At 35.7% G+C, this 60,188-nt stretch overlaps 1 protein-coding gene and 1 pseudogene across 1 annotated transcript; one reads left to right on the top strand and one right to left on the bottom strand.

Moving 5' to 3' along the window:
• Positions 1-8,063: 8,063 nt before the first annotated feature.
• LOC145979485 (uncharacterized) lies at positions 8,064-35,717 on the bottom strand. The gene is made up of 4 exons (XM_083112406.1): positions 35,565-35,717; positions 30,785-30,895; positions 10,605-10,752; positions 8,064-9,857 (listed from the first exon to the last, which is right to left on the bottom strand). The coding sequence occupies exons 1-4, from the start codon at positions 35,589-35,591 to the stop codon at positions 9,829-9,831; spliced, it is 315 nt and encodes a 104-aa protein (XP_082968532.1). The 5' UTR covers positions 35,592-35,717; the 3' UTR covers positions 8,064-9,828.
• Positions 35,718-41,793: 6,076 nt separating this feature from the next.
• LOC145979349 (uncharacterized) lies at positions 41,794-42,562 on the top strand (annotated as a pseudogene).
• The last annotated feature ends 17,626 nt before the right edge of the window (positions 42,563-60,188 follow it).

The following is a 60,188-nucleotide window of genomic DNA, read 5'->3' as shown; positions in this document are numbered from 1 at the left end:
TGAGAAATATGCAAATCAAAGAACATTTTAGCAATATATGGGCCCTAGCAATTAGCTTCGTCGACTAAGAGTACTCCTTCAAACATCTTCAGCTAGATCGTATTACTACGCGAGGACGTTTAAAATTTTTGGGTGTTGAAAAAGTTTGACCCTACTTTTTATTTCTATTGTTTGCTAATAGATGGCGCTAATAGTACCCCCTCCCCTGCCCTCTCCCCTCTTCTCCTCTGCTGTATGACAAATAGCACAAACATAAAAATCAAGATTTTGGAGAGCAAAACATAAAATTTGCATGCATCTGATGTCGAACCAGGAACTTTTATCTTTCGGGGAGTCAACATTATTTTTTTACTCAGTCGTCATATAACATGAACGCACGCAAAGATTTACATGTGCTTTTTATTATTTTGTGTTCGGTAAGTACAAGTATATTCTTACATAAATTATTGTTTAATTTAATAAATTGTAAACTCGGAGCCTGCTATACTAACAATCCTTCTGTCTATTCAAAGCGAATGTTGCGTGCACGCGGAAATAGCACAGAAAAAAAAACCGGATGGAAGCAATTTAAAATCACTGGGGCAAGGTCAGTATTACGAGAGCGTAAAAACACGTGCTTCCATTCAACTTCGAAAAATAAGAATGAATATGTGCATACAGAACACATATGCTTTCTTTTCACAGTTGTAAAATCATATAAATTGTGCATGAGGTAAGTTACGGGAAGGCTCTCTCAATTAGGTACAAGTATTGTACAATTAGGTACAAATTGTTGTACAATTATTTCCCCCAGTTGCCCAGTTGGAGTTGGGGGCATAACACTGGTACTATTTGTAATCACAGTGCTTACTCATGTATTTTGTTTAATATTTTATTTCAAATTCACTGTCAGAAACTAGTGTTGTTAGTTCCTGGATGTAGGTTTACCTACTCTGTTGGTTGTCACTGTCAAGTTTTTAGTATTCGTACAGCATAAAAAGCTATAACCCCTCCCCCTCAAAAATATATACATTGTATACGCCAAGATGTCCAATAGCCTGGCAACACATCATGAAAAAACATGCCAAGAAGACCCAGTGGGTTTATAAGTCAGTGCTGCCAATTCCTATTTGTAGGTTAGCTTAGCCAGTGAAAGATCATATAGTAGAATTTTTGTAGAGTGGGTGTTTGCGAGTTCCACGATAGGTTAAGTTATATCACTTAGGATCGTAAAAAAAATTAAAAAATCGTAAAAAAAGATAGGTTAAGTTGTATCACGTAAGATCGTGATATACCTACCAAGTATAAATAGAAAAAATGAGTGCAGTGAAAATTTGTACTAAAACATCGCTAAACGCTATAACATCGACAAAAAATTGTCAAAATATGTCAAAAACTTATATTCGATTGATAAAAAAAAAATACCTACAAAATATGATCCTCAAATAATAACGTTCAAACAGTACCTAAATAAAAAAAATGATAGGTTAAGTTATATCACTTAGGATCGTAAAAAAATTAAATAATCGTAAAAAAAGGATAGGTTAAGTTGTATCACGTAAGATCATAATATACCTACCAAGTACGAGTGGAAAAAAAATGAGTATGGTGAAAATTTGTACTAAAACATCGCTAAACGCTAAAACATCGACAAAAAATTGTCAAAGTATGTCAAAAAATGATATTCGATTGATAAAAAAAAGGCATACCTACTAAGTACTGCGTTGAAACGCTCAATATACACTACTCCCCGTCTTGTTGAAAAATGAAGTTGTCTTCGTGCAGCCTCAAAAACAACCAGTTTTGTAACATAAAGAGATAATGCTGACCGTTAACCATGTTTCCATCAAAGAAGAATGGGCCGTAAACAGATGATCGGGATATCGCGCAAAACACATTCACTTTGGGCGAATCTCGTACATGTTCAATGAATGCATGTGGGTTCTGTAGGCCCCAAATGCGAACATTATGTTTGTTTACCTGACCACTGACATGAAACGCAGCTTCATCACTAAACACAATGCGTTGTGCGAAAGTGTTGTCATTGTCAATAGCATCAAGAATCTCGTTACAAAATGCCACACGTTTGCGTTTGTCATCAGGATGCAGAGCTTGTAACAGCTGTACCTTGTACGGCTTCATAACCAGCCTACGTCTCAAAACACGCCAAATTGTTGTTGTAGGAAGTTGTAACTCCCGACTGGCACGACGAGTTGATTTTGAAGGGCTACGTTGGAAAGCAGTTTGAATTCGTGCAACATTTTCTTCAGGAACACAAGGGCGGCCAGGACTCTTTCCTTTACATACACATCCTGTATCTACAAACTGTCGATACCATCTGCGAATGTTCCACCCATTCGGAGGATCAATTTGGTATCTCAACCTGAAACGTCTTTGCACTGTAATCACGGAATTGCACTTCGCAAAATCGAGAACACAAAATGATTTCTGCTGCGGAGTAGCCATTTCAAACAACTGACGGTTACTAAGAAAACAGAACACAACTGACAACTAGCGGCTATTATATAAACTAGACTATGTATTCGTTTCTCTAATAGCCGAGCCGGGGCGCAGCGATCGATAGTTTGGACAAAATAATACTTTGTAATACGTATATTCTTTTTGAAACATGCTGTATATGGAAATTGCAAAGGAAATATACCTACATGCATGCTGCAGCATACCTTATTGTTGTACGCCGTATTGCAAAAAAATAGTGTTCCATACTTCCTTATATGTTCTACAAAAACTCACACCACTGGCACCACTCACAAATATGAAACTTTTCATGTATCGTGTACGACTCATTGCCACTCCTGGTAGAAATATCATTATGCTGGCCGTATTACATGTATCTTGAAAAACTCAATATGCTGACCAAGGCAGAAATTTATTTTATTGTAAAACATAAACTAAACGTAACTTTTCAACCTTCTAGCAAGGTCTTTTTCAGACTCTGCACCAAGTACAAATGTAACAAGGTACAAAACAAGACGATATACATACACAAACATTACTCTCCTCCCGACTATTAGAAAGTGGTCCTGGAACATTCTAGCAGATGGCTTTCCCTTGTCAACTGTACTTTCACCTTAAAAGGCTAAACAAATTTTCTTCCATCTAGAATGTGGTTGGACTCTATATCTCACACTCTTTTTCCTTCATTCTTCTTCCTTCTTCTCTCCTCTTTCTCTCTTGTCCTTGTATCTTGAGCTAATGGCGCCCACGGACCACAGAAACGTATAGAGGACATCGGAACTTTTCTCATTAACATTTACCTCCTTGGTGCGTCGTTTCGGCAGTATAGTGGCTCAAAATAGCCCCTTTTGCCGCCCGAATGATGGCAACCCAACACAACATTTCATCGGATCTGTGACGTCATGTCCTGCGGTGAAACAGCGCATGCCAATGTTGCAAGGAACACACAAATTTCGTGAAAAGTTACAGACTACCAACCACATTATTAGCAGTAAAATGAAAGCGAGGAACCTTCCTGCAGACCGAACATCCAGGGTATCACGTCCTACCAGCGCGAGAAGCCCAGAAGTCATCCCGTGGGAAGGGGGAAGTGAACCAGCGATACCACAAATGGTAGAAAACAAATTCAAAATAAAGTGGTAATATCTGATATTGTGCCAGCCTACATGTCATACGTCATCAACAACAAATTTAATCGGACTTACAACTTACATCTGGCTGTTTACGCCTAGCTACATGTCAAATATATGCAAATCTCGTTGCTAGGTTGATATCTACAGGTTTGTGTCCTGATACATGCGTTGTGATATTGTGGTGCTAATAACAGAAGTGTCACGTTGTTACATTACGGCTAAAACACGTACAGAGACTAGGACACTGCTGGGTTGTAACGATTTCATTGAAAATCAATGTATTCATCACAACCCGGCAGTGTCCGTGACTGTAGTGATATCCATAAGTATTGCAGCAAATTGTCTATGACTATTTTCGTTGGATTTTATCTTCATCCTACGTATTCTTAAGGACTGTATTTTTACGTATACTGGTTCAGAGGTTGTGAGCAGATTGTTTGGTGTTTTGTGTCAGTTCTTGAAGCCCTGGCTGCATGAAACAAAGGGATTAAACCTGGGGATGGGCAATTTGCTTTGTAATACTTATGGATCCCACCCATACCGCGCAAATTGTCCATACCTATTTTTATTAATTTTTCTCTTACATCCTACATGTTTTTAAGCGATGAATGCTGGTGCAGAAGTTGTCAACAGCATATTTTGAGTTCTCTTTTAATTCTTGAAGCTCTTATTGGGTCCAATAAATTGCACGAACATGTTGATGGACAATATGCACGGTAATACTCATGGATCCCACTCTACAACGACAACTATAGTATCAACCTAATGATGAATAAGTAGCAAATATACTGCCATGTTCACAGTTGCAAACTGGAGTATTACATGTCTATGCGGTGCGTAGATAAACACAGTCAACAGAGAGCTTGTTTTACTACTACTTATATCACCATTTCTTGTCAATTGCCTCATAATGCTCTGTATATACATTATGTTATCTGTTACTTACCTTTGGAAATTTTAAATGTTTCATCTCTTTTTGTAAACTGTTGAGTGTGTCACAGACAACTAGTATCAGAAGGAATAAGTGTATAAACTGAACTGTAGATGTCAACTTGGCAACGAGATTTGCAAATATTGGACATTTAGGTGAAGAGACAAAATCCGATATTACCACTTCCTTCTGAATACGTTGTTTTTCTACATTTTTCGTTGGTTCACTTGTTGGGTTACTGAACGCGTTTTCTTGCTTTGTTTTACGTTACATAATGTGGCTGGTTGTAGCTATGTCATTTTTAAAGAATATGTGTGTTCCTGGCACGCACCGCATCACGACAGGAAATGACGTCTCAAATGCAAGCAAATGTCTTGTTGGGTTACCAGCATTCAGGCGGCAAAATCGGCTTTTCTAAACGACTTTAGCGCCAAAATGACGAACGAAAGAGAAAAATGTTACTGAGAAAAGTTGTTTGTTTTGATGTTCGTCTATACGTTTCTGTAATCCGTTGGCTAAATTAAAATTACACCCTGTACATCTTGCTGAAAATAGATTGCCCATCAACGGTTGTCAGCTTCTTGGGAGATACAAAACATTCAGCGTGGACATCTTTATCATCACCAAAGGGCCGTACTACTTACGTATTCAAAATAATCATTTTTTTATATTTATTTATTTACATTAATTTACTCATCAGGCTGACGCCCAGTTAGAGAGTTCATGTTACATAATGGATCAGAGATACAGTTTTTCATAGATGCTTCAGTGAGCGTTATTTCATAGTTTTTCATTACAGCGTTTTTAAATTGCATATAAGACATACAGAAAAATCAATGTTTTTGTTACGCTTTCATAAGGCATTGTAGAGAACACTCATTCTCCAGATAGGGGATTTCTTGACAATGTTTGTTCGCGCTCTATTCACAAAAACTGTTTGTTTATTAAGTCGCGTCTTATTGTTAGGAACGCGTAATTTAAATTGTGAGATCCAAAGAGTAGAGTGAAGTTCCCCTTTAAATATTTTCCAGAGCAGTAGCAAGTCGCGGACTGTTCTTCGATCGTCAAGCCTGTGTATTCGGAGCTCGTCTATTAGATTACTGTACGAATCAAATCTGGGATAAGTACCTTCAAATTTGAACTGCATGTAACGTAACATTTACTCTCATTAACAATGTAACATTATTTTGGTAGTCTGTACCATACTGTCAGTGTTCCATACAACAGACCCGAATTCAAGTTTTGAGTGTACCAACGACTAATATCTTAAGTGTTTGGGTGTCCCGAAAGCCACTGCCCATTCTAATAATGAACCCATATTACTTTCTTAATATGTTGAGTGAAAGTTGGCTTAGAGTCAAAGTAGATTCCTACGTCCTTAGACGTTTCCGATTTTTTAAGATTGATATTATTAATTTTGTATTGAAAAATTAAGACCGTTCTTTGTTTAGAATAAGTAACGAAATAGCATTTTCCTCCATTCAAAGAAAGACCGTTGCATGATGGCGCAGTGGTAGGGTCGTCGCCTAGTAATCAATGGGTCACGGGCTCGATACCCGGTTGAGGCACATAGTGGTTTGGATCCCAATGTAAGCTGTAAGCCCAGTCTCGGTTAGTCTTACTATACATAAAGTGGACTTCAAACACACCAACTCAACTCAATCTATTTATATCTTGTTGTAGACAAACATTCTTCAATAATTTTTTATTCTTTGAAAGAATTTCATGTCGTCTGCAAATAACAGTTTCCTAGAATTAATCAAATGTTCTGGTAAGTCGTTGATTAATAGAAGAGGTCCTATGTTGGATCCTTGAGGTACTGCGAAACGTACAAAACAATTGCTGGATGTGTGGCCTTTATACGAAACATATTGTTTTCTATTCATTAAATATGATGCCATAAGTTTCATGAGGGGAAGGGAAAAGTTGAAAGTGCCCAATTTACTTAGTAGTACATCATGATTAGAGCCCGTAAGTTTGGCAAAATGCCTCTTTTTATCTACTGCATATATTGATATTTTTTTCGGATATACGTTTCTTATGTTGTTTCGAATGTTTTAGAAGCCTTTTCATTTTGCCTATTTTGCCTATTTGGGACCTTGCTTCCTACTTTTAATTATAATGCCTTTTTTTTGCCTTTTTCAATGAAATTTGACAATTTTTTTTTAAAAAAAATGTGTATATAAATTATATTTCTCCCAAAAAAACGTTGTTGGCATTTATTTTTCTTCCGTTTATTATGTGAATAATTTTCGCCTTATTTAAGTAATATTGAAGTCACGCATGTTTCGAAATTGCTGAAGGAGAAAAGTGTGAGAAAAAAGTATTTCATGCTGAGTTAGGATATTGCTTTTTGGTTAACATTTCCTTGTGCATGGTTGACTGCTGAAGTGGACAGGTTGATTTCGAATACAGAAGATCTTCCTGAAATCTCCCTCTCGAACCCGAAAATTTCAGGAAGTTTCGCCTGAGCTTTGTTTACCTCCGCAACCAGTCTTGACAAGATGGAGAACCTGGATATCAGCAGCTATATATTATGCTAACAACCTTGAAAAAATCAGTCAGGTGATCGATGCTCTTCCAGAAAATGAAGCGGCTTCAATTCGTGAAGTGAAAAAAACTCCTGTGCTATTCAAGTTTATTTTTGCACATTATGGTGCATTGCCAGATACAATTACAATTATTGCATCCATGAAAATCTACGAGGAATCTATGCAGCAGATGATGGAAGTGCCAGGAGAAAAGGGATCAGCTGTTGCGGAAAAGTGCAAACGGGTAGTGAGTGCAAATGAGGACTTGAAAAAACTGAAAACAATTTGTGATATTCTAAAAGGTGAAAATGCTGTTACCGAAATGAGTCCAGCTACATTAGCTTGTTTTATGTATGCTCCAATAACTTCTGTCGAAGTAGAAAGATCATTTTATACTATGAAAAACATTATCTCTGACAGACGACTATCAATGAATGTTGAGAACTTTAAAAAACACCTTGTAGTTATGTGCAATCAAGACGGAGAAAATTGAAATGCTCTTCCCAATGTAGATTTTAATATTTTGCCAGAAATGATAGATAAAAGTAAGCGACTTCCAAATGTGCCTTTTTTTCGGTTTATTTTGCTTTGTTTCATTTTTAGTGCCTATTTTCCACATTATAAATGCCTTTTTGCCTGCCTATTTTAACGAAAATAAATGCCTGAACTTCCGGGCTCTAATCATGATATATGCAAAGACAATACCACACACGTCGACCAAGTAACTAATACATATGAAGCAGTTTCTGAGACTTTTGATCTTCTACTTTACTAGGTTTCACACTAAACAAGAAAAACTATGTGTATTATATTTGGAAGATATTATGTATTTCAGCAACAAACAACAATTTACATGATATTCTAAATTATATGAAAGGATAATAAAATATATTCACGTATTTTGAAAAGTAGTTGTACATTTACTGTGTGGCTTCAACATAAAGTGCAATTAAATTTACATAAAATTTTAAGTCTTACAAGAGTTTAATTTTTAACAACAAAATATCTGCATTTTACAATAAATACTTTTTTATAATTATTATCTTAAGCACAATGTTTAGTTTCATACAAGTAAATTAACTTTTGTGAGCCATTCCTTTACAGTAGTGCTGATCATAAATACATAAGAACATAACCCAAACATCTCCATAACATCTGAAGGCGCTGTCCTCAGTGTGCCTTTCTGCGTTGTTCCTTCATATGAGATATGTTAAGTTGTTTGGTTAATCTTTGATGAAAACCAATCTCTTAGATGGTTTCCTGGCAAAGAATTCACACATGAAGGAATTCATGGAGAAAGAAACATTGACGGAAACTACAACCAAAATACCTAGAACATGGCGACATTTTAGATTTTGTTTTAGTTGTATAGTATATTGTCGTCGGCTTCATGTAATCCACGAGACACTAATTTTCGTAACGGCAAAATGTAATTTTTGACTTGGGTTCAAGAAACCTGTCTTCGTGAGTGGTAGTAAGAAGCATGACGCTTTTGATGCTCATGGAAACAATACTAACTATTGCCATGAGATCAAAAATCTAAATTCTGAGGAACACAGAGACTTGCTTCAATTTGAAAGCGTCACTGTGGGTGTTTCTAGCAAGGGTTTATTAGGAATTTCCCACCTGAAGGGGCTGTAAGTTAGTATTTTTGGGGACTGCAAGGGCAAGTTTGGAGCTGAAGTGAAGATAAATTGTGCCTTTGTGAAACATTTTCGGATGTGTTGAGTAAATTGTGGAGGGATGTGACGATATGTTTAGGGTGAACGAATAAATCACTGAATTCTTGGTTATTGCATTTCAGTGCACGAAGTCAAGTGCAGAAAATAAACATAGTGAATATTATTTTAAATAATGATTCGAAAGAATGCGGGCTCTCAGGCTCATGATATGTTATAAGAGCGCATAACTAAAAAAAGAAAATACAATAATATCCGACCACAATCAAGTAAGAAATAATTACATAATTTCATGAAATGAGTAAGGTGGATGTCAGATCAAATCAAACGTCTAGCGTCAAAACTAATAACAATTTCTTCACTCTAAAGGACTTCCCAAATCCGTCCATACTTGTACAGGTATACAACACACCAGTGGCGGCGATTGGGTTCCAAAATTGGTAGTGTGGAGGGGCAAAGTGCCAAAACAAAGAGGGGCAAAGTAGGGGAATTCCCTTGGCAGATACGTTTTAGCATCGTGCGGGAGCAAGAGATGCATAAATTGCGGGCACAACTGCCCCTTTCACCCCCATAATCGCCGCCACTGCGAACACACATAAACAACGTAGGGAAGTAAATATTTCAGGATATTAATTACCTTCCTCTTTCAGAACGAATGTCGAAAAATCCTTTATTGACACATTGTTTATGCACCCACTTATGAATTAGTGAAGAAATGTTACGGACTGTTTGAAATTTAAGTTTGGTATTGCCATTTATATTATTTTTTCTTAATGGTTCAAGATGTCTCAGACGTTTAGCCTTGCATGGGGTTTAGGATTTAAAGTCCTTTGCTTTTTGAACCTGAACACTCCTGTCTGCTATAAAAAGTTCCGTGGAACAATATTATTACCAACAAGGATATTTATTGAAAGAATATTAACAGTAAAATAGTTGATACAAGAGTATAATGTTATTTACAGATCATTTCGGAGTAACATTAAGATATATTAGGCTCTAGAGTGAATATTTTATTATAAATATGTGGGAATGAGTCTATTTTGGAAATATCGAACACAAATTACATACATGTACAAAATATATACTTGTTCTCTATATCATTTATCATATCCATAACTGTGCAAATCTGAAAAACAAGAAAAATGGAATCGTTAAATATAGTGAGGTATATACACAACTGAAACATATATTATGTGTTTTTTCACAATTGTTACTTCTATTTCCATTTTTCATAATTGATTAATGTTACATATCGTACAAATAATTTATATCTTTAAATTATGTATTTCCAAAACTCATGTGAAGAATTCACATAAAGAAAGTCGAATACCTTAATCAGTTTTCTCTTGGACGGTCCTATATTTTCACATATATTTTGATGTTTTCAAAGTTCAATGTAAACTTTACCAGTCACTTTTCTAGATAACGAAAGAGATCACATTGCAAATCACGTTCAGGTGTAACAAACCTGGAAAGGGAAGCAAGTTTGACAGTATTCTGTTTTCTGTTGAACGATTCATGTGGAATTGGCTACTCGCAAATGAATTGAATTGCAATAAATTAAAAAAATATATATGAAATTGAAATTTTGTTTACGTGCGATTTAATTTGATTGCTTTGATTTTTCTAATTAGCTTCGCGTTTGTGTCACTTTGGCTACTCGCCAGATTGAGGATGAGTGATGATATCTTACATATTGATGAAGGGACAGTCATAAAGAACAACAATACCCAGGAGTGGATTCGAACACGGGACCCCTGGCGTCGTAGCGCACCGTGCTAACAACTCTGTCACGGAGTACGGCTTTCACGTATGAACATGAAACTTATGAACATTAGAAAAAAATAGACAATTTGTTCAATACTTAACTCACCTGTTAATTTGCCTTCCCTTTGTGCAATGTACTCCTCCATGTCTTCAAATGCTTCTGATTCGTCTAGGAGTCCACCCAAATCCTTTGGTAAAATGGCTGGGTCCAGATGCTCATGCAATCCTGCTATGTTTCTATAGTGGAAAAACATCTGAAGGAAATACAAGGGAGAAATTATTTTATTTTATGTATTTACTTACTCCATGCAGGAGTAATCTAATTCAGGTTAGAGATTCCCAAACATCCATATTAGCCTATGCACCGTAACACATGATATTAAAATTTAAAACAAAGGCTGATTAAATGCTTTGAAATTATGCCTTATGCTTCCCCTCTCATTGAGGTATGTATAGATTTTCCGTTCAGAATATTTAATACCTAATATAAACTAATACCCTTTCACACAGAAAGTACAATGTCTATGTTCCTATGATAAACCAATTTTACCTCTAAGAACATGTTTCAACACTTAATTGAAATAAAAAAGTAATTTGTGATATTACTGGGGCGAGAAATGATGAGGTATTTTGATTGAATTGAAATACTTAAAACTAAAGCAAAATGTCTATAAAATCTTATTTCTACTGTGTATAACCTACGATTTTTGTAAAAAAATCTTCCGAGAAAAGATGACCCCCCCAGATTGATGTGGCTAAACCAGAATTTGCTAAAATTGCTGTTTATAAATTTGTTAAAAATAAGCTTTTCTCGATACTGTTTTGGCCACACTTAAAACTAAGCTCATAAGAGCTTTTTGATTATAGTGTGCTATTTTGTCTAATCGAAGACTTTTGTAAAAAGCCCTCGGGAATTTCCCGTAAAAAGTATGACTCCTCGGGGATTTCCCGTAAAAAGTATGACTCCTCGGGAAATTCCCGTAAAAACAAAATTCTCGGGAATTTCCCGTTTTTTTTTGCTTCTCAGACCGGGTTTAGCTACATATATAAAAAGCTGGATCTAACTATAATAGTTAATATTGTGAGAATAGTTGAAGAGTACATACGTGTTGTTCCAGTGCTCCTCATATTATAGCTCTGTTTGGTTTGATACACCGAATTTTATATTATTTATATTAAACATATTTCTGGTATACTGAACAAGAATCTTATATTTTATATAAAAGAGTTTGATATTTGTTACATCCAGTTGTAATTAGTTTATATTTAGAGTTTTGGCTTGCAGCTGTTGCAATCTGTCTCCGTGTGTTATACAAGATTAATACGCATTAGGTCATTGCCAGTGCTGACATGCAATTGTGGTAGGTCAGTGAATTTGTAGGTCACTGCTTCTGTGGATCAATACTTATTCTACCTTCGTGCATGTAAGCTATTAATTTTACAACTTGTCATAGTTTTATTAAGTATAGAGTTTTGATTTAAACCCCAAGAAATCTGATATTTGTATGAATTTGTATTTGTATTGAATTTTGAATTTTTTCCCGAGAAAATTTATATATACATACCAGAGCTGGAAGAAAAATATTATAATTATAACTATTGTTTTTAAGTTATATTCTATTAATTATTGTAAGTTTAAAAGTGTTTTTTTTCTAGTAAATAGAATCTTATTAAATTTTAACTTGTATTTTTTTCTGAGAAAATTTATATATAAATACCGAGAAACTTCTATTTAAATAACATCTTGTAAAAATGACAACTTGAACTGCTGTACAAGATTTCTGAGTACACAGTCGACGGAGGTGAGGATGTCGCGAGGCTTGTTCAGTTAAGCAAAATAGCGCCTGAATTTCGTTTACCGTGCGAGATGATTTTTATGGACAATATTCGCAAAATAAGTGGTATGAAAAACTTGCAGAATCTCGATTCTCTTTTTCGGGCTGCAGGCAAAAAGTTGGCTGATAGGATGGACGAGCTTTATGAGGCGAGCGAAGGAAGGAGACGATATACGTACGATTGGTATGAGTCAAACGCGGAAACAGACAACATTATTACACAACTTATCGCATTGACTGAGGCGCGAACTTTCTTTCTAACCTGACATGATATATAAATAAAATACCATCACTATGAAACTCAAAGGTGTCGTCTATTAGGTACCATAGGCGGACTGGTGGTTTACTTGGCTAAGGGAAATTTCCTGAAAATTCTTTTTGTTCTAAAACATTCCTATGTGTGTGAGTGTGTGTGTATAGATTGATGCGCTTATGTATGTGTAAATATTAAGGCATTGACCTGTTAAGAATGTTTGTACTTACAGCTATGTGTGGGCATTAACTTGTTAAGAATGTCACATCAATAATACTGGCTCGGGAATGTCATGACTTCTCCTCGCCTCACAGTGGGATAGAATCGAAAAAAGCTGGCCATTGGGGAAAAATCGAAAGTCCCAGTTTAACGTTTCCTTGTGTACCGACCGTTAGTTGGAACCCCAAAACACAAGGAAAACCGGTTTTCAAGTGTTTGATGCCACTCAGCAGTGAGTCAGATCATTTCAAATTTCAACCTGCAAGCGGACGCGTCTAACAAAAATACAGAGTGTATGTAAAGTGCCGGAGAAATAGTGCGCTATTATCGGCATAATATATGATATTAGTATAAATTGTTTCGGATTCTTTTCTGCAAGGTATGTGTAATACGATAATTAAATCCAAGTTTATTCATAATTAACTGTAAATTAGTTATTAATAATTAAAGACACTCATGTTTTTTTCATTTTATTGAGAACATTTTTATAAACATTGAGCAAAACGTTAACCACTTGACTTCACTCGATCGATGATTCTCACTGGAAAATGTTTGTTGAACCCTTAACTTTGTTCTCTTTATATTTTGTTTATGACTGCACATTGTTTAAACAATTAGTCTTAATACTAGGGTAGCAGGTTGTAGCAGCCAATTCTTTGAAATATCGAAAGTTAAGGGTTCAACAAACATTTTCCAGTGAGAATCATCGATCGAGTGAAGTCAAGTGGTTAACGTTTTGCTCAATGTTTATAAAAATGTTCTCATTAAATTAAAAAAAACATGAGTGTCTTTAATTATTAATAACTAATTTACAGTTAATTATGAATAAACTTGGATTTAATTATCGTATTACACATACCTTGCAGAAAAGAATCCGAAACAATTTATACTAATATCATATATTATGCCGATAATAGCGCACTATTTCTCCGGCACTTTACATACACTCTGTATTTTTGTTAGACGCGTCCGCTTGCAGGTTGAAATTTGAAATGATCTGACTCACTGCTGAGTGGCATCAAACACTTGAAAACCGGTTTTCCTTGTGTTTTGGGGTTCCAACTAACGGTCGGTACACAAGGAAACGTTAAACTGGGACTTTCGATTTTTCCCCAATGGCCAGCTTTTTTCGATTCTATCCCACTGTGAGGCGAGGTGCTATGCACAGGGGAACACTTTACTTTTACTTTACGTACGTGGGTGGAAAATCGGTTAGATATTAATGAATGTTGTTGAAAATGGATACTCGGGGGTTTTTGAGGTTGCTGATTACGAATCTGACAATATTTTCCCCAAAAACAAAATGGCGGATCCAATATGGCGGCCAAAAATTCACAAATGTTGATAAATATTAACGAAAATTGTTACCCGGGGGTTTTCGGGACCGCTGATTACGAATCTGACAATATTTTCCCCAAAAACAAAATGACGGATCTAATATGGCGGCCAAAAATTCACAAATATTGATAAATATTAATTTTGATTATAATTATTTATAATCAAATAATAAATTGAAATAATTATATTCAAATTTACTGAAGGGAACGTTTGGACTAATTACATTATTTATAAATAAATATTAATGCTGATATCGTTTATGACGATTAAATTAAGTGAATAACTTAAATACAATTTTGTTAAGTTAATTGGTGACAATTGGTCAGATGTTTGAGGAAGCGCAAGAAGCGAGTAACAAGCTAATAAAAAAATATAGACAAGATTTCTCCAGAAAACATAACCGAGAAGCGACAATGAGCGACTTATTTCATCGATTATTACTTAGCTCCGATCCATATGTTTCAAGTGTTCGGAAAATCCTCCCATAAAAATAAAAGATCACTGTCACTAGAAGCACGTCAAATGATAATTAATGATACCGATACCGACACCGAAAGTGAAGTAGAGTAATCAGATGTTGGAGATGGCAGCAATTACGAAATTGAAAGCGATTAAATGTATTAATAATTTATTTACTTTAAATCATTTAGTAATAAAAATTAAAACACATTTCTTTGTCAGTTTAAAATTATATATCTATGTAATAAAACATTTTGCTTAAATAAATTTTCACGGTAGAAACTGTATACTGCAATAAAAATTGTTTTTAAAAAAATATTTTAAAATTTATACACTTTTAAAACCCACGAGTACCGATTTTCGTTAATATTTATCAATATTTATGAATTTTCGACCGCCATATTGGATCCGACATTTTGTTTTTGGAAAAAATATTGTCAGATTCGTAATCAGCGGTCCCGAAAACCCCCGGGTAACGATTTTCATTAATATTTATCAACATTTGTCAATTTTTGGCCGCCGTATTGGATCCGCCATTTTTTTTTGGAAAAAAAATATTGTCAGATCCGTAATCAGCAGTCACGAAAACCCCCGGGTAACGATTTTCATTAATATTTATCAACATTTGTGAATTTTTGGCCGCCATGTTGGATCCGCCATTTTGTTTTTGGGAAAAATATTGTCAGATTCGTAATCAGCGGTCCCGAAAACCCCAAGGTAACGATTTTCGTTAATATTTATTTATGAATATTTGTGAATTTTTGGCCGCCATATTGGATCCGCCATTTTGTTTTTGGTAAAAATATTGTCAGATTCGTAATCAGCGACCCCAAAAACCTCCGAGTATCGATTATTGTCACGATTTTTCAATTCTGTCTCGAGTTATTTGATGATGACCACCTTTTTCGCCTGTAACAAAGTTACGTGAATTGTGAATTCCCCGATTAGTAAATTGAGGTTATAAATATAATATATTCTTACTACTTATGTGCGTCTAGTTTCTTACACCACAGATAAACGTTACACAGAGCAACATTAATTCGTCCATTTTGTTGATTTGGTGTTAAGTAGTGTATTTTGTGTCTGCATGTGTAGTACTACGTTCTAGAGCGGTGTAGTGTGTGGTGCGAGTTAACTAAACAAATGAATGTTTAAAGCAGAGGCAATTGTTGAATTTTTTGAACTTGAATACAGCTCTTCGTCTATTTGGTTGAATATAGTTCTGCTGTACCTGCCTGGTGCTGGGATGTACCTGTGCTCCACTATATTTCTAAAAGTCCAGCGAACTAGACGGGGCTAATAATTTCTTAATTGCAATTATTTTTTTCAAAGAAGGTAACACACACAGCGTAAATTTATTCTTGTAGTATTTAATTGATTAAATTGCTTTATTTTAATTTGTTTTTTGTCTCTTGCTGCGACTGTTGTACATTTAAAGAAAGTAGGGAACATGTTTCTAAGAGGTAGGGATATAATTGATCGAGATAGAGATTATGTGAAAAAAGAAAATGTGTGAGCAGAGGATAAGGAAAATTTTATATTTTGAGTTTCTTAAGGTGATAGAACGAGGAGATAAACGGATTAACTATTGCAGGTGATCAAATCTTATAAAATATTGATAAAAGATACGCTTTCTATTAAAAATATAATTACTTATAAACATAGAATGCGTGATATTCTCCAAAAACGTAACCCAAGAAGTCGAATCCTGTTAAAAAAAAAACAAAAAAAAAACATCAACACAGACAACAAACATGTATCACATGAAATAATATTATATTAACAAACAACCTATTTCGTTTAATTAAAAAAAATTCTAAATTTAATATCTAATGAAAACACATGATAACAACTTATTTGAACTAGTTTCCAAATTCAAATATTTTTGGAGTAATATTAACAAATGAAAATTATATTAAAGAGGAAATAAAATAAAAAGTAGGCTCAATTCAGGAAATGCACGTTACTTCTCTCTCAGAAACTAAAAGTTAAAATATACAAAACAGTAATTTTGTCTGAAGTATTATATGGATGTGAAACTTGGTTGAACATAAATTGAGAATATTTGAAAATATGATTGTTATGAAAATATTTCGACCTAAAAGAGATGAGTGGAGAAGGTTACATAATTTAGAACTACATAATTTATATTCATGTCCAGATATTATTAGAATAATTAAACCAAGAAGACTTAGGTGGACAGGTCATGTAGCACGAATAGGAGAGGAAAGAGTAGTTTACAGGATTCTTGTTGGGAGACCTGATGGTAAGAGGCCTAGACCAAGATAGATGAACAATATTGAGATAGATCTAAAGGAAATTGCTAGGGATGGTTAAGAATATATAGAGTTTTTCTCAAGATAGGGATAAATCGAAGGCCTGTGTTGCTGCAGCCATGAACCTTTGGGTTTAAGAAGACTAGAGAGTTAGTTAGTTATGAAATCACATGGCACTATAAAAACAATACAATCTCTGGCATAGAATGAACTTTTTAAAAATAAAACTTATTTCCACATAATGAACTTCAACCTATAGCATTGTATATTTTTTTTATTCTGTAGTATTTAAATGAAACAGACTTAAATAAGAATTGGGAGTACGTACATAATAGAATAGAATCAACAGTTAAATAATGTATAGACCAAGAAAAAGTAAGCAATGGTTCGCATAACCTAATAGAAATAGACTTAGGTGGTTAAAGAACAGTATGTTTAGAAGTAACAAAAAAGAGATTACTTGAAAAGTAAAATTAATGCAATTGAAATAAAAGTATTAGAGGTGCAAATGAATTTAGAAAGGCGTAGCATCCTAAAGTAAACTTGATGAATAATGGCTGACTATTTTAAATAGATGGAAGAATTGCTTTAATGACTTTTTAAATGTTCATGTAGGAGATAAATCAGAAATAAATGAAGCAGAACCTACAGTTCTAGAAACTAACTTGATTGAAGTTAAAGATGCTAAAAAGATAAATTATTCGAATTTGGAATACCTACGAATCTTGTTAATATGTCTGACAAATGTACAATTCATGAAAGGTTATAAAACAAAGATGCATCATATTTATTGCTTTTTAATTTTGCCTTAGAATATGCTGTTAGGAAGGTAAAAAAACTAACGAAGTAATGTGACTCAACTGTTTAGCATATGCAGATGATGTAAATATAATTAAGAATAATGCTAAAATATTTTTTAAAGCAAGTAAGAAAGTTAGTAAAGAGAAAAGTACAGGTCGAAACTAACTTGTTTAATCTAGTTTTTAAATTTGAGTAACACTTAGAAATGAAAATGATATTAAAGAATAAATGAAAAAAAAATACTTAATGCATGTTATTTTTTTGTCTTCTTGTTTAATATCTAAGATACTAAATGTTAAAATATACAATAACAGTAATTGTGCCTGTGGATGCGAAAACTTGATCTCTTCTATTGATATTGAGAGTATTTGAAAATAAGATCCTTAGGAAAATATTTTAGCCTTAAAGGGATGAAGAAACAAGTGAATGGAGAAGGTTACATAATTTAGAAGTACATAATTTATGTTAATTTCCGAGTATTATTAGATTGATTATTAAATCACGAATACTTAGATGGGCATGAATGAGAAAGGAATAAAGGAGATTTTACAGGAATCTTGTTGGGAAACCTGATGGTAAAGGACCAAAACGAAGATAGAGATGGATCTAAAAGAAATCTGTAAAGATTGGAATTGAATATATATAAATTTTGCTCAGGATAAGTACAAATTGAACTGTAACCACGAATTTTCAGAACCAAAAGGGCTAGAGAATTAATTAATTAATTAATATTTAATGTAATAAAGGAAGTAATATAGTATTCTTATTGAGAAGATAATTTCTACAAAACTTATTTTCCTCGTACGTTTACTAATAGCAGTTACATTTGACATGTTTGACTAATCGCGAATCAACTTACGTTGAAACGTTTATATAGGAACATCGTATATAGGAACATCGTTCAACATACGTTGAAATGTCTTTACAAGATAGTCTCTTAATTTAAGATCGTCAACGATTGATCGTTTCATGGTTGTTTATATACGACCCTACGTCTTGAAAATCGTTGATTTTACTCTTATATTTACCACTATCATCTTTCTTCTGATGCTTGACGTCAGAATCTCATCACTGTGATCTTCATGCCTTGTATGGCCAAATATATCATTAGGCATTTTTGCTTTTTTATTTTAGTGGTTATTTATTATAAAATATCTAATTCTTAATTCTATAAAAAAAAGGTATAAGCTTGTCATAATATCCTGGGACCTCAATATATAAACAGTCACCGGCAGAGACAGTATATACAGTACCAGAAACCATGTTTGAGTGCTTAATTCTATAAATATTTCTCCCTACTGAAACCTTGACATTGCCCTCGGGAGTTGTAATAAATTATAATTGACCACCTATAGGTAATTGGTAATGGTTTAAATTATTGTTAAATATGTATAATGTTTTACCTGTTTTATCATCAACATCTGTAAGTATGCTATTTAGATTAATAATTAACAAACCACTTAGTTTAGATATTATAGATTGTATATTAGGAGAAGGTGTTGGTGTCGGCAAGTCCATAATAGCTTGTTTTTTGAATCCAAATAAATTCATTGGCATGTTTATTTATTTTAAATCATGCTCTGTAATTGGGCATTGTTTGCCACTTCTCAAGTCACAATGGCCCCATGGTAGAGTATGTATGCCACATGATAAAATACATCTCTTATCATCATGTGGGTCTAGAGCTATTTTTCTTACATTAATAGTATTCAACAAGTGATCCACACTCTGGATTCTGCATTCTGATGTTCTGATTAACCTCTGTGATTTGAGACAATTTTCATAATCTTCAAATCTGAGCTCTCTATCTACAGTGTCTCTACCAATGCCCTTGACTTTTTTGGCAACAGCACCACGTGTCACAAGTAATTTTAAATTGATTATCAGATAATTGACTGGCCAGAGTAGTCAAGCTAGCCGACAAAATTCTGTATGAATCAAGAAATCTTAAGTGAATAGGAACATCATTAACTTTAATTATCTTGCTAATAGCTATATATTTCTCATCATTTTCTGCTAAAATATTTAAATTCCGCTTGTCGAACACCTCGTACCTGATCAGATGATGAACATCATAATTGGATGCCCCGTGGCAAAATATCGGGACAAATTTTGGTCTCTGGATCTTAATATTACAACTATTACACAGAGCCATTAAGAATTTACCATTTGTATGGGAATGGTGTTTTACCGTGATATTTGTATCTGAAAATTTAAAATCACATACCGGGCATTTTTCTGTATTGTTAAAATTTTCAATCTGATTTTTTGTTAAAGGCAGCATAGGTTTTGATTTTAATAAGATATTATATGCCATGTCATAGCACTCATTTTCTATTCTATGTGCAAATTCTTTGATAGTATCTGGTCCCATATATAAGTGTGGATTACTAGCAACACCATTCTGTATAACTATATAACAAATACTAGAAGGTTCATGTAATTGGTATGATGTACTTGAAGATTCATCCGGATCTGGGCTGCAAAATGCAAGGGGTTTGAGGTTTGATTCAAAATCACAAACTATATATGCTGGGTGTTCCAACAAAGCTTCAAATTTTTGGAATTTTGCATTTTCATTTGGCTTAGGCATAACCATATGAACAGGTTTATGGTTGCCACAATATTTTAAATGTTCAACTAACTTGTTTTTAGCAATTTCTGTATTCACTTCACTAACCCCATTTACCATTTCTTGACCATCAAATACAGTTAAACATCTTCGGCACAACTTGAATATTCTATTAGATTTGTCTAGTTGTTTTCTTACTAAAGCTTCAAGACTATGTATTAGAGTATAATGGTATGTGCCATCCCCCTCAATTAAAAGCAAATCAATCGGAATAGCAAAATCATCATTAAGTGTACTAATTCTGAGAGGTTCTATCAAGCAATTCTCAGCACCAGTAGAACAAATAAATACATTAATAGATAATGGTTTACCATTGATATCTCCGGCCTTTTTTTCAAATTCATCAATATTCTGAACGGACATTGGATATTCTAAGCCCTCCATTGCATCATTAAAATCTTGTTCATGCTGTTTATAATAACTTATTCTCTCTGGATTATTTAAAACTGGAAACAAAGCAGCTAAAATACACCACAGAAAGCATTTCTCATCATTATTTTCTATGTTAAACACGGCTTTTTTGTTTTTAATATTGACAGGTAATGGCAGATATGTAGAACCTTGTAGTGGGTTAAATTTAGAAATATTAATATATAACTTGTGTGGAGTTCCACATAAACTCCATCCTGATTCTTTAGCAGCAAACTCAGAATGTTTAATATTCAATTGCTCTATCAACCTGCTTATTATTTTGTCTAAATTTGTATTTGAATATATAGCTATAGTTTCTGTTATGTGGGGTTGTTTAAATTTTGTGCCGTTTGGTTTCTTATATTGTGTAAATAATTTGAAAGATAGTTTATAAGAGCCATTTTGTACATTTAGAATAGCTTGCATATTAGGATTTATTTTGTTTAAAAAATTCTTAATATCACATTTTGGTTCTGATATAAAACGGTAATCTTTTAGTTGGTTATTAAAACTGCTATGAATAAGTGCATAGCGTGGCTGCTTTGCTGGTTTATGATTAACAGGTGTTTTAAGTTTTCTTTTTAGACCAGATGAATATCTAGATGGTTGTACATAACAAGTATTTTTATGTTTATGTAAGAAATATTCTATGTTATATTTTCTATGGCATTTTGGGCATATTTTTGTAAGTGTTCTACATTTTTTTGGATCACAATTCTTTTGGTGCCTAGCCCAATTAGGGCTAGATATATTCTTATTGCATTGATTACAATATTTCTGATTTGGCATTTTTGTTATTAATTTATTATATAAGATTTCTTGGGGGTTCAAATTAAAACTTTATACTTAATATAAAATATTAATTGTATTTAATAATATGCTTTGTTTACTTAATATGTTAATATTTTTTATTATTAGTTTATTATATAAGATTTCTTGGGGTTTAAATTAAAATTCTATATTTAGTATAAAATATCAATTAGGTTTAGTTTACTTAAATTTGTTTACTTAGTGTATATATTTAGTGTGTAGGTATTTTTTATCCTAGGTTTATTATATACAATTTCCTGGGGTTCAAATCAAAATTCTATACTTAATAAATGACAGGTTGTAAAAAAACTAATAGCCTACACGCACAAAGACAGAATAAGTATTGATCCATAGAAGCAGTGACCTACAGAATCACTGACCTAGTACAATTGCATGTCTGCATGGGGGCATAGAAAGGCAATGACCTAATAGCGTGTGTTATGTATCGATCTTGTATATCGCTGTATCTGCCAAGCAGAGCAACTCAGCAAAATAAAAATACTTACTCGAAACCAAACTGAGAAAACCCAGCAAAATAAAAATACCTACGCGCTGTATAAGTCCAGCAGAGGAACCCAGCAAAATAAAAATGCCTACGCGCTGTATAAGCCCAGCAGAGGAACTCAGCAAAACAAAAATACCTACGCAAAACTAAACTGAGAAAACCCAGCAAAATAAAAATACCTACGCGAAACCAAACTGAGAAAACTCAACAAAATAAAAATACCTACGCGAAACCAAACTGAGAAAACCCAACAAAATAAAAATACCCACGCGCTGTATAAGCCCAGCAGAGGAACTCAGCAAAATAAAAATACCTACGCAAAACTAAACTGAGAAAACCCAGCAAAATAAAAATACCTACGCGAAACCAAACTGAGAAAACTCAACAAAATAAAAATACCTACGCGAAACCAAACTGAGAAAACCGAACAAAATAAAAATACCCACGCGCTGTATAAGCACAGCTGAGCCAGGTTCTATCCCCCGCAATGTGGGTTCCTCTGCCGATCCAGCAAAGGTGAGAAATCAGCGCTGTGCTCTGACTTATATAGATGTATAAAATCAATAGAAATCTTGCTTACTTAAACCAATCAGAAAACACCACATCAGCACATTATGTCATAACCAACCAATCAGAAAACAAAGCATGATGCAATAAAAGTAGACCAGAAATAGACCAGAAGTAAACTTGTGTGTGTGTGTGTGTGTGTGTGTGTGTGTGTGTGTAGCTAATAAGATTATATTACAGTGTACTACTTTGTAATAAAAAAAAACTCTTATAAGCTTATTAGATTAGTTTTAAGTGAAGCCCAAACAGTGTCGAGAGAGACATATTTTTAACAAGCTTATGAATAACAATCTGACAGATACAGCTGTAGCCAAATCAATCTAAGAGGGGGGTCATCCTTTCTCAAAAACTTTTCTTGTACAAAAATCTTAAATTTGATAGAGGAGGACACTTGAGCAATAAGCTTTTATAGGCATCATAGCCTAATTTTAGTACAGGCATGACCTCATCCTTTCTTGCCCCAGTAATATCATAAATACCACTACTTATTTAGTTAGTGTTTTAAGTCCGCCTTATGCATAGTAATGCTTCCCGGAACTGGAAGTGGAGTTAAAGGCACTATGTGCCTCCACCTGTTATAAAACCCGGGACATTTGATTACGAGGCGCCGACGCTACTACCACTAAGACATCGGGGAGGCAAATACTTTCTTTGAATATGGGAACCTGTAAATTTGGGAAATTCACCCTGAAATGTTTATTTCTTTTGTTTTGGTTGTTTTTTACTTCTTTTTATAATTTACCTTAATTCTCTGTTTCAGCGGAGATGTTAATATTCGCTTCATATTGAGCATATTATTTATCTGGTTGTGGTGAAAATGTTCCACATTTAATTTAGGGAATTTCAATTTACTTAATAAAATTACTAATTTTGAAACTTAATTAAGGAATAGGTGTTACTTTTCTCTTCATATAATGTTATCTTCTCGTATAATATCTAATAATCTGAATGTTCAAGTATGAAAAAGTGTAATCTTGACTGTAGTTATATATGGATGCTAAACTTGGTCCATTACATTAAAAAAGGAACATTGAAACCAACATCCTTACAAACATCTTTGGACCTAAAATATATGAGAAGACAGGTGATTTGAGGCTGTTCTATAATTTGGAACTGCATTGTTTTCATGGCCAGATATTATTATAATAATTCAATCATGGAGACTTAGGTGTGCAGGCCATTTGACACGAATGGGAGGGAAAATAAGAGTTTGCAGTGTTCTTGTCGGGAAACCTGATGGTAAGGAACCTGCGAGAAGACCGAGACGAAGATGGACGTATCACGTTGAGATAGTCTTAAAAGAAATCGGAAAAGATGTAAAAGGTTGGATTGATCTTTCCCAGGATAGGGTAAGATGGAATGCTTGTGATGCTGCAGTCATAGATCTTCGGGTTTAAGAAGGCAAGAGAGAGTCAGTTTATGTGTGTATGGGGGTGCCTTAATTTATATTATAGTTTGTACGTTACAGTTCATAGTAGACTTTTCATGTGGGACCCCAGTTACTGTTATTTTAGTGTCTTGATATGCGAATACAAGAAAGGCGTAATTTTAGCAGCACATGGGATGGTAAATAATAATTATATTGAATATGATAAATGATGTGTTTATTTGTTTTTGGCAGTGTGTATAAAGTATTTAATAAAATAGATACTGTGAAATACAATAAATTATTTACTAATTAACAAATTATGATTAATGATTAATTACAATGATTAGATTATGGCGGGTATTTTTGTTAGAGGAGGATTGAGCATGAAATTGAGATGGTATCTAATTCTTGTGTATTCCCATTGTTTTAGATTGTTGCGGAAATTCTGGTGTGGAGACAAAGTTATTTTCTTGGAGGAGGTAATATCCACTCTTAAATATCAACAGTGAGTCTAAAATTGGCATGGACATTTTCGTGGTAGGAAAGAGTATTACATTTAAAAGGGGAGATAGGAAGCTCTTGATAAAGTGTTAAATTGTAGATTGTCAAGGGATTTCTGTAGTGGAGATAGAGTTCGAACATTAAATGTTTGAGACTGTGTTTACCGATATGGAATCCACACGTTTTCGACCCCGAACGTGCCAAAAGAGAAGACGGAAAATACTAAATATCTCGGGATCCTAAGAAAGTATTGACACCCCATTAAATTAATATTCTTGAAAGCCTGTAAATAAATTGTTGTAAAAATTTCTTCTTCGCTTCGCTCGCAATGGTGTCTTGTGAAAATGTGTGTTTGGCATTTTAATGAAGTGAATGTAAAGACTTATACTATAGCTGCATTACAAGACATAAGTGATATTCTCGATATTTATTAATAACATAACTTCTTAAATGCTTGGTGTTGGTAACCTTCTTAATTTAAAGCAGGTGAATTATTGTCGAATTCGCATTTTTAAGTTCTTGTCATTAATTATGTGGATTTCATATTCAGTGCAAATTTAACTTGTTACAGTACAAAATAATTATATTTTCTCCACGAAAACGGTGTTGCGGTAGGGAGGGAGTTCTTTGAAAGAGTAACCGTATTATATTATCCTCCCAGCTTAAGAATTTGTAGCTAGGATCCTGTAATGTCTCGTGAAACAATAATTGAATCAGTCATACGGCTGGAGCATGTTATTTGGTTTTCCAAGGATGAATTTTGTATCAATATCTTAAATTTTGTAACAATTTGTGTTAGAGACTCAAATTCTGAGTTTTATAAACCCACTCACAAACTCTATTTATATACATATTTACATAATTTTATTTACCACATTTATCCAATCAATGTGCTAGCTTTACGTTATTTTCAAAAATCGAACAATTAAAAAATATGCACAGTTTAACAGAGTATTTCATTCAAATAGACATCAATTATTACGTATTCATCCCAACTATTTCCGGGGATTATCATGAAGGATTTTTGGAGGGTGAGTAATGGCACCCCTGTTTAGGGAGGAGAGGCAGATCATGTATAGAGTTCAGTATAGCTAAAAAAAAAGTTTATTTCGGTAGACGCGCTGTCGTAATTAAATAATTTGTGATGATTACAATATGGTTTAAAGGTGTGAATGATATGATTAGGTGGGATACATGGCGTGATTCTTGGGGGATGCGCCATTGGTCTTGTTAGGGGATGGACACCTCTGTGTAGCAGAATTATTCCATACGAGAACTGCACTTCACTAAGTGACATTCATTGTTTCTGATGCTTAAGAAAACTAATTTATTTCAACGTTGTATTTATTTTGCAAGAAAATTCTACTCTTCGAAACACTTTTTCGTAATTTATATTAATTTTCTTATAACTTGAATATTTATATAAGTAGTCTCATCTCAAGAAGGGATCTTTGCGATGGCGAAGTGATAGCGTCGTCACCTTGCAAGCAAGGGGTCCAGATTCGATTCCCGATGGAGGCACGTTTATGACACCAACTCAACCAACCATCTCAAGAAAGACGATGAATTATAAAATTGTAAATGGAAAAAAAAAATTTGACCATTTTTAACTCTATTCCAATACTGAAATAGGACATTAGAAACAATGCCACTTACGGCAGTTACCACTAATAAAAAAGGAATTAATGCCTTTATTGGTTGGTTTGTTCATTTAGTGATTTAAGTTCACTTTATGCACAGTATGGCTAATCGGGACTGAACCTACAGTTTAAAGTAGAATCCGAATCACTATGTGCCTCCACCGGGTCAACAACTGACCCATCGGGGAGGCCCTTTAATGCCTTTATTAAGACGAATCATAAGAAGATAAACTCGTTATCTAGAACTAAAGTTAGGCAGTAAACGTCCACACTATATAAAGGAAAAACACAAAATACCATACATGAATAAAATAATAATAATAATAATAAGTGTTTTTGTTAGATGTTTACACTAACACACAGAAACACACATACATACACATACGTATATATATATATATATATAGACACACACAGGGTGTCATTTTAATGGCGCCCACGAACCACAGATTCGTATTGAGGACATCAAAACAAACAACTTTTCTCAGTAACATTTTCTCGTTGCTCCGTCGATTCGACGCTACAGCCGTTCAAAAAAGACCGTTTTGCCGCCTGGATGCTTACAACCCAACACAACATTTGATCGTATCTGTGACGTCATTTCCTGCTGCGAAACAGCGCACGGCAAGGTTGCAAGGAACACACAAACTTTCTGGAAAATGACAATCTATCAACCACATTATTATCTGTAAAACGAAGCGAGAAACGCCTCCAGTAGACCGAACATCATAGCCTACCAGCCGGAAGATCAGCAGTCATCTCAGTGGAAGTGGAAAGTGAACCAACGATATGAGAAGTTGTAAAAAACGTATTCAAGATGAAGTGTCAATATTGGATTTTGTTTCAGCCTACATGTCAAATATCAACAACAATACATTTTATCTGACTTACAGCTTACATGTGGCTGTTTACGCCCAGCTACTTGTCAAATATTTGCAAATCTCGTTGCAAGGTCTATATCTACAGGTTTGTGTTCAGATGCCTTGTGGTACCTTTGTGCTGATAACAGAAGTATCCGAGGTTCATGTTGTTACATTACGGATAAAACACATACAACCACAGTAACAATCTAATGATGAATCAGTAGCGAATATACTGCCCTGTTCACAGTTGCAAACTATTACATGTGTATCCGGTGCATAGATAAACACAGTTGTCGGAGAGCTCGTATTACTACTACTTATATCCCTGTTTTCTCAACCATTTTTGTCACTTGCCTCATAATGCCCTGAATGTACATTATATTATAAGTTACTTACTTTGAAATTTTGAGTTGTTTCATTTTTACGAGTTTGCCATTTGTTCAGTGTGTCACAGACAACTAGAATCAGGATGTCCTCTATACGTTTCCGTGCTCCGTGGGCGTCATTAAAATGACACCCTATATATATGTGTGTGTGGGAAGAGGGGTAGTGTTTTCGGGCGTCTTAATGTGACTGGCTCCTAAAATATTTTATCTCTCTCCTTCCACCCTCCCCAACCCCTCGTCACTTTTCCCTGGCGACGTAACTGGGAGGAAATGATGAGATTTGCAATTTCATACCGCCTGAAAAATGAAAAAGTATTACGAAGGTATTCAAAGTCTTAATAGACAGTCAGTTGTCCTTATTCCAATAAAGAATAATAGTTCTGAACATTGAGTTCATTGTAATCTGTCGTTCGTCCAGTGTGGCCCCTTCTCACCAGTAACAAAGGGAAAATATGTAAATAAAAATGATCTTGTTGCCCAAATATGCATTTCTGTGTAATGGGACCGTCCTAAGGAAACTATTACAGCTTTCCCTGAGCCACCATTCTCATTTCTTCTGATGCTGTAAGTGCGCCTGCATGGTAGGGTAAGGACGGGGCAAACGGACACTGGGGCAAACGGACAGTCCCTAAGAAAAATACGAATAATTTGGCGTTGAAGTTTGCAACAGTGTATCGGTTGGCGTTATGATTTGAAGCAGAACGTTGGCGAGAAGGTGTGTTGAACATCGGTTGAAATCTTGAAGAACGCCAATCCAGCCGTAAAACCTGACCAGGTAAGGATAATTGTACTAGCAAAAACCTAAACAGTAAAAATCTGTGTGCGGAACATAAGGATTGCGTGTATTATGATGCTCCCGCCAAAGTTGTGCTTTGTAGTGTGGATACGGCATTTCTTCCTCAACATACACAGCCTGTGTCAACATCCTGCTGCCATCTGGTGGGCTTTTTCGAAAATGTAAAGCCCAAGGCTACAGGCGGGGCGAACGAACAGGCTTGTGTTGGGGCAAACGGACATGCATAAAGTGCATATCATTTAAATACTATAAGATATTACGTAATTCAGCAACTAATCTACATTTGACTCAAAGTCGAAAGGGCATGTGTGAATTGTATGTAATACATGTTTTACCCTTCAGATGTATGCGTTTCTAAAATAATATGTCCTTGTTACAGGATGGTGCGACATCGTGAACGAACCACAGACCGCTGTTCCTGGACAGATGACAATATGCAGAAGGGCTGTTAAAGCAGTAAAAGATGGTATGCCTCTAGCTACAGCCGAAAGAACATTGTCTGTTCCGCGGAACACTTTACGGAGACGGGTGAGTAGCAACGTGCAAATTCCGATATTTGGCCAGCACACTACGCTTTCAAATGCAGTGAAGGTACAAGTGGTGGAGCACCTTCTGAAACTTGATTCTATAGGATATGGTTTGGCCTATAAGGAACTCCACAGTTTGATATATCGGTAAGCATTTACAAATGGTTTGCCACATTCGTTTAATGATATACAAATGGCAGGAAAGGACTGAAACAAGGATTTTTATCTCGTCACAAGGAACTCAGCTTGCGTGTTGCAGAGGGTCTGTCATATGCTCGCGCTAAATGAGTATCTAAGGCAAGCGTTAACATATTTTACAATAATTTATCAAAGTTGCTAGACGAACACAAAATGTGGGACAAACCTGCCAATATATACAACTGTGACGAGACAGGCTTGCAACTGATCTACAAACCAAAACGAGTCATATCAATGGGGGGCAAAAGATAAGTCGTGAGCCAAACGAATTGTGAAAGGGGAGAAACAATCTGTGTTATGGCACGTGTATCTGCAACTGCCAATTAAGTGCCTCCTTTTGTTATCATGAAGGGTCGAAGATATAATGAGAACTATGAAATTGGTATGTCTCGTGAGACGAAAATAGGTCTTTCGGATAGTGGCTACATGCAATGGGAAGAGTTTGCTCATTCTATAGACCATTTCATTAGTTTCAAACCCTCCGGTCTTGTAGTGCTCTTTCCTGATGGACACGGATCGGATTGTTCAGATCCATCAACTCTGGAGAAGGCATTAGCCAATAACGTGTACCTTCTGTGTTTACCTTCACACAGCACACACAAACTTCAGCCGCTCGACGTTTCGTTCTTTGGGCCACTTAAAACATTTTACAACGACAGCTGTAGAGTTTACGTGCGAAGAAATCCGGGGAAAGGTATCAATAAAGTGGCCTTTGGTGGCATTTTTGCAGAGGCTTGGAATCGTGCGGCCTCAGTGGGGAATGCAGTAAATGAGTTTCATGCGTGTGGGATACATCCATTTAATCCACAACGCCTGCCTGAGCATTCCTTTATTCCTGGAACTGTCCATGAAGTGAATGGTCAAGATCAGCGATCACCAGAACCTTTAGCGACAGACGATGATGCCTCGTCCCAAGGAAAAACGGTAGAATCGCACTTATTAACGGATCCTTCTTTCATCGCTCGCCTCAAAGAGAAAAAAAAAACTGACTGCAGCAAATCAAACAAGAAAGGCAAAGCATGTTAAACGCACCGCAAAAGATGTGTGCCGTGTATGCAACGGTGTGTACAAGCAGGGTCAACACTGGGTCCAGTGCTTAGTGTATTCTATCTGGTTCCACGTAAAGTGAGTTGCGAATGGAAATGACCCATACTTTGTGTGTTCTTCTTGTGAGAGTGATGACAGTTCATAAATGAGCTAGTGTCCATTTGCTAGTGCCACATGTCCATCTGCCCCGCTATGGTGGGGAAAACGGACACTGCTACACACACTGATTCATTTAACAATTTGGAGGCCAACGTTCATTATTTTGAATTATCCATAGTATTATTTGTTAACTCAATGTTCACACTTTCTATATCGACCATAATTGTAATTTTTCAATAAACAGTTGGATAGTTATTTTTCAATATCTCCTTAGGGTGTCCGTTTGCCTCGTCCTTACCGTATGGCCACAATGCAAAGGATTTTTGACGCACTGAAATCCATTTATAAGAATTTACAGTGGATAGTATTACAGAGAAAGATACTAAAGGAATAAGCCGATAAGATGGAGTTTCAATGCTAAACCTAGATGAACGTGATGGGAAGGTAGACCACGTATAACGTATCTCGAGTATAAACCTCCAAAACTCGGAGTCATGAGAGAGAGATTAAAACATACAAGACCATTTAGTGCTAAGCTATGCATTTCATATATGCTTTTACATGTAAGAAGTTTTGCGCACGAAAATTCCTCGCATATCAACAATATGTTCATCTTTTATATCTGAATATCCTGAAAAAATACTTACATTTTCAAACAGAACTCTTACTTTTCCAACACAAAATAATATCCACCACTTAAACGTTAACTCACCACTCAAAAATAATACCAACCAAATTCCAAGGGTGTACTTACATTCTTCCCTATTTCCATATTACTGATCATCCTGCACATTATGTTGACCGGCGCCCGCAACAGAGGGTGTATGTCATATGAGTGAGTATGCTGCAGGTGAAAGGGAAAGGTCTGAAAGAAGAAAATTTGTATATTCATCGCATACGTTGCGGATTTTTTCAAAGTATGCATAACTTGCACACCTCTATGTCTCCGTATTTGTCTCATTGTCTGGGATCAAAACCATTTTTGTATTTAAACTAAAAAGTACAACTTGAGTATGTAACGTTAATATTATTACACACCAAAATTCCTAATTAGAAGACTTCGTATTATTTAATTCTCCTCCTGTTTACCACAAAGACGAAGGGAAAAATATCAGATGGATAAATCATTCCGAACCATATTTGGTTGAAGGAATTATAAGTTCTATTGAGATATTTGAAAACAATATCAAAGAGCAAAAACAATCCATAATCGATAGTTCTATGCATTCAGGTTCGGAGGAAGCGGGGGAATGGAAGTGTTAAAGGGTACTTGAACAGCCCCTATTTATTCCACACAAATTCTTCATAATATATTTCCTTCATAAAACACTTATTTGACCTCCCCGATGGCGCAGTAGTGGCGTCGTCGCCTTGTAATCAAGGTGCCCCAGGTTCGATACTCGGTGGAAGCACATAGTGGTTCTGATCCCCCTTTAAACTGTAGGTCCAGTCCCGATTTTCCTTAATGTGCATAAAGTGTGCATAAACACCAAGTCACCACCACCACTACATAAAACACTTATTAACTATACAATGCCATATTACGTTATGAGTTATTAAAACTATGTCGTCACATTGAGATATTGGGAGTAACGTTTGGTATGAAAGTGCGACGGTTACTGCTGTATAAAGGGTCTATCCACGAGTAATCAAAAACATATCGAATGGCACAATCGATTTTGAAACTGTAGCACAACAACTTCCGGTTCTCTGCCGCCGGGTAATTCAAGCGCATAATTGCGGTGAAATGGATCATGTAAAATCACTTAATAACTAGGAGAAAAATTTATATATCTGGACAAAGTAGAGGGTTTTCTACGTCCATTGGATGAGCAACTAACTAACTAACTAATTCACTCTCTAGCCTTCATAAACCCAAAGATTCATGGCTGCAGCAACACAGGCCTTCCATCTGTCCCTATCTTGAGTTAGATCTACATACTCTTTTCCATCTCTACCGATTTCCTTTAGATCCATCTCAACGTTCTCCCTCCATCTTAGTCTTGGCCTTCCTACAGGTCTCTTACCATCAGGTTTCCCAACAAGAATCCTGTAAACTCCTCTTTCCTCTCCCATTCGTGCCACATGGCTTGCCCACCTACGTCTTCTTGATTTAATTATTCTAATAATATCTGGACATGAATACAAATTATGGATGAGCAACTAGGAAGTAATAAGGGATTATTACAGGATGAGATCCATTTGATAGCCGTCGTTACATTTTGCTATATTTGTGGCCTATGTATTTAATATAAAGAATTTTAATACACAGCGCAAGCGAATATATCATATAAATCTTACGTTTTAAGTGAAAAATTGCGAAATGTACCTACAAAAAATAGTGGAAAACAAGTTTTTTTCTTCTTTCTTCAGTCAGGGCGAGTCAGCGGGATGCGGTAATACACACTTTCTGGTTCCGTTCCCTTTTGAAATACAAAACACTCATTGTTATTTAAGTCCAATTTCTACTAATATGTTAATCATGACGATGAAGATGAATAGTAAACTGAAAAAAATAAATAATGGGACAAGCACAATGATACTTTATTGCTGGCCAGTGTTCAAATCTAGGACCCCTTTTCTATCAATGTTTCAGAGATTACATATGCAAAAGAGAATACTTAAAAATGATATTCAAACTTAGTTTTCTGGTTTCAAAAGCCTCTCAAATGGCGCAGTGGTAATGTTGTCGCCTTTCAATGAAGGGGTCCTGGGTTCGATACCCGGTAGAGGCATACGGTGGTTCGGTTCCCAATTTAAACTTTAGGTCCAGTCCCGATTAGCCTTACTGTGCGTAAAGTTATCTTAAAACACAAACTCAATCCATCAATGTTCTGTTTTGACAAAGATTTATTTTTTCCGGTTACACAATTTTATTTTATGGTTACACTACATTTAATTCAGTTCATGCGTTATTGAAGAAAGTAACGTATAGCCTAACTGACTGTGACCGAACATTTTTTGAAATGAAAAGTAAATTTTTGCTCAAATTGCTAAAACAGAAAGAGAAAATATATATTTTTTAAAATTATTTTACTTTTATCTTTAATGAAGTGGTTACTTCGGGTGCGGGACGCAAAAGTTTGGTCGGGACGGGAAATTTTTAAAATCCTGACGTTCAAGACGAGATATAAATGTTATTTTCCCATTAAATTGGAAGGTTTTCAGGACAGAAAATATTCAAAATTACCCTACAGAACAAAGTTGTAATTATACACAAGTTAACCGTCAGGTGCATTCCTGGAATAGAAACTTCTAATTTTAATAAAGTTCGGACACTTATGGTATTAAAAACATACGTAGGGAATACTTCCCTTTCTAACGCCATTACTTAGATTTCCTGCAGTCTGAATTGGGACAGAATACTTTCTCGGTCACTTTTTTTTTCTATCATCATCATGCATTTCCGTTGTGATTACTGCGGAGTCTACTGCTGCTAATGGGTTTCCATTCTTCACATCTGACAGCTTGAATGCAATTATTTTGGGGTCCTAGATCTCGAGGAAATGGATGAAGAGATATTTGTGAAAGATTATTTATTAGCCTTTACAACCTACTGTTACACATCCATTCGTTTCTTTACCATATGGCACAATCTTAACTCGCTTGAGCAGCATTTTGTTAGCCTAGGAATCGGAAGTTATTGTGTTACAACTATGGCGTTCGCGCGAAGACACTTCCTTCCGGTGGATAGCCCCTATAACCGACAAGCCAATGAACCTACTCTGAAAGAGATGCCGCAATTACTTGTCTGGATAGACTGCACACTCTACAATGATCAAAGGCTGTACCCTTTCTTCCGCAACCAATTTTGTTAAGATTTTTCATTTGATAATTCACTTATATCTTGAAGTAACAACGCAACGAAAATTTCAGTTGGTTTCAAGATATCGTGAGGTCATGCGCAGTAGATTATTCAACGCGGGTTGTTATCGCATAGGGTAGTATGTATTATTTATTGATCTTTTCTTAAGTTTTATGTTAAGGCACATGCGTAACATGGCTGGTAAATGTAACATACATTTTTGAAAGCCTGTTACAAAGAAAACCAAAGTTGTTGAAGAAGTGTTGCACATCGAGAAAGGCGATTTTAACAAAACGAAATGTCTGGGGCCGGTTGAAGTAAACTATGTATGAATATCTGTGATAGAGGGAAACAACAAAAGGGAAAATAAGGAAATTGAAATAGTTTAAAAAGTTACTTAAAGATTACGTCAAAGTGACGACACGATTTCTTAATTTGTATGTGTGTGTGTTTTCTTCTAAAAATATTACAACTTCAGGTGTGTAACCATATCTCTCTTTTGACTATTATATTGAAAAAAGTACGATCTAATGAAGAATATACTGAAAGTGTTATTGTTAAAATGTCAATAAATTTTAAAGTAATATTAGGTACAAAAGTTGGTATCGTCATACAAACCAGTGAGCAGTGTCTTCGATTAGAGGCTCGTGGGTTGCAGTTCCACCCCTTCACCCACATTTTTGGCTTATTTTGCCTCCACACTATGGTCTCTTAAAATACCCTAAACAACTGGGACCTCCTGGGCAGATAAAATATAAATAACTTTCGACCATTTTTACACGCTACATTAGTTTCTCTTTCTCAGATGCTGTTTGTGTAAATAACACTAGTCGTGAACCAATAGAATAAATATTTTATATCTATCACATCGTAAGTTACAAGTTTTAGTTTGATATCTGAACAAGAAGAAAAAAGTTTCATAACCTATACGTTTAGCTACATAATGTAAAAAGTATGCGGACCCTTACGTTACTCAATGCTGGTCGAAATTTTGCAGCTAGCTGATCAGAAGTATAACATTGTTCCAATTGCGATTTTTTCCAAAAAAAATATTCAAGAACGTAAAATTCTGGCGCTGTCTGAGGAAATAGGCAAGCATTGAATTGATATAAAGTGAAAATCTGCTAATATTTATTTCCTGATAAATTCATTTCATTTTTAAATAATGAAAAATGTACGACTTTTGTACATTTAGGATACGTAGTTATTTCCTAATTAATGTAAGTTTCATTAACTTGTACACGTATTACCGAGTTCTCAATGATGAGATGCGAAATGAATACACATTCCAGTGTTAGAAAATCTGAAAGAAATTTAATTTTTAAAATTGTCCTGTAGCATTACAATATTTCAATTGGCTTGATAGCTATATTTTGAATTTCAATTTTAAATTTTAGGTACGTCAGCAGTTACGCTATTTTGCACCTGTCACACTATACGAGGCCCAGCACCTTACATAACAAGAATAAAACACATTTGTGAGGATTAAAGTATGCTTACCTTGGTAAAAATGTGAGGCTGTAAACATACACTCAGCACATATAGAGAGAAAGACGCAGGACAACACACACACACAGTCCTACGAGGATTATGATGGCCGTAGGACCAGAAGCCAGATCCTTGTTAGTATGCGAAATGAAGTCCAGTGTGTTACATTATATTAACAATAATAATTGTGAGTTTACATTTTTAAATTCAACTTGTAATTTAATATCTCAGCAAGGTTTACCTGGAATTTGTGGATATAGAAAGACATGTTTCGAGGGGTCACCCATTTTATCACTTGCCACCTCAAACCAGAGCCAACAAATATTACCACTCCCCCTCGAGCTTTCACGGTCTGTTCGTCCTCCAGGAAGAAGTGGCATACGATGTCATCGTAGATGGTTACCTCCTCAAAAGGGAGTCTAGACGGGTCGACATTTCCTGAAATGCGATAATACAAAATGTGCAATTCTATGCATATTGTAATTTAAATTTAGTAATCATAGTCGAGGAAAAACTCCACCTCATATCACCCCCTCTGGAAACGAATCCACGTTTCCCATGTAACCATCGTACGCCCCTCCGATTACAACACGGGTCTCTACACTTGGATCAAGGGGCAATACATGGTGGCTAAAGGAGCGTTGCACCCATAAAACAAGTTCCAGAATGGTTTAGAGACAGAATGTATGTGGGACCACACACTCAAAGGTCCCATGTATGTACCTTCATGGCGCGGCAAAATGCCCAGGGAATAGATTTATATTTTATAATCACTGAAAGTAAAAGGTTTACAAACAAAACAGTTCTATTTCTAAACTGAAAGTCTCAGAAGGTGGGTGTGCATGTTTCGTAAAATTTTGATCTGTTTATCAATGAAGGAAGACAAAACAAAAACACTATCAACGGTAGACATATGTTGTTAAAAATATTTTATGAAGTAAGGAAATGGATTACATTTATACAATTCTTACATAAAATATGCTGTAATATTCAAAATGTCTGACATTTTTAAAAATTAAATTACGTATTTGAAAAATGCTACATTTCTAATAGTTCAATGTATTTTTTATTTTACATCAAATAGGAAGTTTGGATTGTTTTCAGACCCAGTTGTGTCCATCTGTTTGCCTGTGTTAAATATTATTTTCTGAAAATCATCAAGAGCAACAGGTGTGAAATTTGCGACAAATAAACGCATTGTTCAAGAAATGAGACACAGGGATCCAATCGATAAGTGGTAATTTAAAATAAGTCTACATGCTTTACATCTACTACGGTTGGAAACATTTCTGGTATAATTTGACGGAAATGATCCCGATTAATCAATTCCTCTCTATTGCTTTAACCCTGACATCGGAAAAATGTATAATATAATACAATATACAGTTTTCCATGCAAGCGCCTGTCTGCTTTTGGATACATCGCACTAAACTGTTGGTAAATTTAGAAAACTGCGAACGAACAAATTGAATAAAGAAAATAACAAAAAATCTTCAATGCCGAATGAAGGAAGAGACTCTGAGCTTTGTAGATCTTTGTAGATCTCGAATACAGGAAAGCACATTTGGCTTCTCTAGGCTTGTCTGCAGTATACAATAATAGCTGTCGCCCTTTAACATATGAAATTGTACGTTCCGAGCAACGACACGTTTTTAATAAGTAGAAGCTTGCATTAGCTTTAAACGTTGGTATTTGTTTTGGTTGTAAATACGTTTTTAAAAATTCTTGAGGAAGGAGGTGAGGAAGAAAATTAAGGAGTGCGCAAGCTCCCATTCTCACCATCCCTCGCACCGCCCTTGCTAAGTCCTGGCTTCGTACTTAAATATTAACCAAATACATTTCCTTCCTGCATGTGTTTTGTGGAGTGCGGAATATGTTATGCTGCTACTTTTTGAGAACAATTACTCATATTTACGTGAGCTTTAAATCAATAAATGTGGTGTCCATGTTAATGGTTATTTCTTTATTTATAAGTACAATATCAATTTTAAATGTACTTCTGTCAAAACTATAAGTTTCCATCTAATATTAAAGTTATTCGTAATAGTGTCTGAAAAACTAATTTTGTATCCTCTCACCTTGATAATATACCACAATGAGTCGGCCATCTTTATCTCTGTTTCTCAGGAGCCTGAAGATGTTTAACCCAAAAATATGTCGATACTTCATGGGCGATTCGTGGCAAAGGTAAGACATATAATCCAATCGAGTTTTGTAATAGAGTGTCATCTGTTACGAAGAAAAGAAAGCTACGTTAGTTAAAACATAGAAAATATTCAAGGAATCATATTGTCTTGAACACGTGCAGCAATTTATGTACGTACCAAAGCATTGAATTTCGTTCCTTTTTAGCTAAATCATTTCTGTCTGGATCTGGATCAAATATCTGGGCAATAACACTGGCTACTTGACGTTTGGTTGGTTTGTGTGGCACCATGTTAACAGACTTGGCTCGAATGTTAATCATGAAAGTGTCTGCCCAGATTTCCATGAAACGTCTAGAGTTTTAACACCCTCTGTATGAAAATGAATAAGATTTTGAGTCTCTCTCAGTTATTCTGGAATTGCGTTGAGTACTACAGTGCTGTTGGAGCACCACTTTCGTAAGATGAATCCTCCTCTTTTCAGAAGTTCTGATAGATCTTGATAAAGTTGTAACGCACTTTGCACGCTACTGCTTCCTCCAACGTAATCATCAACACAAAAATCAGGCTGTATCACTTGAGATGCGCGTGGGAAGTTAACTGCTTCATCTTCCGCTAACTGCTTCAGACATCTGGTTCATAAAAAGGCACTTGATGTAAGCCCATACGAGACAGTATTCAATTGAAATACTGTTATGAGTTCCTGAGGAGAGTTTCTCCACAGAATGCATTGCAGTGGCCTGTCATCTGGATGTATGTGTATCATTCTATACATTTTTGCTACATCAGAAACCAATGCCACCTTGTGAGTTCGAAATCTCAGAACAATGGAAAACAAATCTTCCTGTATGGCAGGTCCAATCATTTGTATGCTATTTATTGATTCACTGTTTGATGGCAAACTCCCATAAAAAACAACACGTATTTTCGTTGTACTGGAATCCTTGAAAACACAATGATGCGGAATGAAAAATTTTGTGCTGTCATTTGTTTGTACATCATTTAAATTTCCTATGGGTTCCGTGTGTCCTAAATGGTAATATTCTCGCATAAATTCTGTATAATCAGCCTTTAATTGTGGTTGACGTTGAAGCCTCGTTTCTAATTGGTGAAAGCGAGTTAATGCTGAGTGCGAGGAGTCACCTAACACTGGACGATCCTTACGTAATGGCAGCCTGAATATATAACGGCCACTTTCATGTCGTGTTACATTTCGCTGAAAATGTTGCTCGCAAGCAATTTCTTCTGGTGATTCTAGTTTCGTGTCGATCTCCTCTATGATCAAGAATTGTTGCAGTTGCGAGCTGAGAGAATCTTCCTTTCTCGTGAAAAATGACCTAGTAATACTGTTGCTAGAAGATGTTGCTGGAATTTTCTCTGCAATAATCCATTCAAACTCTGTGTCTTGAAGAATGAGGAAATTTCCTGGTCTTGTTCTCTTTTCAGGCTTCATGACGGTAAAGAAAACCTCTGCACCAAGCAGAATCTGTATTTTGCCCAGTGAGCAAAAGTTTGGGTCTGCTAAACGAATATCTGTTGGAATGTTCCAAACAGATGCATCAACCTTTTCTGAAGGCATTAGTCCTGTGATGGTCGCCAACACTGAGCACGAAATACTTGTCGTAAAATTGCTATTATTAGATTTGAGACGGATTTCTACTGGATGACTCGATTCAGCTGACGAATTGTTGATTCCCTGAATGGGAACATGAAGCTTTACTTTTCGAAGACGATGAGTTTGAACAACATCTTCAACAATGAAATTATTCTGACACGCAGCGTCAAAGAGAGCACGACAATTGACACAATTCCCCGCTATATCTTGTACTTGAACAATAGCCGTAGCATGTAAGACTTGTGAAGTACTATTCTGCTTAATTTAACAATAAGAAACCTTTTTTTTCTCCTCATGTAATAAAATACCTTTTCAATTTTGGTGAATGGCAGAAGGTTCCGTTTAATTTTTTTTAATGATTACAATTTCAATTTGTGAAATTGTTTTGCAAGAGGGAGATCGTAGCATATCCGCTCGGTTAAGAAATATTGACCCTGACAATCCTTGAAAGCTCCTGCTCAGAAATGTGTAGGATAAGCCTTTTACAGGAAATGGTAAGAACACTGGCCTTTGGCTAAAGGTGACGGGAGGCCAAGCAAAGGCTTAAATAGGTGCGCATGAGAGCGACAGGAGGCCTTTTTACTTGTAATCACCGGAGAAGCAGTAGCTATTGGTCTGTTTTCTAAACCGATCAGGGTAAGCTATCCTACAGCCTTATCTGCCATTCGCATTGCTCACTTCAGTATAAAACCAAATCATAAGTTTATATTAATGTTAAGTTAGATATTTGTACCTGGCCCGTTCAGGGCTACTTCTACCATCAATAGTACTAATCGGGAGGGGCAAGTTACATCCCTATTTAAGATCCCCGCTTTCATGATGGAAGGCTACGACATGAACATTCGTTAATTTCAATGATGTAAAAACAAATATTTCTTTCTTACTTGATAATAGCAGCGATGACCAATTTATATGCTCCCTAACACAATAACTTACATAAAATGGCTGCTGGCATCCCAACATAGTTGATTTTCTGCATAGTACACAAGAAGGTGACTGGGTACATTATGAAGTGCCATTTTTGGCTGTGTTAAATATTATTTTGATTTTCGTAAGTGAGCCACCTTGCGAATACGGGCTGGGCTACATTTGGCTCCTCTAGCTTATTAGGTGAATTAATAATTAGAGTAAGTCTATCGACACTAACAGGGCCTCTTCGATGGCGCAGTGGTAGCGTCGCCTTGTAGTCAAGGTGGAACTACATACTTGTTCGGATCCAACTTTAAACTGTAGGTCCAGTCCCGATTAGCCTTACTGGGCATAAAGTGGACTTGAAACACCAAATCAATCAATCAATCTATCGATAATATCCTTGTATTTCTCTGAGTTATTGCGAAGAAGTCACATGACTAAGCAGAAAGGAAGAATGTTAAATTTTACCTTTTCGAAGGCTTTCTCAGGATCTAAATTATTGACCCACAAAAATTTCATCAGAAATTGCTCGTCGAGTCCCACCTTCAGGTTCTTTTCTCCTAGAAGAACAAAATAACCTTAATAGTTTTATTTCCCTAAAAGAAACAATATATTTATCATAATTATTAAATATAAGTTTAATGTTATGAAAATGCGCATATTATTAGAAGTATGGCTTATCAAAAGCCTGTTATACCATAATTGAACCACCTTACCTCTGGAAAGCGTTATGGAATATGATCGGATTTCTTCTCAAATTTATTACATGTATACATGCAATTGGTCAGGGGTGTCTACGTATGTTATGTAGTTCTCATTGCTCATATTAATGTTCGAAGTTTGTTTAGATCCAAAGTGATGCGGAGTTAAATTAACGTGGAATCACACCCGAATTCGCCTGATTACAAGGTGACACCGTTACCTCCATCACCATCTAGAAGGCCCTACAAACTTATATTCTACTAAATTAAGACAGACGTAATTATTGACATGAACTCTAATTTCTAACATGCGGCAACGAATTATTGACGCTTGTGCCTCTATCACTCCTGACATTTTGGGACGAACAGTGTGGAGATTCAGACATGGCGGTTTGAAATGCATTGAAGAGAACGGTCATCATTTGAACATTTTCTCCTTTAAACATTTATGTGTGTACCTCAAATTATAACTAATTTGTAGTAACATACTTAATTTTGTTGTTCATATGAAATTGTTCCTGGAAACCAAAGAGTTGGAACAAATTAATATTATTTATTGTTACACAAAAACATAAATTGCAAACAATTTTCATTTGCCGAATTCTTTGCACATATTTTTTGAATAAAATTCGTTTTTGCAATGTTCTCAACGGAAACCAAAACTGTTATTACATAAAGGGAACAAAATGAAACTGAAACTACCAAATGTTTATAAATGTTCTAAGGTTTGCAATTTTTTTACAACATTTTTCGAAAAAAAATAACTTCTTTTTCAACACGGAATCCAAATATGTAAAACGAATGAGAGTTTTCCATTTGAAATTTCACATGTACTCCCCACCCACCTAAGGGGTGGGTAGCCGCGACGAAATTTTTGCGGCATTGACTTACCCCTCAATAGTATCATACTTTTTTTCTGTGTAATTTTTTGATTGGATGCCTTCTACATGCGATATTTCATACTATCATTATAAATGGACCACCCGGTATACAGGATGCATAGGCTATTTGAGGACACCACATTTTCAATGTATAAAAACCTTATACCTTATTATTGTGTCGTTTTTGTTGTACACATACGATGACTGAACCTACATATTAACTCAAGAAATGAAAAGAAGCGCTGTGATTGTAGACTTACATGCAAAATACAAGGATTTGAAAATTACTAGGTTCCTGAATGTTGTCAAATCATTTGTCCATAAAGTTCGGAAAGAGTTGGAAGCCTCCGGTTGGAATGTTTCAAGAGTTTCGAAGAGAGAAAGGCATTCTCGACGTTCTGACATTATCAGGACACCAGAATGTGTCCGAAACGTTCAGGAAATTATCAATGATACCCCCGGAAAGTCAATGAGGGCCATTGCAAAGGAACTCAAGGTGTCGGAGGGCACAATTTGACCATTGGTTCATGAAGACATTCGACATTCGATACAAGTCGTATGCAATGAGGAAAGGTCAATTCATATTTGCATGAACAAAAGAGAATCGTCTAATCCGTGCACAACGGTTACTCACCAAAGTCAAAAACCCTGAGAAACATTTCATGCTTCGGTTTTTCTCTGATGAAAAAGACTTTGATCAAGACCAAAAGGTTAATCGTCGAAATGGCAGATGTTTATGTAAGAATTCTTCTGAAATTCCCAGAGTATTGAATACCAAGTTTCAAGCAACTGTGATGGTTTTAGGAGAAGTGACAAGGACACATCATGCCACCTCACTTCTTTCCATAGGGTCTTCGAGTGAATGCTACATTGAGGGTCTGCAGAGTGTTGTTAAGCCCTGGATAGACAGTGTACGCAATTGCAGACCATACGTATTTGAACAGGACTCTACTCCTTCTCATAAGGCTCACATTACACAGAAATGAATGCCAAACAATCTCCATGACCATGTCACACCCAACTTGTGGCCCGCTAACTCTCCAGATCTTAATCCCTTGGACTATTATGTGTGGAGCGTTGTTGAAAGACAGACTAATGAACAACCACACAACACCGAAGAATCATTGAAGGCAGCCATTGTCAAGGTGATGTTGGACATAAACAAAGAACACTTGATTCAGGCCTGTCAACGCTTTCGGTCCCGTCTCGAGAAAGTTATTGAAGCTGAAGGCGATAGTATAGAATGAACCAATTCAGAAGTTTTGTTTCCCATGTGTACTAATTTTAATGAAAATATATTTGATTTTGGACGAGATATATTATTTTTCAAAATTTTCGTAAATGTTCTTAAATAGCCTATGCACCCTGTAGTAGATTGGCCTTATGCTGCGTGCAAGAAGGAATGTGGAGGAGACAGCAGTGTAATGTTTGGCAATCAAAAGCAAGGTTTGCTGTGTGGCAAAGAGTTTTACACCCCGTCATCGTCCCTCATCCAAATCGCTGTATTTTAAATCAGATCCTGTGCTGCCAATTGTATTCGAATTATGGTATGCCAACTCTAGCTAAGGTGTTCATTGTTAAACATTAGCATGCTCTTCCGTTTTTCCTGTCATAAAAAGAAGCATTTTAAAATATGTGTTCTCTTACATAGATATATCCGTATTCCGTATTGTGCGTGATTGTATTCTATGACATGTGAGAATTCAAAGATCTGGAGAAAGGAAAAGGAGTGGACAAATAATTTCGATCCACTCTCGGTTAATCTTAATTACAAGCTGTCTAGAATCATTACAACAAATATACAAGTACAAGAACTCCTAATCGTTAGTTCCATGTATCCAAAACGTTGGCAATCATGGAAAGATTATAATAAAATTAATGAAACGAATGAAACCATTTTCATTTAAACCTCTTCAAGAAGAGAATAGAGAAGTACACAAAACTTACAGAAAGCATGTGTAAAACAAACTCAAGTATTTCGTTCTGCGTGCAATTGTAATTAACATTGATCAATTGTCCGTTCATCTAACAAAGTATAATTTCAAATTCACACTTTCTGTTAATATTTGATATTTTGTTAAAAGTCCAATAGGCTAGGAGTAGTGTAATTGATGATACTACTGGGGCGATAAATGATGAGCCCCTCTCAGGCAGATTTGGCTACACTTAAAACAGGCTCAACATGCCCATATGAGCTTTTTGCTCAAGTGTGGAACCCTGCCTAATCCAAGATTTTTGTGAAAATGCCCTCGGGAAGTTCCCGTGAAATGATGACCCCTCTCAGATTGATTTGCCTACACTTATAAAAGGCACTTCTGTGAGATTGTTGTCCATAAATTTGTTAAAAATATGCCCCTCTTGATATTTTTTTTGGCTACACCTAAAACTACGCCAAACGTATTAACACACACACACACACACACACACACACATATTTACTTCCGGTTTAAGTTCAATTGGACACCAGCCTCAATTTGTTTATCTAATATTAAAGCAATGTAATATGCAGAGACTTTCTAGAATTGCTCTGTGACTCTCTCATTTCTTACATCATAAACATATGATTTTTCACCTATGAGAATAACACTACATATAGTGTCATCAGGGAGAGTATCGTGAAATTCACAGATAATTTTAATGTTTGTCCTGTCATTAACCACAACTTGTTTCCTTTTTGAAGTGTTGATGACAAACATGGGTCTCTGTGCTTTGAATTCATCTGGTGTGTAATACATGTCAGTATTGCCAGTAGTGACCCTTTTGTATGCTGTAAATGCTTCATATAATTTGAGGAAATCATCCTTGGAAATGTCTAAATTATAATTTTCTCTAGGGAATACCTCATTTCTGCCATTTTTAAGATATATGTTCTTGATGTTGCAGTTATCAAATCTACTTGAAATTTTTCCTGATTATTGTGTCTTCCAGTCTGAAACAGAACCACCACAAAATCCGGCAAGTCATATTGTATAATGGAGAATGAATTTGTAGCATCAAACTCATAATAAGTACCAGTTGCAGGCTTCTGTACACATTGATATGTATAAAATTGTAAAGGAACCTGTGGATTTTTTATTATATCTGTTTTGTATTTAAGAGCATAACTGGCTTCATATTCAACAACTGGGATTCTTAGCTCCATAGTCTGAATAATGCATTTGCCTTCATCAGGTAGGGTATTGGGCAGAGCTCCCCTGTAGATTTTAATGTGCTGTACCTCATCAAAGCATTATTATCATTGGCAGCTCTTCTAAATGTGATTCTTAAACCACCCTTCCACATAATATCTTTGTAATCTGAGAAGAATCCTGGCAACAGGCGCATAGGGAACAGCACTGTGTGGCTCTTGGATAATATTTTATCACCAGCCTCAAATCCACCTATTTTGTAGTAAGAAGCCTCGGTTTTGGATAATTTTAGTGTGGCCAAAGATGTGGAGGTAATGCCGGGATAATCCACTCTGTTTATAACAACACCATGCTTTCTGATCTCAATTTCAGAGAACAGATGCGGCACAAAATTGTCTACCAATCTTATATTTGAATTTGCCGGATAATCTGTTCCATCGAGCTTTACAACATCAAATTTGATGTATAGATCTGCTCTGTGAGGGTGTATAAAGCCATCCCCTACATCAAGATCAACCTCAATCTCTGTGTTGGGTTGATTTAAATTTGCAAATGTCCTCCTGTTTGGGGGAATGATTGTAGCTCATAACTCTCAATATTTTCCATTTTTTTTGTATGTATTTTTATTTAAATTATAATCTCTATGATTGCAGTTGTTGTGGCTCCAGCAAAATCAACTAATTCTTCTTTTTCATTAGTGACTATCAATTCAATATTATCTATTCTGTTATGACACACAGGAAAATATAATGTTGGGGATGGAGTGTAGATGATTGGCTCCATAAATTCAGAATTAGGTTTAAATGTTGCAATGATGCCAGTTTGTTTGTGAGTGCCTATGCCATTTGATTTGGTGATCATACCCTCGGCCACATTGGTTGGCCGCGGTGGCTCAGTCGGTAACGCGTCTGACTACCATGCTAAAGGTCCCGGGTTCGATCCCCGGCCGGTTCAAATCCGGGAACTTTTCTAACGGTGGAAGCGGCCCCGGCGCCCACCCAGCGTCGAATAACATGGGTACCTGGGGGAAACCCTGGGGGGTAAAGGCGGTCAGGGGCGTGATGCTGATCACATCACCCCCACTCACGACCGGATCAAGAAAGTGTGGGCGTTACCCCCACACCCCCTATACGCCTTCATGGCGTGGTGCTATGCACAGGGGAACACTTTACCTTTACCTTTTTTACCCTCGGCCACATTACAGTGAATATTCAGAGTCTCTATGGCTAAGAATTTAGGTATATTAATAGCAGTGTGTTTGATGGCTGGTTCAAGTTTTGTGTTGTTCTCAAAGCCTAACAGCTCTCCTATAGTACCCAGATCCACTGTTTCTGTAGCAGATACAATCTCTACTCTGTGAGAGACAGAATTTTGAGTTAATACTATACCTCTGGGTAATTGAGCATTTAGAGTGGACAGATTATACTGCCCTGGAGTGATGACAATTTTTTGATCCCCTACTGCAATTTTGTTGTTGTGGTGTGTAATATTAGGGATCAAGTACATGCCATAAAATGCTCTGAGAGCTATTGTTTTGGGATACACTATATCATCATGTAATTTGAGTTTCAATATTGAATTTTGGCTGGTGAGATGGAATACCCCCATGATGTTTTAAATACCACAAGGCCTTTTGAAAATTTTCAATTGATGGTTTATTTATTTGAGACATATATCTTAGAACAGATAAACACAAATGTCCACAATTAACATCTTTGAAATTTTGTACACGGGCATTATTGTAATAAAGATTAACTGATTTTAGATATTTTATTAAATTTTCAGGTGGAACACCTCCAAATGAATCAAACACAAATGCCTCATCTTTTAAATATTTAAGATAACAAATCCAGTGAGTTCCCTGATTTTTGTACTTATCCAAATTAACAATGCCACACTCTTTGTTGTGTGGTTGTTCTGGCAAAGAATCAGACATGTACACACCTCTAAAATTTTTGATGCCCAGTGGCTTGATTAAAGCTTCAATATCTTGGTTTGTAAGCGGCTCTTGTTTTTTTTAAACTTATTCATGGCTCTCTTAACACCTTTGCCTTGTTTCTCCATGGCCAGGTTATGGCGCTTCAATTCATCTAATTCTGCCCTATTTTTCTTGGCATCTATTACTGTTTTTGCTATGGCAGCTGATCCTCCAGCCAAGCTCCCAACAGCCCCAAGTGCTGCTAAGATGGCCGGGATAGTAAATATGAAACCCCCACATGTGATTTTTTTCTAGATTGTTGTAATTTTTTTAATTGGGGGGTACTAAGCAACAATTTCATACCATGGCCCTTGGCAATACAAGAGCTTTTCTCTTGCGCTGCTTTTTGGTTAAAAGACTATCAATAGTTTTAAGAGAATTAAGACCTGCATAAGGTATTTGATACATAACACCCGTGGCCTTCATTCTAGGTTTATTATATACATATTCACAGCCCCCACCCCAGTTTTTGTTTGGTGTTCATAGCTATGGTGGTTCCCAATGCTGCTATTTTTTCACTCAAAGAAGCATCTTTGCTTACAAATCTACCAAATGCAGCCTCTTCTAATTTCTTGTCTGCAACATGTCTCTTGTCAAGATCAGAATGTGTGTTGTATGCTATGTCATGGTCTCTACAAGCAGCATCTAGGGGATTAACACCAGGATCACCTCTGTTTAATCTATGGTCCAATTTTGTGCCTGGACCACAATACTGATAGCCTGGAATATGTAGTTCAAGTGGCAGCTTGTTTATAATGTCATTAACCAACCCCCGACCCTCAGAAATATTCCAAAATTTAGGTGGTAGAGTATTAATAATTTTTATAAGATATCCAATCCCCTTAGTGTCATTCACTATAAAATTAGACAATTTTGTGCTTATCATGTCCATAATTCCAACCTTTTCATTGTAAAAATTGTGGTTGCCAGCATTTTCCTCCCCAGCTATCACCAATAACCTATCTACAAGTTTCCTGACATCATCAACCCAGACAAATTCTTTGGGAAGGGTGTTGTATTGTTTGATTCCACTGCCTAACTTAATTTGTGACCATATGGGCTTGATTAAATTGTTGTATTTTGCTCCACTGCTAGACTTGACTCTTTTTTGTGTGGGATCATTGTTCTGGTATAGAGTATCTGATTTTATTAATATTTCTTTGTAATGCTCATAATCTTGATCTGTATAGCTGCCAGGCCTTTTCCTAGTCATCAGTTCCCACAATCCAGGTGTGCCGGGATATTTAACAAAACCACCTCTTTGTCCAAGATGAGATTCTGAATATACAATTATATCATCTCCCATAAATGTTACTCGGAAATTGCCAATTCTATGTATGATGCTACCATCACGCTCTGTGTCAGCATATAAGCCAAAGACCTCATCTTTGTTGTCTTTAGGTGTGCTTAAATATTTTTGAGCAAGAAGACCCAATTCAATAGGATCCTGAGTAGCTTCAATTCTTCGAGGAGCAACAGGACTAGGTGTATGAATACTGGAAAGTGGGGTGATTGGATAATCTAATATGTTCCTTGCAGCTACAGGTACAAGCTCTGTGATCAAATTTTGATTTTGCTCTGTAACAGTTTTGATATTTTTACCTAATTCACTAATAGCATCAATGATAGGCTGTTCTGTTTGTTTGTGTTGTTCATAAATTCCTCGGTTCTGTGATTTCCATCCCTTAAATCTTTTTACAAGATAATCTCTTAATTTAAGATCATCAATGATTGGCCTTTTCATGGTTATTTATATATGTTTCAATGTCTAGAAAATTGTTGATTTTATTTCTGTATTTGCCACTATTGGGTTTTCTTGTCATATCAATTGTGACAAACCCATAACTGTCCAGGTTCCAGCACCTACTGCAAAACTTGGAAAAATCATTGTAGCTCAAGTCCCCACCTACATATTCATCATGTATGTGTTTGAGGTTGGTATGATCTTGATGAAACACACATATAAAATTGCTGTTGTCTCGGATCAGCTGCTTCGGTATTTTAGAAAAAGTCTGTGCCAGGTAGACGCAATCAATATTTTTGTGTCGGCCCTGTGTAAAGAAATTTCTAACCTTGTTTTGATTATCCAGTATAATGTCATCAAACACAACAACAGAATTATCGAGACATTCATGAAGTGACTTAACATCTGGTTCAAAAGTGGCTATATCCAATCCATCATATAGCTTCATCAGCTGCTGATATTTTAATTGTTCCAAGCTCTTAGAGAAAACATACAAGTGCCTGTTTTTCCAGTCTAACCAGTTGGGTGCCAATAAAAAATTATCAATCATTAGTGTAGTTTTACCACAAGCCGATGGCCCAACAATAAGACATCTAATATTTTCAGGCAGCAACTTGCCATTTCTCTTAATCTGCTGTTCAGGTTCTGGCAGCCTTTTTATAACATCCCAGGTGCTCATATTATCACTTTGTCTGCATCGATCCAGCTGTGTTCTGGAAGTCCTAGCCATTTGACAAATAACTTGCTGCCTTTTCTGCGGATGATTTTTTCTATGAGATATGTGTCAGGCTGTTTAGTTTGCTGAGTTCTTCTTCATAGAATCTGCCTTTGAGAATTTCTCCTCGGTGGTCTTTTATTATATATGTGTTAAGGGTCCCAGGTTTAACTTGAACCACTGTAAATAATTCAGTGCTCCAGTTTCTTGTAAAGCCTCTTTTGAATAAGTGCTTATATTTGCTGATTCTTACTTGATCACCCACTCTGTATTTGGCCTTTCTTGTTGTTGGCTGGTATCTAGGATAATAAACAGTCCTGATCAATTTTTGCTCATCAGATGAAGTTACTTGAGAGGGTTTCATGTTGATTGTGGAATGAACCGAGTTGTTATATTTATGTAGAAGTTCTGGAAGAATATTAAGCCATTTATAATTACCTTGAAGTGTAAATTGTTTATACATAAGATTTTTTAGGGTTTTGTTGAATCTCTCTACAATTGAGGCTTTGAGATCACTGTAACTCGAGTAATGTTTTATTGACTGGCTTTCAATAAATTGTTGGAACACAGAATTATAAAATTCTTTGCCATTATCTGTTTGCAAATAGCGCGGTGATCTTCCACTCTGATTGATGATTGTCCTGATGGCTTCTGTAACACATTTTCCAGTCTTGGATTTGAGTGGCACAGCCCAGGCAAATTTTGAAAATGTGTCTATTACAGTAAGTAGATACTTGTAGCCCTTGTTGATTTTGTCTAAGTTTTTCAGCTGTACACTTGCCATCTCAATCAAGTCCCCTTGCCATAAATCATCTATGCCTTTTGTGACTACTGGCAGTCTCTTATAATTATCTCTGGCTTGTCTGTGTAATTCATCAACAATAATTTCTCTAGACATAATATGAAAACAAGAATATTGCAACTATGGGGTATTAAGCAGCTGATACTACAGGATTTTCTAAATATAATTTGTCCCCTATTTGTATTTTAAATTCCAGAGAGCCATCATCTTCAACATAGGCTGTTTCTAATGTATTGGGATCTGTAAAATCCTCTAACTCTACACTGGTGATTTTTGCTTTGTTGTCAGCATTTGTTATTGATAAGGTAGGGTAGTGGTGTGCCTGTGGTTGAAGCCAATATTTGATCTTGATTGGTCTCAGTGTGCCCCCAACAAAAAACTGGTAATAAAATTGTGCAGGGGACAGCATATATATTTTGCCACCTGGTGTAAATGGTGAATCATGTTCTTTGTTGGGGATGCTGTACAATTCAAGAATTACTGTATGTTTTGGATTCTCGATTATGCCTGTTATTTCTTTTTCTGCTGTAAGCAATCTGCTTGTTACAGATTCAAGGTGCTCATTGATGGTCCTAACAACATCATCATGGGCTGGCTTGATTTTTATGTCCACAACAAGTTTCTTGTATTGTTGCACAATTTCTTGTAGCTGGGTGGCAAAAACAGACAGAGCATTTGCTTGATTGGATTCCATGTACCCTAGCTGTTGCTTGATATTAGCTACAATTTGTTGCAAATTTTCAATAACTGCCAATTTTGAATTTTGAGCAGTAAGATCATGGACCTGTCTTCTGATATCCTCAAACAGGGCATGCAGTTCATTAATATGTTGATTAGTTGGTAGAGTGGCCACTGTTTGAGTGAGTTGTTTGATCTCTGTCTGGATATTCTTGATATCTTCTGATTTCAATATGCGATTCACTGCCCTCTTAATATTTTTAAGTTCCTGTGATGTAGGCAGATTTGAAACAGTATTTTGCAAAGATTCAAGTGCCAATTTCACATTATTTAATTCAGATGCATCAGCCACATTTTGCATAGCATTTTATAGCAGGGCTATATCTGCCTGAGTGGGTGTTGATTGCTGTAAAATTTCAAGCTTTGTTTGGATATCATCGATCAAGTGATGAAAATGTGATAGTTCAGATTCAGTGTTGAGGTTTTCAAGCTTTGTGATCTGTTGCTGGACACTGACAAGTGTGTCTACAATACCAGGCAGGCGAGATTCTAGAGATTCTTGTACATTTGTCAAATCACTTTGCACTGCTGCTATTGTACCCTCAAGATGGGTTATGGTACTTTGAATTTTTCCAAAATCTTCATATGTTTCAAGTTGCAGCTTAATATTTGCAACACTCCGAGTTATTGCACTCAAAGCATCAGAAGATGGCAAGTTGTTCATAAAATTTTCAAGTGTCTCAATTTTTTCTTTAACCTCGGCTATGGCATTGTTCAGAGGGTCTAGACTAGGTATCTGTAATGATTGAATCTGTTCCTTTAGAGTGGAAATCACTAGATCAAAATCTTCTTGTGATTTTATGCTTTTGACAATTGTCTGGAGCTGTGCCTGGACATTATTAATCTGTTCTTCTAATTGTTGTTTCAATTGCTCAGAGTTGTTAGCCTGGGTTTTAAATTTGGCTTGAAGAGCTGCTACAGCTTCTTCTAAACTTTGAAAATTATCCAATGTGGCCAAATCAGTATATTTCTGAAGCAATAATTTAAGTTCTGAATCAATTTTAAGAAGAGGGTCCATGCATTGTGATTGTAAATTTGTAATTTCTAATTGAAGACTGGCATTGAGTGTGGTTTGTAAAGCTTGTAAATCACTTCTTAATTTCTTGACTCTGACATCAAGCATCAGAATCTCATCACTGTGATCTTCATGTCTTGTATGGCCAAATATATCATTAGGCATTTTTGTTTTAGTGGTTATTTATTATTGAATATCTGATTCTTAATTCTATAAAAAAGGGTATAAGCTTGTCATAGGATCCAGGGACCTCAATATATAAGCAGTCACCAGCAGAAACAGTATATACAGTGCCAGAAATCATGTTTGAGTGCTTAATTCTATAAATATTTCTCCCTACTGAAATCTTGACATTACCCTCAGGGGTTGTAATAAATTGCAATTGACCACCTACAGGTAATTGGTAATGATTTAAATTATTGTTAAATATGTACAATATTTCACCTGTTTCATCATCAACATCTGTAAGTATGCTGTTCAGATGAATAATTAACAAAGCACTTAGTTTAGATATTATATCAGAAGAGGGTTGTGGTGTTGGCAGGTCCATAATAGCCTGTTTTTTGAACCCAAATAAGTTCATAGGCATGTTTATTTATTTCAAATCATGCTCTGTAATTGGGCATTGATTGCCATTTTTCAAATCACAATGCCCCCAAAGTAAAGTATGTATGCCACATGATAAAATGCATCTCTTATCATCATGTGGGTCCAGAGCCACTTTTCTTACAATATTTGTAGTCAATAAGTGATCCACACTCTGAATTCTATTTTCTGATGTTCTGATTGTGCTACATGATTTGAGACAATTTTTGTAATCCTCAAATTCAAGCTCTTTGTCCACAGTTACTCTGCCAATGCCCTTGGCCTTTTTGGCAACAGCACCACTACATGTTTCAAAACGGTACATCTTGGCCCTTAACCCAGCAAATGCCACAATAACATCACCAAGTGTCTCATCTTTTAACTTGCCAGGCACTTTTTTGTTGTGGGGGTGAATTTTTGAATGTTCACTGGTATCAAAATATTTAAACAATTCAGGCTGTGCCATATCTTGATAAACATCTTCTGTTTGAATATCAAGAACAAAACTATCTGTGTCCATGTACATCAGTTTTACACAATCACCATAAAAAGGTTTCAACACATCATAATACAATTTTAACATGTGTAATTTGGCCAATTCCAATATCACAGCCCCTACATAAATAGGCTTATCAAATTTAATATTTGTTTTTTTCATGTTGAAGAGTGCCATATTTTCATCATAAATTCTTCTATAATTGAAATTAGGCTTTGCAATCAATTTTTTGCTCCGGCTGGGGTCAGTAATTATTTTAACATCAATACGTTTTCTGACATTTTCAATTGTTTTGCCATACACTGAATTGACCATCAATTTAAACAAGGTCTTATCAAATTGGCTCATTGCAGATGTTCGAAGCTCTGTGTTTGTATCAATATATGGTTTCAAACATATTGAGTGCCTGAACCTCAAAACTTTTCCAACTTTGGTCACTTGAACACCATGATTCATCAGGAACTGGAGGTTTTTGTAATATATGACATAATCCTGTTTCGGCTCTAGAGTCATCATCAATTTCTTCTGTTTAGAGCCAGGTGAACACTTAACCTCAGGAATTGGGGGCATATCAGAAAATGTGTTGTGTAAATCATCTGGAATTGTCAGAACAACCTCTAAGAACAGGCCATAATTACTGTCATCAAAATTCTTAAGATCTTCAATGTTAAAATCTTCAACCCACTCAAGCCCTGCATATGGCAGTTTTTGCATTATGGCATAACCATACAGGCTGTTTGCATCTACATACAGTATATAATTTGATGGCAGTCCTGGATCATAATCAGGAATATATTTGTTATTTGCTCTGGCATATCTCTGAGAACATTGCACCATGCCTCCTCTTATACATTGGTCCATAAACAGATACATATCTTGATCCTGGATCAGATCCAATTGCATTTTAGTGTTTAAAAACATTGCAGACCATGCTAGGCCCGGAGCACTGTAAAAATACATTGGATCCAGCTTATAATTTTGCATGGAAGATTTTCTGAATGCCTGCAATATATCAGCTAGAGAGTCACATCAAGTTTTAAATATGCCTTGTGATAATCACCAAATGTCTTGCATTTTAAATTGTTCCACATCAATTGGGCATGGTGATAATCATCATCAGTGATTCCAGATGCTCTGATTTTGCTGTAAAACTCTTGTTGTGGTGGCAGAGAACACTCATCAAATTTAGAAAAATCTGTAACATAGTCATATGGATATACACCCTTCCGCCTAATTAATTTCAGGTCCTGATTTGGAAACAAAGCACATGTGATTTTGAATTGATCATCAGATAATTGAGTGGCCAGTGTAGCCAGGCTAGCCGATAAAATTATGTAGGAATCAAGAAATCTTAAGTGAATAGAAACACCATTAACTTTAATTATTTTGTTAATGGCAATATATTTCTCATCATTTTCAGCTAAAATATTTAAATTCTGCTTGTTAAACCCCTCGTACCTGATCAAATGATGAAAATCATAATTGGATGCACCATGGCAAAATATGGGGACAAATTTTGGTCTCTGGATCTGAATATTGCAGCTATTACACAGGGCCATTAAGAATTTACCATCTGTATGAGAATGGTGTTTCACCTTGATATTTGCATCTGAAAATTCAAAATCACATACCGGGCATTTTTCTGCATTGTTGAAATCTTCAATCTGTTTCTCTGTTAAAGGCAACATAGGTTTTGATTTTAATAAGACATTAGATGCTATGTCATGGCACTCATTTTCTATTCTTTGTGCAAATTCTTTGATGGCATCTGCTCCCATGTATAAATATTCTTTACTAACCACACCATCCTGTACAACCACATAATAAAAACTGGAAGGTTCATGTAACTGGTATGGTGTAATTGAAGATTCCTCAGGATCTGGGCTGCAGAATGCAAGAGGTTTGAGATTTGATTCAAAATCACACACTATATATGCTGGGTGTTCCAACAAGGCTTCAAACTTTTTGAATTTTGCATTTTCACTTGGCATTGGCATCTCCATATGAACAGGTTCATGGTTGCCACAGTATTTCAGATGCTCAATTAACTTGTTTTTAGCAATTTCTGCATTCTCTTCCCGAACACCTTTCACCATTTTTTGACCATCGAATACAGACAAACATCTTCTGCACAACTTAAATATTCTATGAGTTTTGTCTAGTTGTGTTCTAACTAAAGCTTCAAGATTATGTATCAGAGTGTAATGATTTGTGCCATCCCCTTTAATTAAGAGCAGATCAATCGGAATTGCAGATTCATCATCAAGTGTACTGATTCTGAGAGGATCTATCAAGCAATTGTCACGGCCAGTGGAACAAATAAATACATTAATAGATAATTGTTTACCATTAATATCCCTGGACTTTTTTTTCAAATTTATCAATATTCTGAACAGACATTGGATATTCTAAACCCTCCATTGCCTCATCAAAATCATTTTCATGTTGTTTATAATAAGTTATTCTCTCAGGATTGCTTGAAACTGGATACAAAGCAGCTAAAATACACCACAAAAAGCATTTCTCATCATTATTTTCAATATTGACCACGGCTTTTTTGTTTTTGATATTGGCAGGTAATGGCAGATATGTAGAACCTTGTAATAGGTTGAATTCAGAAATATTAACATATAACTTGTGTGGAGAACTGCATAGGCTCCATCCAGACTCTTTTGCTGCAAATTCAGAGTGTTTAATATTCAATTGATCTATCAAACTGCTTATTATTTTGTCTGAATTTGCATTTGAATATACCGGTACAGTTTCTGTTATGTGGGGCTGTGTAAATTTTGTGCCGTTTGGTTTCTTATATTGTGTAAACAATTTGAGGGACAGCTTATAAGAGCCATTTTGTGCATTTAGAATTGCCAGCACATCAGGATTTATACTGTTCAAAAAATTCTTAATGTCACATCTTGGCTCTGATTTAAAACAGTGATCCCTTAATTGGCCATTAAAACTGCTACGGATATGTAGTGCATAGCGTGGCTGCTTTGCTGCTCTAGCATTAACAGGTGATTCATGCTTCCTTTTCAGACCAGATGTAGATGGTTGTGGGGGCAATGTTGATGACTGTGCAGAGCAAGTACCTTTATGTTTATATGTGAAATATTCCATGCTATATTTTCTATGGCATTTAGGGCATATTTTTGTGGGAGTCCTGCATTTGTCTGGATTACAATTCCTTTGATGCCTGGCCCAATTGGGGCTGGATATATTCTTTTTGCATTGATTACAATATTTTTGATTTGCATTTTTGTTGTTGTTTATTATATACAATTTCTTGGGATTCAAATCAAAATTCTATGCTTAATAAAAAATATCAATTGGGTTCAGCAGTATGCTTTGTATATTTTGTGTGTGTGTGTATGTGTGTATGTGTGTTAATATTTTTGGCTTTGGTATTTATATAAAATTTCTTGGGGTCCAAATCAAAACTTTATACTTAATAAACCTATGACAGGTTGTTAAAAATTCTATATAATAAATCAAATAGATTTGTAATTCAATTTATACAAATCTGCAATATTTTTGTGTTTAAAAAATATGAGCAGCACTGCAACAACACACCCTCGCTCTTTAACAACTCTCACAATACTGGCTGATATGCAATGTAAAATCTCTTTATATACCCTAAGCACGGACCGCATTGAAAATATCTGAAACAATAAGCCAATCAGAATATAACACATCATCACATTATGTCATAACCAACCAATCAGAAAACAACACATGTCTAATGCATAATATTGGGTAATAATTTGCTGCAAAACATGATGCAATATAAATAAACCAGAAATAGGCCACAAGTGGACCGGAAGTAAATATGTGTGGGTGGGTGTGGGTGTGTGTGGGTGTGTATGTGGGTGGGTGTGGGTGGGTGTAGGTGTGTATGTGGGTGGGTGTGGGTGTGTGTGGGTGTGTATATGGGTGGGTGTGGGTGGGTGTAGGTGTGTATGTGGGTGGGTGTGGGTGGGTGTGGGTGTGTATGTGGGTGTGTGTGGGTGTGTGTGGGTGTGTATGTGGGTGGGTGTGGGTGTGTATGTGGGTGGGTGTGGGTGTGTATGTTTGTGGGTGTGGTCAAGGTCAAGGTCAAGGTTAAAAATAATCGAAAAAATAATCGAAAAAATAATCGAAAAAATAATCGAAAAAATAATCGAAAAAATAATCGAAAAAAATAATCGAAAAAAATAATCAAAAAAAATAATCGAAAAAATAATCGGAAAAATAGTCAAGGTCAAGGTCATCTCAAGGTCAAGGTCAAGGTCAGTGTGTGTGTGTGTGTGTGTGTGTGTGTGTGTGTGTGTGTGTGTGTGTGTGTGTGGGTGGGTGGGTGTGTGTTAATACGTTTGACCTAGTTTTAAGTGTAGCCAAAAAAATATCAAAAGGGGCATATTTTTAACAAATTTATGGACAACAATCTCACAGAAGTGCCTTTTATAAGTGTAGGCAAATCAATCTGAGAGGGGTCATCATTTCACGGGAACTTCCCGAGGGCATTTTCACAAAAATCTTGGATTAGGCAGGGTTCCACACTTGAGCAAAAAGCTCATATGGTCATGTTGAGCCTGTTTTAAGTGTAGCCAAATCTGTCTGAGAGGGGCTCATCATTTATCGCCCCAGTAGTATCATCAATTACACTACTGCTAGGCTAACCGGTACTGGACCTCCAGTTTTAAGTGAAATACAAACCACTGTGTGTCGATCGGATATCAAACCCGTGATCCCTTGATTAAAAGGCTTTAACCTTACCACTACGCTATCGGGGTGGCTATATTCTCACAACATTCATATTTCGGTTTTCTACTTTTCAAGTAAGTTAGTCATAAACACCATACTAATTTACTGTTTTAACTTATCACAATTTGGTTAGTTCTCCGATAGTTAGGCAGTACAACGTTTCCAATTTCCTGGATTCAGAAAGTAAAACATTGTGTTTGTCTTTTTTTCAAATTTGCTCCGATTTTCTTAAAACTACATTACCATAAATAAGCAGCATATCGATTTCCAAGTCTCTGCTTCAATAATTAAAATGTTAAATATGGCAACCCGTCATTTCTATATTTTCAGCTTCGCCATTTCGCTGCTTTCGTCTCAGTTACGTAGTGGATATCACAGCTAACTTCGACGTTAATGGATCTGGGTTCGAATCCTGGCCTGGGCATGGCTATTCTTTGTAAGTATTACTTCATCATATCATTACGCATCCTCATTGTAGCGATTAGCCAACAGTTTTTTAAAAGTGACGCAACATAACAACAATCAATGAATCAAATCAATAAATCGTTTCCGTAGTAGCACAAATATCCATTAAATACTGATTTTTGTTCATAACTTTAAAAATATAAAAAAGTAACATGATGCATCATTTAAAAATTTTCAAAATCAGCTATATTCATAGTAGGCGTATGATCACCATATCGCTTTTCAAACTTATTCAATTAAAAATTAGAACAATATTTGCAGCCTTACTTTTCTTGTGTTATAAGATATCCCTATGTAGTTATATATGCAGTAGCATTCATATCCAGCATACAAAGTTTCAACTTACTTGTTATAAAAAAATATGTTTATGAGAACCCAGCTTTTCCATTTATTAAGAACTTGCCTATTGCTGTATCCAAGGTAGCAAAAATAACCAACATTCACATCTTCAAATTTATGCCTAAAAAATGAGAGTTTAAAATTGGCGCCCAGCATTTTTAATTACGTTAAACTCTTCCCTTTAACAATATTCAAAGTAGCACACATAAGAAGCATATTGATTTTTAAGTTCCTATCTTGAAAAATTAGAATGGACATGGCAACCATGGCACCAGCGAGTGTTTCGAATGAAACGGTTAGGTATTTTGTCCCCTGTACAAATTAAATCACTTTTCCCCTGCGCGATTCACGGTTTCCTGGCATTTCGAAGGTCGAACCGATTCTCTGCAGTAGTTTGGCCAATTTCAGTCCCTCCAACCATTGTTCCGTACCAAAACTCACCTTCGCCGTGGCGTGGACTGTTATCTCAAACCGATATGTCGAACTGTTTTCTCCGAAACTGGTTTCTGAAATGGTGCACACCGGAATGCTCTTGCATGAGGAGCTTCGAGTTTCGGTTCGTCTGGGCCTGAGTTGAAATCGCCAGCGTCAATTCCAGTCTGAATTACATATCCGATCGGTCTGCAGCGCCGAACCAGAACTGGTAAAGCGAGGAGTGATTCAGTCTGACCAGAACGAGAACTGGATCTCAAATGAATTTCAGTCGCGATCCTGCTCCTGAGAGAGGCAGGCTGAAGAAGTATGATGTCTGCAATATTTGGTAATTTTTGTTTTATAAACAGGCTACAAGATGTCCCTGTATAGGCGGGAGACTCCATTCATTTTAATCCCTTTCCAGACATTTTTCGAACTGTAGTCATGATGCTCACTGGTGTAGGCAGATTTTTTTCTGGAGGAGGGGTTGGACTTGTAAAATTGCATTGTGCATAACAGCGCTCAGTGGTGTAGGATAATTTTTCATTTCTATGTAACAAATAATATGTGTTATATATATATACTTGTATACGCACATATAATGTAGTAGCACGGAAATTCCATTTTAGAATACAACACACAGATTTAGTATTTTAGTGAAGAAATTACGTGAATGAATTTTATTTATTTTTTTAAAATTTAAGGTTTTTTAAAAACAGATAGTACCGAAATTTATATTATTATTATTAGTATTATAGTTAGAATATATTAGTATATATACTTAGGAATAGTAATAGACTCCTCTCTCATATTTGATGAGCACATTTCAGAAATTTGCAAAAGAGCAAAGAGAATGCTTGGTTATATATTTTTCTCATGGAAAGTTTTTAAAAAGGAAGATACCTTAATATTCCTGTATAAAACAATAGTTCGTCCTATTCTTGAATATGCAAATGAATTATGGTTTCTGACTGCAACCAGTCACTTCAAAAAGTTGAATCAGTTCAAAAACTTTTTATCAGGTTATTATGCACAAAGTTTAAAAAAAAATACTATGACCAACATTACTCTGAATGGTTATCACAGTTGAATATGTTTTCCTTAGAAGAAAGAAGAAAAATGGAAAGGTTAAATTTTGTAGAGAAGATATTAAATTTCCAAGTTGACAGTGAATACTTTTTGAATAATATAGCTTATAAAATTCCCAGATATTCACATAGGTATATCTCAATTCTCACATGCCTAAACAAGGCAAGAGGTTTAGTAGCAGATCTTGTTGAAACCTACAATTTTAATTTATGTTGATGTATAAAATTGTAGGATCTACTGTTTTATTTTATAATTATGTATTCAATTTTTTAATTTTGTATAACATAGTGGTTGTTTAATCGTTATCATCACTTCAATAAATATGATCATTATTATTATTAGAACAATACACAGTTAATTGCAC

Source organism: Lepisma saccharinum, chromosome 26 (genome assembly GCF_977018435.1).
Source record: "Lepisma saccharinum chromosome 26, izLepSacc3.1, whole genome shotgun sequence".
In the NCBI taxonomy this organism is placed as follows: domain Eukaryota; kingdom Metazoa; phylum Arthropoda; class Insecta; order Zygentoma; family Lepismatidae; genus Lepisma; species Lepisma saccharinum.
The sequence above is the reverse complement of the archived record's forward strand: the minus strand, read 5'-3'. Positions and strand labels throughout refer to the sequence as shown.

What these genes read in the sequence shown, in the direction of transcription:
- LOC145979485 (XM_083112406.1), bottom strand. Translation starts at nt 35,591, where the DNA reads ATGTCTTTCTATATCCACAAATTCCAG. An exon ending in TCTATATCCACAAATTCCAG is followed by an intron (nt 30,896 to 35,564) that starts GTAAACCTTGCT and finishes TTCTTCTTTCAG; the next exon opens with ACCTTTCCCTTTCACCTGCA. An exon ending in ATATGGAAATAGGGAAGAAT is followed by an intron (nt 10,753 to 30,784) that starts GTAAGTACACCC and finishes TATTTCCTTCAG; the next exon opens with ATGTTTTTCCACTATAGAAA.